Below are 72,089 nucleotides of genomic sequence, written 5' to 3'. Positions count from 1 at the left end.
TGCTATAGATTTTGAACTAGGAATGTAGGGTATCTCCACAATTTATAATGGATTAAATGTAATCCCGTAATGGTTCCATGGATGTAGAAGTGCACCAATGAGAAAATGATGAATCCTTTAATGTAGATCTCCTCCCTTGATGGTCAACACTAAGCTAGATCTTCACAAGGAAATGCTCATAAAGGACCCTTCAATGATAGATAGAAACATCCTTTCTTAAAGCTTTGAAAATCTTGAATACTTGAACTCCTCAAATGCAAAACTAGAAATCTGAACTTGAAAGCTAGAGTGTAAAATATTGGAATTGAATTATGAATTTGATTTATAAAAATGAAGCCTCCAAGTCTTCTTATATACGAGTTTTATGGGAATAAGGCAATATAATCCGATGGGAGAGAAAACAAAAATTAATAAAACCCTTGAGACCTTTTGGGCCTCGAGCCCCAAAATCACCAAGAACTAGGTTGACCTTGGTCAATCTAGTCTAAAATAGGTCAACATGAGTTGACCTAGTCCTGTAGATTAGGTCTGGAGTGCCATAGAAAGAAGAGACAGATATAAGAAGAAATATGGTGGAAATAGGAAGAATATAGAAAAAAAGGAGATTAAGCACAGGTACATCCATGGTCTGGAGAAGGCATCCTGAAGAGGGATTTAAAAGCTCTTAAAAGGAAAGTATATCCATTTTAAGATGGTACAACTACAACAAGTATGAATTGATTATTCACTTTTTACTAACATAGTAGAAAAAAAATGACATGTAGTTTACATATATATAATTAATACATAAAAACATTAATTACCTTGATGAAGGTGTTCCAATCATGCATTTTTTACCCTAAGCCAATTATTTTTCTCTTTGATAAGAGATTTCTTATGTTTGCAGTAAATCCCATGAGAAAGTGCATACTTTGTATGGATTTTTTTATACCATTTCTTTGCCACTCCATTAATAACCAAGGAAGGACACTTATATCAATCTGGTTTCCATTACTATTTGATTTAATGAGATCTTTCATTGAGTGAGTGTAGTCTTGAATATCAGTACAAATTTTGACAAGTTTTTCTTTGTCATGCCTTACATCTAATATTTTCCATAATGTCTCTGTTACATTCTTTCCAATATGCATAATATCAAACAAATGCACAAATTGTAGATATTTGCAATAGTGAAACCTATAAAATTGGTTGGGATAGGTTTTTAGTCCCTTTGGAAGGTGGTCATTGAATCTTTGATGAACTTCACTATCATTGGTCACATCATGGGTAAACAAAACACAATAGAAAAATATAATTTCAAAATATAAACAATTAAGTGGAATGACATTACCTTAACGATAAATTCTTTTATATCCCAACTTCCATAGGCAAGGTGTCACCCTTTATGGCTTTGATGTATTCTCTTCTTTCCCATTCAAAAGATGAATTTTGACAATTTGGTACCAATGATTCCTGTGGAGGAAGTTCTTACACTCATCAAACACCTTCTTTCCTAAAGCTTTTGAATCATGAGACTTCATCTTTGGACCACAAATTGAACATGTAAATTTTTCCTTTGTTTGAAGTCCTACAAGATAATCATATAATTTGATTAAATATGTTAATTTTCATAATTATAATTATCATGCACAACTAGAACACTTTAAGGTACCACAAAAATGCATTAGCCCTGGGGCATTATGTATCATCCATACAAGCATTGCATGGAATTGGAATTTTGTTTGTCCTACTGACCTAGAGACATCATACATAGTGAGACCTTTCCATAAATTCAAAATCTTGTCAATAAATTCATTCATATCTTAAACTTCGTACTTGCCTAGTTGAATGAATAACATTAAATAATTATTGTGACCATTTTATTGCAAAATTTATAATTAAATATATATAACCATTAAATTTAAAAAAAAAAAACCTAGAAAAATCATTTCCAACATGACATGTTCCCTCTTTATTAACATCAATGGAGGAAAATTATTGTTGATAACAAAAGTAGACCACACTAAATAAATAGATCTCATCTCTCCAAATAGATTCACATCGTCTTCTACCAATGAAAGCCTAAGATAGTGAGGTTCTTATTTAAAGTATTTTCAATTTTCCTCTACGTCCTTGAATGCCAAACCATCTACAAGCATTCAAATAAAGCCATCTCGACTTATATTCTATCCATGGTAATCCATAAATTGAGCCAAGATACTACACTTGAATAACTGTTGCATACGTAAAATACTAGGAATATAATGAAGAACCTTACAAGGAATTTGTTTTGTTATTTGATCTATTCAATATCTATTCATCTAAAATTTAGTGAAATCTAAAAAAATTGTGTTCTTTATAATATATAATATAATCCTTGGGACAAGCATCTATTGCTTGATACTCCATTCCAATATCTTTCATAATGGTAGATAATTCTTGATATGAGCAAGGTAGAATATTTGATGGTGGCAACAAAATTTCACATATCAATCTAGAACAAAAATATAATTTTTTTCATATAAAAAATATTACCAACACATGATTCACTCTTTATTAACTATAATGGAAAATATGACTTACCTTAACATACGTGACATTGCTATGTTGGATAAACCATTCATAACCTTCAAGTTCAGCAAAAACAATACAACAGAAAGAAGAGTAGTTTGGGACCCTTCGTAAAGAGCTTCCTTTTCCTTCTTAAGTAGAGGCATATCATGAACATCAATTTTTTCATCATGATCATCATCACTTATATCAATATCAAATGTGTCATTTATCAATACATTTGTACCATCATCTTCAAATGTTTTTTTTACCACATGATTATCATCTAGTTCCATGGGAATGCTATCTTCAACTTCAATATTCACACCTCCATGTTCCTCCACTTCTATAACCATATCATGTACCCTATGGAGGTTGACCTATATAAAAATGATCAACATAAATAAACCATGATCATGATTGTGTCATCAAAAAGTTTTATTATTTTTATATGCTATTAAAATAATATAATGAACAAATTACCAATGGATAATAATAGGACCCCCTTTAGCATGACCATGGAGGTTACAATTTCTCTTATCTTTTTTGATGTTAACTCTTCTAATCTTTAGGCCCTTGCTATTTTTCACTACTAAAATTGTATGCATTTTTTATGCCTCTTGGTCAATTTTTTGACACAATATTTGTCGATGTTTCAACCAAATACCTTGTCACAATATTTTGTCAATATTTTGATGACCAACCTAAGCCTCAAAATTTTGACCAATTTTGGCATAAAAAAGGAGGTCAAATGCTTGTGAAATTAGTTGTCAAAATATTTAATTTTTGATGGTGCCCACATCATACTTTGATGAGGATGCTAAAGGTTCAATGAGGTTATCATTGAAACTTGTGTAGTAGGTGGAGTTAGCCAAGTTCATTTTCAATGAGGATGCTTTGTCTTCAATGAGGTCCTTGTAGAATCTTTTGTCAAGGGTGGAGTCAACCAAGTTTATTTGCAACAAGGATGACATGTCTTTGATGAGGTCCTCATAAAAACTTTTATCAAGGGTGGAGTCAGACAAGTTTATTTTCAATGAAAAGAATGTTGAAAGTATTGAGTGAGAGTCAAAATTTCAATGACAATAGTTAGTTTTTAAATAATAAAATATAGTATACAATTATGAGATGTTACGAGGCACATATATCTTGGTATGCAATTTCACTAATATGTATAGAGTCTCTAAGAAAAGGGACAAAGATTCATTCAAAGAGGTTTGTAGTTTTAGATTGAGATTCTTGCATAAAGTCTAGAGGTACTCTAAAAGATAAGAATTTTCCACATCCCATTTTAGAAGAAAACTTGAGTTTCCCCATCTTTGCATAACATAAATTTCATACCTATTATTCTATGTTTTTCAGAAGTATGATGAACATCACAATTGTAACTTTGTATGGATAGTCATAGCCTGTTTCTTGTGTATATCTGATGTATTCTTGGTTAAATTAGAGTTTTATTAAGGTTTTGATTGTTATGATTTGGAAATATTTATGTTTGAAAATTAATCATAAGTTGATAAAGTATATATAACATGAAAGCTAGGTTTTTAATGTAAGAAAAATTAAATTTTTGTTTAAGAAAATTTGAATTATTTTTTTAAAAATATTATAAGAAAAGAGTCACTATGATCCTAGATTTTCATTTTTTAGAGTTAAAATATGCAACAACTCTATTGAAGTAGTTTAGAATGATAAAGGGTAGTCCAATATCATAAATTGTAGCAACAAGAACATAACTTAGTAGAGAATGTAATGAATCTGACTTTAATACAATCATATCCAATATAATTGTTTGAAGCTTGATATTATGTATGGAGTCGATTGGATATAAATATTCATAGACTCACCAAATAATTGACATTTTTAAGAAAGAGAACAAATTATTTAAGCACACATTATGAGGACTATTGACTTTGAGATATTGTATTCTACCATAGATGATTTTAATTTGATTGGATATACAAAGAGTGACTTTATATAGAGCATCAATGATCAAAAAATTACATATGGATGAGCATCTCATATCAAAATATAGATTGTAGAACAAACTTTCAAGAGGAAACCTACATTGACAATCTCATTACTAGAAGAAGTGTGTAGCAAGTACATCAGTAACATATATGTCCAACAATATGGATGAAAGGAGCCTTGGTAGAATGAATGTGTGATCAAAATGAGGAAAATACAATCTAGTGTGATAATAAACCTTGCACTTAATTATCAAAGAATCATGTCTTTCATAAGAGGTCCACACTTATTGATATTAGATATCATTTTATTCAAGAGTTGGTAAACAATTTAGATATTAGCCTACAACATAGTAGAGCTGGAAAACAACTTACATATACATTTACAAAGGGATTATCAAATAAAAATATTAAGAATATAGCAAGAGTATTAGGAAAAGTATTCATATAATTAATCATGGACATTAAGGCCGAGTATTAAAGTTTCTAGTATTTTCTAGACCAAACTATTCAGTGTAACACTACTGAATTTTTTCTAAGTGATTAGAAAAAATGGCATTATAGATCTTGGATTTTAAATTGGTGAGTTATTGCTTAAAGGATATAATATAAGTGTAGAAATAAAGTTATTGTTTATTAAGAACACTAAGAACATTCATCTACAAGTTTTCATTTAAGTTATGAAGTTACACTTGCATGAATAAGAGAAAGAACTAGAAGCAACAAGACTATAAACCTTAGAGAAATTTATAATGAAGAAGAAAGAAAGGATTTGCAATCAAATATAGAATTATTTTCTCATGATCCTACATAGTTTAAAGATGTCCACCGTCTGAAAAAATATTTCCTCTCACTCTCCAACATTCCACCTATAATAATAACTAAATTGGCCACCATCTCCAAAAATATTTTCTTATCCTCCAAAATTCCACTTAGTGGAAAGGTAAAAAAAAGAAGATGGATATGCACCAATCCAAAGATAAACATTGAATCCATTAGAAACAAAATACTGCAAGTTATCACCAAAGTGAAAAATACATGACTAGAAATAATATTCATAAAATTACTAATAGATCCAATCATTCATGCCTCCAAAATGTGTTGAAATCATAAATGCCTCAAATATTATTCAAGACCTAATAATATAATTCTAATGTCAAATTTTAAAATAGATCAATTATAGATGTTTTTCTCCCTATATAATTTTAGGATAAGCTGACCCACTATTGTTTATTCATGAGGGAATTTGGGTCAAGGAACAAAGCAAGACCATAGTCTTTGATTATATCTCTGTTAGAAGATATAATACAATCATTAGAAACTACTTAATAATTTCTCTATCTCTGTACTACTCTCTATGAAATAGACATATCTTCTATACATATTTGACTTATTTAATGCACATTGAATCTTATCATCAGGATATATTTGGGAACATGTCCTTACCTATGCATCACCATAACATTAGACCTCTTTTTGTACAACCTTGATTGCTATCTTCTAATCTGTCAGTCTTCACAAACGTACTGCTATGTTGGAATCAATGACAAACATAGCCATGAATGCAACATGTCAGTAATTTCACATGCTCACCAATTCTTAGGATAATCCCCCAAAGGAATACCATCATCATTCATGCTAACAATCTCCCCCTTTGGCATTGATGGCAACATAGATGAAAAATATATAAGTTTCAAGAATACCAACAATACTTTGTTGCTGCTTACGTTCTCATCTTTCAAATCCTCTTTCTCAATCAAATCTAAAATCCTTTGGAACACTTCTCTATTCTACAACTTCTTTATGATTGGCAAAAATTGTTCACACTAAATAACTTCATAGATTCTCCCCCATTCAATGATACTCTTATCTTCCCTTTTATGCATTAATAACTCTTCATGCTACATATATCCCCCATAGAGATATTCCTTCTCTTTTACATGAATTTTTCTAAATCTTTGTAATAACTTTCTCTCTCCCCATACATGCTTATGAGATGTTTTAACACTAAAAAACTTCATAGCTTCTTCCCCCTTCAATGATACTCTTATCTTTCCTTTTGGCATTAATAACTCTTCATGCGACATATCTCCCCCGTAGAGATATTCCTTTTCTTTTACATGAATCTTTCTAAATCTCCCTAATAACTATCTCCCCCTATCCATGCTTAGGAGATGTTTTTCATGCACTCTTCTCCCCCATTAACATCAATGAGAAAGGCCTCATTATGTTAATTTATTGCTTCAAGTCTTCGACCAACTCAATTCTCCAAATGCACTATTCAGTACCAAATACCAATTACCAAGATCCTCAATGACCCTAATCATCAAAATAATCCCCCGTATAGGAAGCATAAACATTCATTTCAGTCAAAAAATAGTGCTCTCGACCATTGAACTGATGCAATCTCTGTATCATCTACTCTGAAGTATGCAAGGGCATAACCCCAAGCATGCCTCTAAAGTACTCAAATGTATCTTTAGGTAAGGTCTTCATAAAGATATCTACAATCTAATCTTTAGTACTCACATACTCCAATCTAATCTCCTCTTCTAATGCCTTCTCTCTCAAGACATAATACTTAATAGATATATGCCTAGTCTTAAAATGCAATACATTATTCTTGGACATACTTAATATGGTTGTGTTATCATAGTATATGGTAATAGGTTCTAAAAACTCTATCCCAATATCCTTTAGCATCTACTTCATCCACATAATTTGATTATAATTATTTGTTTTTGCTACATACTCTATCTAAATTGTACTTTGTGAAATATAATCATGTTTCTTGGTTGTCTTCCTCCAAGAAAGAATTCTCTACCAATTGTGCTCTTTCTATCATCCATACTGCCTTCCCAATCCACATCAGTATAAACACATATAGTGAAATCACTTGATCTATCATACCATATTCCATAATCATATGTACCCTTCAAATGTTTAAATATCCTCTTTACTATTGCATAATGATACTCTTTAGGATCAACTTGAAGGCTAGCTATAATCCCAACTACATTTTGTATATGTGGTCTAGTGTGAGTCAGATATTACAATTTTCCAATCATGGATTTGTACTTCTTCTGCTCAACTATAGATGTCTCATCTTTTCTAGATAACTTTTGACTAGTTGTGATTACCAACTATCTTATAACTCTCCAAACCAAATATTTTTAAAAATTCCTTCAAATACTTTACTTGTGAAATAAAAATTCCATACTATTCTATACAATCTACAAACCTAGGAAGAGTTTCATTTCTCCTACCATACTAATTTTGAGCTCATTCTTCATTTCTTTAGAAAACTTATCAATTTCTTCATCATTGCCTCAACTATTATGCCATCAACAAATATTACTAGTATCAACAAACCATTCTCAATTTCTCTCAAATACAAGTTACTCTCTGTTGTACCTTTAGTAAATCTAGATTTTGCCAAATTCTTGTCCAACCTTGCATATCAGGTTCTAGGTGCTTGTTTTATACCATATAAAGATTTCTTGAGTCTACATACCGTATATTTTTCTTTTGTCATAGAGAAATCTTTAGGTTTCTAAATGTATACTTCTTCAAATTCTCCATTCAAGAAGGTTGATTTAGCATTCATCTGATACACTTTGAATTTCTTATTTGTTGCATTAGCTAGAACATTCCCACTACTTCCATTCTGGCTGTAGGGGCATATATTTCATCATAATCTATTCCTTCTTGCTATGAAAATTCCTTTGTACACAAGTCTAACCTTGTTTCTTACAACTTCACCTTGTTCATTCATATTGTTTCTGAATGCCCATGTGGTTCTAATAACATTCTTGTCTTTAGATCTTGGAACTAATTCCTAGGTTTCATTCTTCACAATATGATCTACTTCTTCCTTCATTTCTTGAATCCAATGGTCACATTTACATGCTGCATCTATACTCTTAGGTTCAACTAGAGAAATCAAACATATCTCTTCATTTAATCTAGTTCTTGTCATTACTTCTTTGTCTTTGCTTCCAATTATCTTCTCTAGAGGGTGATTTTTGGTCAAATTCCTATTAAAGGTAGGAGTTTCCAACTCAACTCTTACTTCTTCTCTTAGTTTAGATCTCTCTCCTCTTTTCTCAACAATTTTCACATCATTCTATAGATCATTGTTAGTCTCCGAGAAAAATTCTACATTCTGTCTAACAATTCAAGTATTATATTCTTCTTCATTAGAATCAATAATAGTTACCAAAGCTATCTCTTCTATTACTTCATCTTTCTTAACCAATTCAAGCTTATTATCCTTATCATCATAGTCATCCAAGAATATTTCCATACTTGCTTTTAATTCTCCATCTTCATCTAAAAGTGATTTCTTTCTTTTTTTATTTGTTAGTTTGTGGTGACTGATCAGGAAAGTATTGTACATACTTCATAAATTCTTTGGGGCTTAGGGCATTGCCCCAATTTTTTTTTGGTACTATTCATACATTTTTCATTCGTAGATTCACCACTAAAGTAATGGTTAATTTATGGCTGACATGTAGTAACCCTAAAGTGGTTTAATACTTAGGGTTGTTTTACAGTGGTGATGCAAAATAGGTTCTTGCGGTGGTATTGAGCTGTAAGGGATTACAGATTGTAATCAAGTTGTAATCAGTAGGTTGTAATAATATTAAACTTGTTGTTTGGTGGATGTAGCCCAGGTATTGGGCGAACCACTTTAAATCTTGGTGTCTTGTGTTCTTTTTTGTGTGATCTATTATTTTCTATTATTAGTTATATTTGCATGTAATTGTTATTTCTATCTATGGTTTAATCCTAACAAGTTGTATCAAAGCCTAGTTGTTTTTTTAGTTATCCTTTGTAGAAAAGTCTCACGGTTGAGTGGGAGTCTCACAGTCAAGTGGGAGAGATTGTAGATGAGGGTAAGTTGAGGGTTGACAGGTTTAATGGGTAGAACTTCCAATTATGGAAGATACAAATGGAAGACTATCTTTATCAGAAGGATTAATGGAAGCTGTTAGAAGGAAAAGCCAAGAATTAGGGATCTATGTCAAATGACGAATGGGATCTTTTGGATAGAAAGGCACTTGGAAGCATTCAGTTATTTTTGGAACCCTTAGTGGCATTTAATATTACAAAAGCAAAGACAATAGAAGAATTGATGCAAACCCTAGCGAAACTATATGAAAAGCCCTGTGCTTCAAACAAGGTATTTCTCATGAAGCGTTTATTTAATATGAAAGTGGCAGAAGGTGGATCTATTATAGATCATTTAAATGAATTTAATACTATTACTAGTCAGTTATCTTTTGTGCGTATAAATTTTGATGAAGAAATTAGGGCTCTCTTGATTTTTTATTCTTTTCCTGAAAGTTGGAATGACTTGGTAATGGCTGTGAGTAATTATGTTCCTGGATCTAGTACACTAAAATGTGAAGATGTGATTGGTGTTGTTTTGAATGAGGAAACCCATAGGAAAACCTCAGGTGGATCTACATCAGGAAGTGCTTTGAATGCACAAAGCAGGGGCAAAATGACTAAGAGAGGAAGTAACTCTAGAAATTGTGGGAAATCAAGAGGAAAGTCAAAGGGGAGGAGGTCTCAATCAAGAGGACCAAATGACTGTTGGTACTGTGGGAAACTAGGTAAAAAAAGACAGATTGCTGAAATCGAAAGAAAAATGAAGGAGATAAATTAGATGGAGATGGAGACAAGGAAGCAAATATGGTAAGTAACAAATCCAAAGAGGATGGTTTGCTTCTATCTTTAGAAAGTGGTGATGATTCATGGGTTTTAGATTCTGGTGCTTCATTTCATGCTACACCTCATAGAGGTTATTTCATTGATTATGTCCAAGGGGATTTTGGACTTTGTTTATTTGGGGGATAATGAACCCTGTCAGATTGTTGAAAAAGGAAAAATTAAGATTAAGTTGAAAAAAGGGAATCATTGGCTACGACATGAGGTAAGACATGTTCGAAGGCTAAGTAGGAATTTAATTTCAATAGGGCAACTCGGTGATGAAGGTTGTGTAGTTACTTTTAATGATAAAAATTGGAAGGTTTCAAAAGGTTCCCTTGTAGTAGAAAAAGGTGTGAAAATAGGCACCTTATATCTTTGTATAGGTCATATTGTTCCTTCTACTTTAATTTTTTTAGAGAGAAATGAATATTTAGGAACAATTGTTGTAGTTGAGCAGGGAGAACAAATAGTTGCTATAGATTCTGATACAACGTTGTGGCACAATAGCCTTAGGCACATGAGTAAGAAAGGTATAAAAGTACTTCATTCAAAGAAAGTTTTACTAGGTCTAAAATGTGTTAATATGGATTTATATGAAAGTTGTGTGTATGGAAAAAAAAAGAGAGTGATTTTTGTGAAGACTGGGAAGGAAAACAAAAAGGATAAATTAGAGCTTGTGCATATCGATGTATGGGGACCAGCTCAGGTATCTTCCCTTGGTGGCTCCCATTATTATGTTACATTTATTGATGATGCAAATAGAAAAGTATGGGTTTATTTCCTCAGACAAAAATCTGATGTATTTCAAACTTTTAAGAAATGGAAATGCTTGGTTGAAAATGAGACTGGTAAGAAATTAAAATATCTCAGATCTGATAATGGTGGTGAGTATTGCAGTCATGAATTTGAAGATTATTACTCCACTAATGGTATTCATAGATAGAAAATTGTTCCAAGCACTCCATAGGAAAATGGAGTGGCTAAATGTATGAATAGGACTATAATGGAGCGCACAAGGAGCATGAGGTTGCATGTTGGGTTGCCCTTACACATGTGGGTGGAGGTTATCAATATTGTTGTATATTTGATTAATAGAGGTCCCTCTACTCCTTTGGGTTGTGGTATTCTAGAGGAACCATGGACTAGTAAGAAGGTGAGTTATTTCTTTCTCAAAACCTTTAGTTGTGAAGCATTTGCTCACATAGATTCTAAAAATAGAACCAAGCTCGAAGCTAAGTCAAAGAAATGTGTATTTTTTGGATTTGGCATTAATGAGTTTGGTTATAGGCTTTGGAATTTTGAAAATAAGAAAATTGTAAGAAGCATGGATGTCATATTCAATGAGAAAGTGTTGTACAAAGATCTATTGTAGCAACATGAGAAGAAAGAAGATGATTATGTAGTATTAGATGATACTCCAAAAGTTGATGTTCCAATCATTTCTCATGATGTGCAACAACTGCAACAAAAAATACCCCACATACTGGTGAATGTTAGACGGTCAACAAGAAAAATTAGACCTCCACAAAGATTTTCTCCCTCTTTGTATTCTATTTTACTTACTGATGCTAGTGAACTTGAATGTTATGATAAAGCTGTGTAGGTGGATACTAAGATTTAGTGGGAGTCTACAATGAAAGATGAAATGTTCTCTTTGTTGAAGAATAAAACTTGGGATTTATGCAAGTTTCCTGCGGTAAAAGAACTTTATAGAATAAGTGGGTTTATAGGTTGAAAGAAGAGGAAGGAGCTAAGAAAAGATTTAAAGCCAGGTTAGTTGTGAAAGGATTTGCATAGAAAAAGGGCATTGATTTTGATGAGATATTTTCTCCTATTGTTAAGATGACTTCTATCTATACTATTTTAAATCTTGTGGCTACTGAAGATTTGCATTTAGAGTAGCTTGATGTTAAAATGACCTCCCTTCATGGTGATTTGGATGAAGAGATATATATGGCTCAGCCATGGGGATTTGTAGTCAAAGGTAAGGAGAACTTAGTGTGCAAATTAAAGAAAAGTTTATATGGCTTGAAGCAAGCACCTCGGCAATGTTATCTAAAATTTGACAATTTTATGCATGAACATGGTTACAATAGGTGTAATTTAGATCATTGTGTCTACTCTAAGAGGTTGGATGATGATAGCTACATTATTTTATGTTTATATGTTAATGATATGCATGTAGCTAGGTCTAACATGAATCACATTAAGGGGTTGAAACACTAATTAGCACATGCATTTTCTATGAAGGATTTGGGGGCATCAAAAAAAAACCTTGGTATGAAGATTTTTAGAGATAGGAAGAATAGAACATTGATGCTATCTTAGGTTGATTATGTTGAGAAAGTGTTGCAATGTTTCTCTATGGAGAATGCTAAAGCTGTCAACACACCTTTACCTGGTCATTTGAAGTTGACTAAGGAGATGTATCCTAAGATACAAGAAGAGGAGGATAAGATGTCCAAGGTACCCCATGGTTTAGCTATAGGAAGCTTGATGTATGCCATGGTATGTACTAGAACAAATATTGCACATGTAGTGGGAGTCGTTAGTAGGTATATGAGTAATCGAGGAATTGAGCATTGGAATGTAGTCAAATGGATTCTTAGATATTCAAGAGGAACATCCAATAAGTGTTTACACTTTGGGGGCTCTAATATTAATTTACAGGGCTATGTTGACTCAGATTTGGCAAGGAATATTGATACTAGGCAGAGTACTATAGGTTATGTCTTTACTGTTGGTGGGGTAGCCGTGAGCTGGGTTTCTAGGTTACAAAAGGTTAATGCTTTATCCACTATAGAGGTAGAGTATGCAGTTGCTACAAAGGTAGCCAAGGAGATGATATGGCTTCAGTTCTTCTTGAAAGAATTGGAACATCCTTAGAAGGATAATTATTTGTTCACAGATAGTCAGAGTGCCATTCATCTTGCAAAGAATTCAGCTCTGCATTAAAAGACCAAACACATACAGTTGCGGTACCATTTCATTCGGTCAGTTTTGGAGGATGGATAGTTAAAGCTAGAGAAGATACATACAAATGACAATCCAATAGATATGTTAACAAAGGTAGTAACAAGGGAGAAGCTAAAATCCTCTTCAACTTCGGGTGGTCTTCTAGACTGAACATGAATACAAGAACAACAGAGTCTAGGGTAGTTTGTTCCAGTGGGAGCCTCATGGAGTAGTGACATCACTACAGGATCAGTCTCCAAGTGGGAGATTATTGTTTAGTGTGGATCCTGATCAGTCCCCAAGTGGGAGATTGTTAGTTTGTGGTGACTGATAAGGAAAGTACTGTACATACTTCACAAATTCTTTGGGGCTCAGGGCATTTCCTTGATTTTTTTTTTGTTACTATTTGTAGATTTTCCATTCATGAATTTACTATTAAAGTAATGGCTAATTTATGGCTGAAATGTAGTAACCCTAAAGAAGTCTAATATATGTATAAAAGGGCTTAGGGTTAGGGTTATTTTATAGTGGTGATGTGAAATAGGTTCTTGCAACGGTATTGAGTTGTAAGGGATTAAAGATTATAATCAGATTCTAATCACTAGATTGTAATAATATCAAACTTGCTATTTGGTGGATGTAGCCTAGGGATTGGGTGAACCACGTTAAATCTTGGTGTCTTGTGTTCTTTTATGTGTGATCTATTATTTTTTGTTATTGGTTATATTTGCATGTAACTATTATTTCTGTCCATGATTTAATGCTTACATTCTTTACTCTCTTAGGACATCTGGATGAAAAATGATCAGACTCTTTGCATGTCTAACAAACAAAAAATTTCATACCTTCTGGCTCTCTTTTCATAAGAAGATCAATACCTTCTTTGATCTTCATGTCTTCTTAGATTTGAATCTTACTTTACTTGTGCTTCTATTCTTTTCTATGAAAAAAAGGTTTCTAGATCTGGAAACTCAATGCTCCATTTTTTACCCAAATCTAATAGCTCACCAAGAATTTCCATCTTCAAGGTGTCTAAATTCCCTCTATCTAGGTTAGGACTATCTTTCCTGAAATGACTCGCCATTGATCTCCCAAAGATGTTAAGCTTTCTCTTCAAGGACTTGATGTTCTAGTACTATTTTTTAGAATATATAGTCCACTAATATAACTTGGTGGGGGGGGCGGTGTGAATCAATTATCCAACTATTATCACAATTATCAACAATAGTAAAACTTAACCATATGAGCAATATAATTAGAAACCACAACAAGATACTCATGCACAATAACACCATATTTGTCAACTAGGAAACCCTTGATTAGAGAGAAAAACCTAGTGGGGATGATAACCACAAGATGATGTTCTAATATAAATATTCCTTGTTAGAGGATGGACCATGTTAGGAGTCTATAACAACATTCAGTAAATATCAATCCATGTTAGAAGAATTTAAATTATATATATACTGATCGAAATGAGAGAACTCACTATCCCTCACTATCATGCTCATCCAACACTTTTTTGTAGTCTCCAAGCTATAATTATTCTCCTTTAACTAAACCACAACAACAAAATTTAAACCAATATATAAATTTTTTCAAAACCATACATCTTTCCCCTATTAGGAGTTGTGGAAGCTAGATGGATCCACTATCCAAACAGTTTAGGGGCAAGACCAATGAACCCATTGTCCAAATGATCTATGTATTATTCCTTGTAGAATAATAGAATTGTACTATCCTACTCCTTCCTCTTTCTCTATCTAGTCAATTGGACATTTTCTCCTTCGAATATTGTAACCAGATCACACACTTCACATCCAATAATCCCTTGGATCACTTACTCACATTCACTAAACACTCTACTTCTTTTCGCACTTGATACTTGTTCAACCATATTACAAACAAGGAAAATATATTTCCTTTATACCCTATCTTCATAATAATTCATTGAGTCAACCTTGAGGCTTTCCTAATTAACTATAATAAGATAATTAATTAATTCAAAATTATAATAGCATTGTTAGCTCATAGTCTATACAACTTCTCACATGTGTAATATTAGGACTTGCACACTCGCTAACGTCACCATTAGTTTGTTTTCTAGTCATTATCTAATTGAACATCACATATTATATCTCTGTTTGAAGATATAATACAATCATGGAAAACTTCTTAACAATTTCTATGTCTCTGTACTACTCTTTGTAAAAATAGGCATATCTTCCGTACATCTTTGACTTATTTAATGTAAAATTAACCTTATCATCAAGACAAATATGGGAACATGTTCTTACCTATACATCACCAGAACATTAGACCTCTTTCCATACAACCTTGATCACTATCTGCTACTCTATCAGTCTTCACAAACTTATTGCTATGTTGACATCAATGAAAAACATAGTCATGAATGCAACATGTCAATAGTTCCACATGTTCACTAATTATTAGGATACTCCCCCAAATGAATACCATCAGCATTCATGCTAACAAATTCATATGTAGTCGTGACTAGTAACCAATAATATGCAGTAAAATAAAAAAATATGTTTAATTATTATCATTGGATTTTGTTCATTGATGTCATTGTTGTAGATGGTTTGTATATCATTCCTATGCTTCTATCTTTTTTTCCAACAATAATAGTATTGATAGTAGTATCACTAGCATATGTTTATCTTTTCCATTGTGAACTAGTATTTGGTTTAGACCTATGATGCTTAGGAAAAAATATACATTTTTTTTGGTCAACTTTATTTACATATTATGATTATGTGGTCATGAGTTTTTATCTTTGGTTCAACCTAACATGAAAGGATAGTTTCCCAATGATGATATATATTAGAAGTGGCATAAACACTTGATGAAGATAAATAGGTTGATATCATAGATACTATGTGATGTATAAATGTGATCTACTCATTTACAAAACAAAGTATTATATGTAGTTTAGTAAATGTATAAAATTATGTTTTTATTTAGCAAAAAATCTCTTTTATTTATATATATGGATTTTTTATAGTTTGAATTTCATGTTTCACATTTTTAACTATAATATTTAATTTTGTAATTTGGGAGGTGATCCCCACTTATAGTGAGCCACCCTTATATTTTTTAACTAGCTACCAATTCTATCTCCTAATGATCTATGTCTCTAAAGTGATCTTTTGTAGTGGAGAAGGAAGAAAATGAATAGGAAAGCAGGGGTCTCATGTATATCATAGTGTACTACAAGTGGCTTACATACAACCATATTAGTGGCCAACAAGAGAAGGAAGAGAAAAAGAATAAGAGAGGGAAACTCATCTTAAAAAGCATAAGTAAATGAAGAAGAAGTTACCAAACTGACACTTACATAACACTAAATGAAGCCTTCAACTCCAGCATAGTATTTCATCACGGAACTCCATCTTAGTATTCCATGATGGAACTCCTGTAAAGTCATCGTGCAATTTCAAAACACAAGGATATTTATATATAAAAACATTATATTGATCAATAGTTAAAGGTCTCATGTTAGTAATGGTCATTTACATTAGAATTTTTTTGGCTTAGAGAAATATGGTGTACACAATACTTACAAAAGTGATAAAAAATGTGCCACTAGATTTCATGCACTGTAGAACACCAAAAAACATCAGTATGTGCTCACCTAGAAACACAACATAATGAACATCAACCAGTGAAATTAAAAGCATGCTAATGAATATAAGAAACAATTGTACAAAAAAACTTGTACATTCAAATACCAAATTTGTTCATGGAAGTTGAAACAAATTCTTAGAATGCAACTATTAAGAAGAGGGTATTCTTTTTAGGAAGAAACTATTCATTTTTTTTTACCATTTGATATATCCAACTAATCATGATACAATTAAAATGGCACTAACATAAGATAATCTTCACCCAATGAAGTCTTGAACTCCATCTTAGTATTCTTGTAATCATGAGAAATTCAATATCGTAGGCTAATCAACACTAAACTTAGGGAGTGTATGATTTGATTTTTTCTTGAGACAATGCAAAATTGAGAAGCATTAACAAACCATACTCAAAACATCTTCTATTCTTTTAGTGCAAAGTCCAAATGCCAAATGTAGTTGTACACAACAAGATAATCATGAGTGATCAACAATACAACCCTATTAGGTTCAGTGAACCTCATTTTTGCCTCATAAATATGCTTCTTGAGAGCTACGAATAATTTCATGGTTGGATGATGCATTCAATTCTTTAACAAGTGCAACATATTGGTCACCTACATTCACTAGTGAAACACAAAAGGTTTTATGTCATTCACAATGGACATTATGAATACTATATATAAATGTAGAAATGATGATAGTCAACTATATCAAGGATGAAAACATTTTTATTTTACTTACCTTTATTTCTTCATGACTACGATCTCCAACCTCATCTTCAACATCATAAACAATATGAGAATATGAACATGCCTTTATATTCAACCTCAACTATCTCTATAACAAAATAATGCCTAATAATATTAGACATTAATTTGATATAGATAATCATTCCCCCTCCTTGACTTGTCACAACTCAAATACTCAAAAACTTCTAATCAAATCACCTAAGACACATTAGAAATTTTTATGTTTCATAGTTTTTTTATTACAAGTCCTCAAGGCTTGATGCATAATCTCCAAAATGATGAAAAAATGAACAACTCTAACTTTAAAAACTACATGGGCAGATGTTGATTGGTTTAGTTTGAACTTCACTTGGTTTCAAGAATACTCTAATATTCTCTACTTAACAAGGGTAACCATGTGAAGGTGGAATTTAATTTTCACCCTCCTTATGCCCCTCTATAATCGCCCTAACTTCCCCATTAACATCTAATTACATATTTCATTCATTCATCCATCCATTTACAAACTATAACATTCAATCATTACAATAACATAACATCAATTAACATGACCTAAAATTCACTAATATGAAAAGTTCATCAATAATTCATCAAACATCAATAATTATAATCACATGATATTCATTAAGATGACATAAAATTCATTGATACACAACACTCATTAATATTTCATCAACACATTCATTAAGAAAAAGTTCTTGCACTATCAAACAATATTTTTTTTATAAGGTAGAGGCTAATAGGAACATCCATATCTTCGGCATTATCCTGCTCATGTGGTTATGATCTTATCATATGCTGCTTGCTCATCTTTTTTGGAGGATGAGGCTACTGCACCAAAGGGGGATCCACTACAATAATAAATAAATGGGTTAAATTAACAATGTTTTTTTATTAATGTAACAAGTATTTTATTAATTGAAAAAATATAAAAAAGATTTTTCTTTACATGATAGTGCCACATTATCTAAAATCTACATGGATATGTTCATAAGACTTATATATATTATGATTGATTAAATAAGTATCAATCATGAATAGCCCCAAAAGGGGACATTACACATATGTAATGCTCTCATTCTGTGAGACGAAATTTTGTTGATGTTAGCCAACAAACATATTACATAATGTATAGCTTTCACATCCACATTCATGTTTTTAAAGTCGATTTTCGAAAATATTTCTCAATAGATTCATTTTTTTGTTTATATTGTGGAAAGGAGTTGGAACCAAGAACACTCTCCAATGTCTGACTTTGGCATTCCCAAGTTTGTCCATAGTTTTTCCCTTTTGACTTACACCTAAGATCTATAAATGATAAATTTTTGAGAAGGAGAAATGATAAATTTTCTCATGAATGGTAACTAGTGATGTGAAAATGAATTATATATTATGTATTTTTTCAATATAAATTCATCATTAATTAAATAAGAAATGTATGTTTGAGTCTAATATTTTATAGTATTAAATTAGAGGAGATTATGACTATATAGATTTATGTGATTGAACACTTAGATGTCGTATTAGGCTACATGAATAGTATTTTAGTACTTAAATGATATAGTTTAATCCTAAATTTAAATTAGACTTTGAAATTATTTTAGAACTTTTCATTATACTATAAATTTCCTATCAAATACCCAGGACATTTGATATAATTGCAATCAATATAATTATTGCATATCCTTGAGTTTGAATTTTAGATTAGTTGTTCATTATTTACTTACAAGTAAAAAAGTTAATGATTGTACTACCTCTCTTTGATATGATGCACATGGAATGAGTATTCTAGGTCTCCCAAAGATTGCAATAATTTGTTAAAATTTATCATTGTATTGCACTCTAGTTTTTTAACTACATAGAAAATAAAACTAACTACTCAAGATACTTATTCACTCTTGAAATATATGAATAAAAAAGGAGTTAGTATTTGATGTTTCCATAGTGTGGCTTTGTTTTCTCACTTCTATCTATTATTAAAAATCACAATGATACATTGGTTCAATATGGAAGGAAAGAAGTCCACTTCTCCTTCCATTATAGAGGAAATACCATTCATGAGTTATAACCATTGATAACGTTAAGGAATGAGAGAAACTTGATAGATCTAATACACCAAGTACAAAAGAAGTTAATGGAACAAACAATTTCTATGAAAAAAAGAAAAAACATATAAGAATGACATTGAAATCAGGAGAACTTCTTGTCAATCTAATGTATGTGCTAAAATTGATCCCAAAATAAATGAAAAAAAAAACTTATTTATAAAATAAAATATGATTATTTTGATATATTATCTAAATATTAAAATATTGAAATAGATAATTTAATGGAATCATAGTAACTGAGGAGGTACCTAAAATAAAACATCAACAATTTGTAGATCATACAATTCTACCAAGAGAAAACACTATTGAAGAAGATAAAAAAATTTAAGCAAATACTAAATAATTATATGGAAGTATTTGGTCAAAAGGTAAATACTAACAAGTCAGAAACTTTCTTTATTAATAAAAAAGAGGAGGTGGATAGAGAAATTTTTAGAATAATGGAATTCATATTAGGAACCTTTCCATGCAAATAACTTGGTACTCAACTTGAAAAAGATATTAGAGAAAACAAATCTTGGTATATGATTTTAGAAAAAATGGATAAAAGAATGAGAAGTATAAAAGGAAAATGGTTAACTAAAGTTGATAGAATGCCTATTTCAAAGCAATACTATTAGTCATCCCCACATATCATAAGTCATGTTTTCCCCTACCCAAAGTTAAAAAAAAAAAAAAGATTCTAAACTTAAAAAATCCTTTTGGAAAGGAACTAAAGATAAGAAAAAACAAGTCTTGATAATGTGGGATAATATATGTGGACCTAAAGATTTTGGAGGCCTATGTTGGAATTAAGGTATATTTGTCATTAGTGCAAACACTTATTCGATTCTGGATGCTTACCAAGCTCATCACTTAGTCTACAAGTTTATACCAAGCATTCCTTTGGAAACTAAACATATGGGCAGTTCAACAGTGTTTGCCAAGTTCATAGTGGTTACCGAGCAAAATAGTGTTCTCCAAGCAGTTAGTGGTCACAGAGCTTCATAGTGTTTACTGAGTGATCAAGGTAAATGAAGGACTTAGTGTTTACTGAGTGATCAAGGTAAACGAAGGACTTAGTGTTTACCGAGTGATCAAGGTAAACAAAGGACTTAGTTTTTACCGAGTAAACAAGGTAAATGAAGGAATCAGTGTTTACCAAGTGAAGAAGGTTATCAATGGATTCAGTTTTCACCGAGTGACATAATATTCATCAAGTCACCAATGGTTACTGAGTTCCAAGCTACTTAGAGTGATTAGTATGGACCATGCATCTACTATTACTGAGTGCATGATGATGTTGTGTATTGTAGTGGATGCCGAGTATCAAAAGGTCACCGAGTCAGTTTGAGGAACCCGAGTTTTCTACTATCTGGCTGACTCAGTAAAGATTTGTTCACTTGTGTTTGGCCGACCTTGCCAGTGTAAATATTGGAATGGTATATATCATTTGAAGAGAAGCAATGTTGTATGTCGTTGTTGGTAATATATTGCAATATTTTGAGAAGAAGAAAATCACATCAGTAAAAAAATAGAGGAATACAACAAGGTCAACATAGATGCAGAAAAGTTATATCTATCACATCAGGTGATCAGAGCATAAAGGATCTTATCAGCAATCAGTTGTAACCAGATCCACTACTTCATTCTAACAGGTGAATCAGTTTGTAAATCCTTTAACAGGGTAGACTTAACAGTCTTTTGTAAATCTCCTAACAGAGTGCATACTTCATTGCATGTTTGTAAATCCTTTAACAAGGTGGATCTAGCAATCCTACTTGCTCCTAACAGGGCAAATCATTAGAAGTGATCATTGTAAGCCTTAACCGGCCAACTTTATACTGTAGTATTGAAGTTTTGTGGGTATTATCCCCACCCCAGTTTTACTTTCTAATTGGAAGGTTTCTGGGTCACCAAATCTATGTGTTCATGTGTTATAAATGTTTATTTCTTCATGCATACAGTAGATTAGATGGATAAATGGTGAATAATTTATTATGCAGAATTGATTTAAAGTTTTAGAGTTACTGATTCACCCCTCCCCTCTCAATAACCTTGTTAGTCTTGATTATTTCCAACAATTGGTATCAGAGCTTTCTGGTTCTTAGGATAAAGTTTGATAGCTTGAGCAAAGATCAATGACAATAGAGATATTCAGACTTGACAAATCTATTGAGAATGAAAAGCTAGATCTGGAAATAGCCATGGCTCAACTTAAAGAAGCAAAGGAGCATCTTTCTCAATCTTTGAAAAGAAGGAAGGAACTTGCAAGACAAATGAATGATCATCAGTATATTGAAGAAAAGATTGAAGACCTTTTACCATCAAGCAGTTCAAATGAAGCTAATGAAGCAATCAAGGAACTCCTAGCAAAGAATGGTTCTCTACGGGAAGAAGTAAGAAAGCTCAAAAGAGAACAAGAAATCCAATCCATCAGGCTATGTGAAGTTTTGGAATAGAGAAACAAGGCAAATGAAGACTTAGAGGTAAGAAATAATCAATCCCTTCAGCATGAAGATCTTGTAGGTCAACTATCTAATGCAAATGAAGAAATTATGAATGTAAGATCTGAGAATGAAAGTTTGAGGAATGATTTAATCATTGAAAGACAAATCAATGCAAGCTTACAAAGTAATCTAAGATCTGAAAGACAAATCAATGAAAGTTTGGAAAATGACTTGATTACTGAAAAGCAAGTCAATGAAAGAATGATGAAATCTCAAATAGACATGACTCAATTAAATCAGCAAAGTGAGCAAAAATTTCATAAACAAAAGGTAAAGCTGGTCTTGGATACAAGGAAGAAGGTGAAACCTCCAAGCAAGGTGCTCAAAGGAATCAAAGACCGACTTGCAATCACTATGGCAAGATAGGTCATACATCAAACAAATGTTGGAGTAATGGAAAGGAAAAATTCAATGGCAAATGCTACAACTGTAATCAGCATGGTCACAAAGCAAATGCATGCAAAGAGAAACCAAAATTTGAAGGAAAATGTCACAAATGCAAGAAACAAGGTCACAAGGCATATGTATGTAGATCCAAAGCATTCAATCCAGCAGAACAAATTATCAAAACAATATTTGGTTGGGACTACAATAATTGGTGCAGATGTCACTATTGTGGAGAATATGGACACAATGGAATAAACTATACAAGGCATCACCTAAGAAAGAAGGACACAACCATAAGATGTTACACTTGTACTGAACTTGGTCATATAGCCAAGAATTGCATGAATACTGGAAGAATTGAAGATGAAAAGAGAGCCAGAGCTGACAGCATTCAAAAATAAATGAGACAACAGTGGATTCCTAAATCTACCGAGCCAAAAAATTCAAATGATGGCAATGTCACTCAAGAAGTGGGTGACTCCACCATTTCTAATTAGACTCGTCAAGGAAGATCAAGGACTGCATCTTCAAGCAATATCCTAAGCAGTTCGAGAATGAAGGAGTGCAAATGGCAAATCAGTATTCCAGATATAAGACATAGTTCACTATGATGCATCTACTGAGCAAGGTTGGTTTTAGACTTAATCGAGCTAGGTTGGTAATATGAAAGGTTTTTTTTGTTTACCAACTTGCAAGGTTTATCGAGTAAGTCGGTGACTATCTGACAAACCCTAGGTCCTCTCAGCTACCTTCGTACCTAAGCATTAATGGCAAATTTTCATCAAAAAGGCAAAATTTGATCTCATTTTTCATCACGAATTTAAAATATATAGAGAGAAGAAATTTCCAAGAATACACAAGTGAGTTCAAGTGATTTGAAGTGATTTTCTAGCAAAAAATTTGTTTTACGAAATCATTCACTCACCGAGCAGCAATGGCATCCGCAAGCACCAACAACAGCAAGGCAAAGAGAGGCTCTGAAATGCTTGTGAAGGGAGTGGAATGGAAAGCACCTAGCTTCAAGCTCGTTCCCAGCATAGCTAAATCACTCGACTCGCATGGAGTCCAATCACAGATTCCACCAAAGGTACTACTTATAAATGACATTCGTACTCATTTCAAATGCATTGTTCAAGAGATAGGGACACTAGATATGGATAATGCCCTAGATGAGTTATGTGTGGATGGAACCCTCAAACCCGAGTTCAAACATCTGGAAACCAAAGGTTTGACCCATATCCTACGCTTTCCAAGGAACTTTAAACTAAAATGGATAAGATAAATTTTAAGCCATGTGCATAATGGTCAGTTGTGGTTAGAGCAACCCATCTTGATAACAAAAAAGATGATTCATAAGATCATGGGTTTACCTATGTTGAGAAAATCCAAAACCACTAAAACCCTAAGTCAGGATGAACTTTAGAAGTTAACCCTAGCTGAATGGGATGGTAGAGGATTGAAACTTAACAATGTATCTAATGCAGAGCTAAGATTTGGAATTCATTTAATTGCATATAAGATGTATAGTTCCAGCAGATTGAATAGTGTGCCCTGTGAGGCTATGGACTTAGCCTATAAGGTTGTAAAGAAGAATATGGAATTTGACCTAGCAGATGTGCTGTTGAAGCAACTAAATAAAAATATGGATAGCATAAGGACTTCAAAGAATAACCCCTATAAATTCAGATCTCTATTAATATGTTCATTTTTCTATGTACAAAAATTCTTTCCATCAAAAGGAACAGTAGAATGGAGAAAAGACATTCCAATTTTGTATCAAATAAATGAGTTTGTAGCAGAGATGGGTGAAAATTTTGATAGTATTATGGATAATTATTTTGAAGACTTCAAGGAAAGGATGAATAACAGATTCAGAATTCCTCCTAAGCTTGTTGAAGATTATAAGGATGATGTATGCTTCATGGTTGACTGTGACAAAGTGCATATACAGGCAATCATACCCTGTGTGGCATGGGTAAAACCATTGCCTTATGAACTGAATATTGATGAAGCAAGAGATATTATTGAAGCAATAGTGAATGAGCCAGCTATTCCCAATGTTCCAACATTCGGTACCTATGATGAGGCAAAAGCAAGAATTGAACTTGAAATCAAGTTGCCTCAAGCAATTAACAAAGGTAAGAGGAAAATTACTAAGTTAAAAATTGATACTGGCCCTCTTATGCTTACCAAGGGAAAAGGTGAAGATGAAGAAGGTGAAGAAGAAGAAGGAGGAGAAGAAGAAGGAGAAGAAGAATTTGCAGAAGAACAACCAAAGAAGAAAGGTAGGGTAATCATTACCAAACCTAAGAAGAAGCCTACTACAGTATTTACCAGAAGAACCAAAAAAGGTAAGTAGGAACCTATACTAGTCAGACTTGCACCCACATTCAAGAAAAAACTCAAACTATTGGAAGAAGGAGCTAGCATCACAAATTTCAAGGCATTGAAATTTGAAACTAGAACAGATGCTGAGAAAATGCAGATTGAGGAACTGGTACTTAGTAAGATGGGTAAATGGAAATACTCCCTAGAACAGATTGCCCCTCAAATCTCAAAAGAACTACTGGAGAGATTGAAACCGAGATGGGAGTTAGCCACCCAAATGGTAAAAGATATTTATGAGCAATCCCTAAAGAACCTTCGACCAAGTCTCATTGGAGCAGAAGTAAAAATTGAAATGAAAAGCCATGAAGGTAAAATGATGATCAAATTCTACACCTGTTTGATTTTGATCAAAGACATTGAGCATGCTGTAAATGATGCTACAAACATGTGGAACAACATCTATCATCTACATAAGCCCAGTGAAGACCCAATGGAAATCAAAGATGATGATAACAGCAATGATGATGAGTTTGATAGCACTCCATCGATCATAGTCTCACTAGGAGAGCTCCATGCACTAATGGAAGGTAAAGAGGAAGAAGACAAGGAGGAAGAAGCTAAAGAGGAAGATAAGGAGGAAGATGATCCAGTGAAAATTGCAGCAGTAGTTATTGCATCCCTTCCTCACTCTCCACCTAAAACTGTGACATCATCAAGGTTGGAGTTAGCTTCAGCGGGTTTGATAACATCTACATCAAATTTATCATCTGCACTTGCCACATCTCAGCTCCAGGTATCATCAATGGAAGTGTCTACCACTTCAACTATCGAGCTGCATCCCTCTTCTTCAGCTACTGAGCTAGCCTCCTTAGCTCCATCATCATTAGTTGGTATAGCAGTAAGTTCCACAATTTTGTCAATTCCAATTTGTTCTACAATTTTGTCAACATTATCTACATCTACTTTAGACCCAGTTAGTTCAGATACTGCATTACTGAGTGTATCACCATTTTTGGCAAGTATTCCAATTTTTGATCTGGTATATACTCCTATTGGCACTCAGTCCTCAAGCATCCCAGTTTTCACTACTAGTCCTTCCATCTCTACTATTGTGTCTATTCCTAAGGTCAAACCAGTCATCATAAAAGTCAAACAAAAGCAACCATTAAGACTTATGATCACTGGAAAAGAAATTCCTGAAGATATTGAATTAGACACAGAGATAGTAATTCCAAAGATTGATTATGAAAATGCTACCATTGAAGAAATGAGGTATGCTAGTCAACTAATTCAGATGAAGGCTACACAGAAGCAACTAAGGTCTGAAAGGGATAAGGAATATGGAATAATTGAGAATGCCCGAAATATAATTACAGAAGTTGTAGGTGTTGAAGTAGATTCTACTCAACACATTTTGATTTAGTTAGAAGAGGCTCTAAATAAATTCAATGAGGACACCTTTGGTTAAGAAAAGTTGATGGAGAAGGCAGAAAATAAGTTTGATAATAAAGTGCTTGAGCACATTGCTCAGCATATAGCAATAAAACAGGTTGAATTAACCATAATTTTGGCCAACATTGAAAATTCTTTTAATAATGTAACATCTCTTTTTGCTAAGCTTTGTGATGTTACCGAATATACTAAGGAGATAAGAGAGAAATTGAATAAGATAGATGAGGATCTGAAGGCAAGTGCACAAAACCTGAAGCTTGAACCCAGTTCAAGCTCATCTCATCACCTAAGGATCAATTTTTTCTTAGAGAAGCAGGCAGAGTTTCTCAGAGAAGAAGGAAGGATTCGGTCTACACTGCTAGATATCCAGAACATGATTCTTCCTATCATGGACACAATTTAGAAACATATTGCATACTCCAAAACATTATCCATGACAACAATTTCTTTGTGGTAGATCATGTAATTGAACTTTTTGCAGAAGTTCAAATAGCTCTATCCACATGCAAAATCTTGCAAGAGAATTGGGATAAGACTTTGCAACTCATTCTCAAGGTACATTCTGAATTCATCTCAAATTTTTGTGTCTCTATGTAAATACATTATTTTATTCTTTGGCATTATTGTCAAAAAGGGGGAGAAAGAAATACTCAGGAAGATATATTGAAATATTGGTGAGATAAATGTACAAAAGGGATAAAGAGATATTGTGAATAAAAATCATATAACTCATGTAAATACCTTGTGTGTATTGTATGGGGGAGTTATATGTAAGGAAGCCATGTATATTCAACAGAATCAGATGTCAGTATGTCAGATGTTGTATATAAGTTTTGACTCATAAGTGTTTTTGTCACTAATGCCAAAGGGGGAGATTGTTGGAATTAAGGTATATTTTTCATTAGTGCAAACACTTATTCAATTTTGGATGCTTACCGAGCTCATCACTCAGTCTACAAGTTTATACCGAGCATTCTTTTGGAAACTGAGCATATGGGCAGTTTAGCAGTGTTTGCCAAGTTCATAGTGGTTACCGAGCATAACAGTGTTCTCCAAGTAGTTAGTGGTCATCGAGCTTCGCAGTGTTTATTGAGTGGTGAAGGTAAACAAAGGACTTAGTGTTTACTGAGTGATCAAGGTAAATAAAGGACTTAGTAATTATCGAGTGATCAAGGTAAACAAAGGACTTAGGTTTTACTGAGTAAACAAGGTAAATGAAGGAATCAATGTTTACCAAGTGAAGAAGGTTATCAATGGATTCAGTTTTCATCAAGTGACATAATATTCACCGAGTCACCAATCGTTATCGAGTTCCAAGCTACTTAGAGTGATTAGTATGGAAAAATTCAAGTAAGAAAAATGAGGCACTAAGGGAAATACTTATTTGGAGAATGTTTAAAGAACATAGTAGTAAATGGGCCAAAATTTATATCATAAATATGTAAACAATAATAATCTTCTATCTTTGTTCAAAACTAAAAATACTCCAAAAGGTTCAAGAATTGGAACTTTATGTTGAATTGTCATCCAATAATAGCTAATAGCTTAACTTGGGATATTAGTTTTTTTAACATGACTACTGATGATACTACATTGGCGGATTATCCTAAGTACTGAAGAGTAATGATATGTTGCATTCATGACTGTAATTGTCATTGATGTCAACACAATAGTAATTCTATTAAGACTGGAAGAGTAGAAGTTAGTAATCTTAGTATGCATAGGTTCTAAGGAAGTTTTAGATGATGTATAGTAGAGGGCATGTTCCAAAGGTTTTCCTAATGATGTGGTTCAAAGGACTAAGTTTGATTCGATGTTGTACAAAAGGTACATCTGTTATACTAGAAGCAATGCAGAAATAGAGCATTAGAAAACAGAGCTCAAATGATCTATCACTATCTTTCATATGAGATATAATGAAGATGATGCATAGACATATGTGTTAGAAGATAGTCATGTGGTCATGCCATCATGTGCACATAACATGGTTTTACACATGTAAATTTTTGTATAGATTGTGAGTCGACAATGTTGTTGTAATTGTGAATTAATTAATTATCTTATTTTAATTAATTGAGAAAGCCTCAAGGCTAAAGATATGGTATAAAGGAATTTTTTTTTTTTTTTGAAATGGGACTTGCATTAAGAGGATTGAGTGGAATGCAAATTATTAGTGCACAACTCGAGAAGGAGTGAAATGCTTATTGAATGCGTGTAAGCGATCCAAGGGATCATCTGATGTGTAGTATGAGATCTAGTTAAAAGATTTGAAGGAGTAGAATTTTAGTTGATAGGATAGAGATAGAGGAAGAAGTACCTTTTAGTTCTACTATTCCACAAGGAATAATACATAGGTCATTTTGATAGTGGGTTCTTTGATCTTAACCTTGAAGCTATTTGGGCAGTGGGTCCAATTTTCTTCCACAAGTCCAAACAAGGTTGGCACAACTTCTAACAGGGTTGGAACTCCTAACAAGGATTCAATGTATTCTAATAGGGACTCATATGTACTGAATGTTTTAATAGACTCCTAATAGGGTCTATCCTCTAACAAAGAATATTTATATTAGTACATCATCTTGTGGGTACGTTCCCCACTAGGGTTTTCCCTCTGATCAAGGGTTTCCTTAGTTAACTTATCTGGTGTTAATTGTGCATGAGTATCTTGTTATGGTTTCAATTTGCATTACTCACATGGTTAATTTTTTTTAAGGTTAATGTTTCTAATTATAATTGTATAACTGATTCACCCCCTCTGCTCCTTATATCAGTGGACTATATATTCTAACAATTGGTAAAAGAGCATCAGGTCCTTGAAGATAAGGGTTAACAACTTTGGGAGATCAATGGTGAATATGTTTAGGAAAGATAGTCTAAGATTTGATGGGGCCAACTATTATACTTGGAAGGAAAAGATGAAGACTCATCTGCTATGCATGGGTCTAAGATATTGGCTTTTGACAAAAGCTAAGAAGGCAATTGTCGAAGAATTAAAGCTATTGAGCTATCGTCTTGCACGATGCTTAACAAAAAGAATCCTTTTGAACTCCTCTCTTGAAAAGTCAATCTTGGGAATCAACTCTAAGGTTTCAAGAGATCTTGTGACATACTAGAATTCGCTCAGTTGAAGATAAATGTGAGTGTTCATGAGGAGGCTTTTTCTAGTTTAGATAGCTTTGGATAAGATGTCAAATTTCCTTGTTGCTTCAAAATAAGAAACATGCAAAAAGAACTATGTTTTTGTATTTTTCTATTTTTCAATGAATGCAATCTAATACTAATATGAATTCCTAATTTAATAAGGGGTTAGCAAAACAAATTAGAAAGATAAGGTGACAAGAAGTTTAAGAAAATAACATGAAAGTAAACTCCTAATGGACCTAAGCTACGGAAACAATGCATCTGCGAGTCAAGTCTTTTGAAGAAATTTGTAGGTAACCAATGAAAATAGGAGCAACACTTCCTTAATTCCACTAATGCAATCTTCAATGGGAATTCAGTAACTATAAGATTTTTCACTCTTCATCAAATCACAAGGCCACAGAAAGTGTACTCATGCAAGACAAAAATTTATGTAAGAACAATATGGTGATCTCTTCTGGAACTAGATACATCAACAAAATTCATAAAACTGTAGAAAACACTAGAATTAAAAGATTGCACAGCCAAAAATAAAACAATAAATTTTTTGCTCAATCACATTCCATGAACATACATTCACAAAAATATGACACATTTAGGCAAGAATCACTACACCCCAAATGCAAGCACCAAAAGCATATATCATTGCAAAATAACAACGACCTTGATTACATATTACAATCTTATATTTATAAGAAATCATCTCCTCAATTTTTGTTGAGAGTGAGAGATATCTTCATGCAATTATATGCTTCTAAATTAATAAAACAAATTAATTATGTATAAACTGACTCTCTAACTAGTTCTTAGTAGGACTCCACCCATTTTTATATCATTAATTGGATGCATGAGCCTTTACATATTTTAAAACAAAGAATTTATGAGAAAATGAGAAGAAGAGAGCCTTTGGTTAATGTAGGAGTGTTTGGAAGTGCTGAAAATAGAAGCTTAACCTTCACTAGGCATCTATAGGAGTTAAACTGTTGTCAGAATGTGTTTCTGATGCATGAAAAGCTCTAATTTTGGAACTAGTAGTTAACTGTCGACGTACCTCTGGAAAAATGCACCTTGAAAGAAGTGCACCTGGCACACTAGTGCACCTCTAATTTCTTCAAAATATTTCAAAAACACTTTTCAAAAAGTGCACTAGTGCACCTAGCACACTTGTGCACCTGGGAGGCCAAAAAATGCAAAATTTCACTAAGTGTCAAAATTGAAAATTTGGCTTCTAGGATTTGATCCCCTTTATACTAGAGTTATGTCTGGGTATTTGACCTTGAATTTATCAATTATCTCAGTGCCTTGCACCACATCGGGTAAATCTAAGGCATTGTACTTATCCATTACTTTCTTCCTATAGTTATCTACTTCTATATGAGTTTCTATAAAATCCTTGAGTTTTGTATCAAGCTCTAACAAAGCTTCCTCTATTCTAAATGCCTGCTGGATATCCTCGTCATTATAAATCTCTTCAAAAAAATTCCAAAATATTTGAACTAATAGCTCTATAGGTATTAATTTCTCCCATGCATCATCTTCAAAAATGTCCAAACATGCATCACTATAGTGTTTCTCAGCTTCCAAAATTTTCTCCCGGTCTTGGTCCTTGAGTCTCTGAATCTCCATATGCAATGACTCCATTATTTTATTACTATCCACTATCTTCTCAATTCAATCATCTATCTTATCTAGCTCCTCAGCTATATATACATCCATTAACATCTAATACCTTTGGCCTTTGATCATCTGTAATGCTTGTAAATCTTTTCCCTAGGTATGCACTTCATCCATAAGACCAAAATCTTGATTCAAAATTGCCACCAACTTATCTGCATTTTACTGCATAACATGTAATTGCTTAAGATTCCCTTGAATAATTAGTACATCTTTCTCCTCAGAACTTTATTGCCATTGTTGAGAACCACTAAAAAATGAGTCCAATTGTATTGCTCCCCTATCTCTCCTTTCAATGGCTACTTTCAAAGTCTCTTTAGGGTTAGCGGGATCCAAGGGGCCAAATTTTTTTCCCAAATATCCTTTTAGGATTTCATTCTGATGCTGAAGTGTTATCAATTCTGCCCCATCCTATTCTAGGCTCCTGAAAACTTCCTTCATCCTAGTTGTAACCATAAGCTTTGTAGTTTCCAAGGTTGGCTTCCCAAGCATGACGTCTTGGATTTGATAATCTTACGATGTTAGTTCTTCAACATTTGATTATAGAGGAGGAAGAGCTACATGAGCAAAAAGGTCCTGATTCTAATCACTCATAATGAAGGCTAATGGTTGTACATCTTTAGGAGGTGAATTAGGTTTCCTTAGTACTTCTATTAGTTCCATTCTATCCTCCTCTTTAGTAGTGAACTATTGTTTCTTGTGTTTGATCACTTCTTTTCTGAGCCACCTTGGAATATGCTACACTGGGGATTTACCTTTAGAGGATGAAGGAGTTTGGTCAACTATACACTTCCCCTTATTGCTCTTTTTTGGGGTCTTCTCCCTTTGTGAAGGCTCTTTGCCAGCAGTCTTTGTATCTATGGAACCCATAGTTCTCACCTCTATGTCCTAGGAAGTTTTCTGAGGTTATTCACCTATTTTTCCCTCTTCCAAAACTTTATCAGTGGATACTTGTTGTGGCTCTTCCTTATGTTCTGTCTAGACCTGTTCAATTTCTATGTCTGGAGGAAGAGGGGTAGCCGATCTTTTTTCTACACAAAATGTTTCTTTGTAATTGGGACTCTAGAACTATCTTAGGTCCTTATGATTCGGGGGGCATTTGTGTCCAATCCTCCTATTAAGGTTGATTGGTTGGCGTATCTCTAATTTTGTCCCAAACTAACTTGGTACCCATGGGCATAAAGTCAAAATCTGACATCTAGAAGACATTAGTGCCCTCCACATATTGCTCATCTATCCATTGCTACATTTCATCCTCTAAATTTGTAGTTTACAAGAGTTCATTTGGGATAGATGGTGGTGTAACCATAAGGCTTCTCCTTCATTCCTACTTTGTGGCTCTACCTAGCCAAGTCCTTTGACTCAAGGGTAGATCATCCTCTTCATCCTCATCACCCTCTTCTTCTTCTTCTTCTAGAATGAGTTTGGGGATTGATGGAAAAGGGATCACTTTCTTGATCACCTTTTGTCTCCTCTTCACTAGATTTTTAATTTACCTTCTTTTTGATGTTGAGGGGGAGGTTTGTTCTGCTTGCCAAGGTGGGGAAACCTCTTTCACCTCAATTTCTATTTTTGTTTGTTCTAGTGCAATTGGCGACACTTAAGGATCACCTTGTGCTTGTGCTGCTTCTGTATTCTTTGACCCTTATATATTCTCCTCTCCTTTCTATGGAGGTACCAAGATTTCTCCTTCTTTAGTTTCTATTTTTAAAGGAGAATTCCTCTTTCTCCTACCTCTGCCCTTTTGAGCTCGATAGTAACCAATTGGCCTATGAAGTTGGTGTAGGATTTCTGGCCTTACTGGTGACTGATCTGAAAAGGTAGGCATGGTGACCTTTTTCCCTCTACCTTTGGATGGATGGGCTTGCACATGGAAGATTACTATTTCTAGAATTGGATCAAGTTTGAATGGTTTCTTGATCCAATTTTGCATCATTTTGATGATGTGCCTCACCCTATGGTTAATATCTAATTTTTTTCCTCTATCAACCTCAACAATCATAATAGGTCGTTCACCACTCTTATCCCTATTGAAAAAATGATCAAGAAACTCCTCTATATCTTGTTGAAGTATCTTCAAAAGAATCTTTATCTTCAAGGCCTTTTCTACCAAATAGAAAGTCATTCTACAATAATCGCTTATGCAGATATGATAGTCATATGTCACATTCATCCAATGATTTTCAATGACTTCTTCATGTTGAAATGTTTTACCTACCAAATATTGTTCTCTCCCAATATTATCAAAACATGGTCGAGGAGAATTATATTCTTCCAAGGGATATTGATCCCATTCACATTTGAAAGAAGAGATATCTTGGTACCAATCCACCTAAAAAGGTCCTATAGTCATAGGCCACCTCCAACATGTTTTATGCTACTTTCTAATTCTATCATATGCATACAAGAGTTGTCAGGAGATCTCTAGGAGAATAAGTCTATCATTGGGATACCTTGGGAGCTTCTTAAGGTTAATGGTTGTACCCACCACCCTTAAATATGTGAATGTCTAGAATTGGATATAATAAGCCCTGACTAGTAATATCTGTGAAACTGCATCATCTGACATTCTCTTCACATAATCTCCTTCTATGAATCAAATTATGGTGAAAATGAAGGCATCATTTACAATTCTATATTCTTTACTTTTCTCTGAAAGCCTTTTCTTCACCAGTTGAGGATATACAATATATGGCCATGCATTCGCATCCTGCATGCTACCCCTCTCATAGAGCCCTCGATAATCTATCACCCTTGCAGCTAACAAGTACACCAAGTATGATGTCATGTATAATTTTTTGTTATTCTTCAGCACCACCAACTACTCACACAAATTCTCACTAAGAGTAGAAACCCAATCTAGTGGCATTTATGCTTTCTTTATTTTTTCAATAAAGTGCACCATGAAAATGTTTAGGTGTTCGGCTACAAGTAAAACCATAACTCTACTCAAGAGTATGATCGAGTATCTAATATCCTCCTTCATATATCCTCTTGTCATGTCTACTTTGTTAGTTTTCTTTCCCAGAGGGGTCTTCTGTATGAGGTATGATGGTTGAATGATTTTAAAAGCCTCTTCAACATGTTCCTGATACCATCTTTCTACTTTCTCATAGGTTAGCCTAATGAATTGATCTGCCCGTGGGAAATAGAACACCTTTTCAATATTCTTAGGTTGGAAATCTAGAATGATCTTTGCCATTATGCTTTTGACAACCTTCTCTTTAAGAATAGAATGCTCTACGAGCATCATGATCAGCTCTAAAGACTATGTTGACATTGGGTGTGATGCTGCATTGAGGAGCCCTAATCATATTAGTATAGAGATCATATGGGATGTCTCAGTCAATTTTTTGCATATCTTTAAAAATTCTTCCAAATTAGTGTGTCCCAAATTAGTATCTCAGATTTTTGAGTTTTCATCTTGAAAGTGTGATTTTGTTAGAATGCCTTGGAACTTGAATACTATTGGTTTTGGGGCAATTTTCTCACCAAGGGAAGATGAGGAAGACATCATTGTATCTACACAAAAGGACACCCATTAGTTTAGAATTGAAGGAAACATGATTAATTTAGACCCTAAAACTATGTCCAATGAAAAAACTAAAAAATCAATTGCTCAAAAACCAAAAAGACTGTGAAAAACCTAGAAAATACTGAATTGGCACACCAGGTGCACCTAACAGGTGTGCCTGATGTGCATTCTTCTCAGGTTCTTTGCATTTTTCTTTTTAGGTGCATAGTATCACACCTCATGAGGTGTGCTGCTATGCACCTAAAAAGGTTTTTAGGACTTAGGACAATTTTTTAAAGTTTTTGAAAATAACATTGGGTGCACATCAATGCACCCAGGTAGGTGTGTTGATGCGCACCCAATTTTGGGTATGCCTACTTTTTAAAAGTATTTTTTTAATATTTAGTTTTAGTTTTTCACATGTGAATGGTGCACATCAACACACCCAGAGAGGTGCGCTGATGCACACCATAATTGTTTTTAAATTGTGTGTGTTTTTGCAGGTCAAAGCAAGGAGGTAGAAGGTGCGAAGTATTGCACCTTGTGTACTACAGTGGTGCAGCTCGAAATAAAGGAGAGAAAAAATAAAGTAAGGAGGGAGGGGACTCCCCCCCCTCCCCCCCCCCTCTATATAGACTTGAGACTCTTCATGTGCAACTGTGCAACTACGCATAAACATACACAGTTAACAAGTTTTGGCACATTGGTGCACCTAGGGAGGTGCACCTGATGCACCAAAATTTGCAAAATGACTTGTTCCTTTAAAATTTTGATTCCTCAACCTCTAGGTTTCTCTGTCAGGACCTGGACATGAACTAGGGCACTAGGTAAGACCTCAAAATGACTTGGACCTCAGACTAGGGTTCTAAAAAGCCCCAAAGAAGAAGTAAGGGGTCCCCATTTCAGATTGAAATGGGGTGTACATTGTGGAACTACAAAAAAAAAAAAAGAATGCATTGAAGGAGAAGAGATTTTTTCATGTGTAACATGAGAGTCTAAGAATCCCTACTGTCATCTCTTCCAAAGAATCAATAGAATCAAGTAAAGACATTTCAAACTTCTCATGAAATTTGGAAAGCATTAGAAGTTACTTTTGAAGGTGATGATCATGAAAAAGAATGAAATTACAAAGTTGGGTTTGTACATTTCAATATGCCAAGATGATGGAAGATGAATCCATCAGAAATTATATAAGAAGAATATCAGAAATTGTTGCAGGTATTCGATCTCTTGGTGGAACTAAACATGATGATGAGGTTATATGGAAGATCTTGAAAAGTCTATCACCACCATTCAAGAAAAAAACTTTGATGATTCATCTAGTAATGCCCTACAAAAAAGATTTCAAAAAGGAAACTTTTCTTGGAAGATCAGAATCTGTAGAAGTACAAATGAGACAGTCTGAGGAATTAGCCAAAGTTGAGATAGCTTTCAGTGCTATGCACATTTGATCTAATCTATCCAGAAGTACAAGTGCAAGAGAAGACTTTTCCAATAGTAGAAAATCTAAAAAAGATAAGAAGATTGAAGAAGGAATAACCCATTTGGTAAGAAGAGAAGAAGATGGTAAGTAAATTTTTAAATGTTGGACTTCTGATGAATATGGTCATTTTGCATCTAAATGTCCTAAGATAGGAAAAAAAGTTCAGAGGAAAATTTAAGCCTAGAAGAGATGAGGATAGAAATTTCTTATATGCTAATGAGAATAAAGAATTTGATGAAAAAAATCAGAGTGAAAATGATGATGAATCAGGGTTTGTGGCTATTAAGGAAGATAACCTTGATAGAGAAGAAATATCTCTAGTTACCCAAGTTGAGAAGAAATCAGATTGGATAATTGATAGTGGATGTTCACATCACATGACTGGTGATATGAACAAATTCATTAAGTTTAGAAATCATGATGGAGGTATTGTTAGAGTTGGTAATAATGCAGCCTATCCTATTACAGGGATTGGATCTATCACTCTTGATGGTAAAACTAACACTAACAATGTTTACTTTGTTGATGGGTTGAAACTTAATTTGTTAAGTGTTGGACAATTGGCAGACAAGGAATATCTATTGTAGTTCACAGAGAAGACTTGCATTATCAAAGAAAAATATGGTAAGCTGATTGGCACTGGAACTAGATCTAGAGGTACTATATTTCAATTGAGTCCTAAAATAACATGTATGGTTGCAAAGGTTGATAACCATTGGTTATGGCATAGAAGGTTCTGTCATATAAACTTTGATAACATTGTGAAAGTTAGTAGTACATTTACAATGAGAGATCCATCTAAGATTGTAAAGCCCACTACTGTTGTCTACAGGGAATGTGTTTTGGCTAAGTAGAGGAAAGTGACTTTTCCTAGCAAGAAGTTCTCTACTAAAGAGAAACTGGAGATTGTCAACACAGATCTAGTGGTTCTACAAGAACTAGAGGATTCTATGGTGAAAGGTACTTTATGATTTTTTTTGATGATTTCACTAGAATGATGTGGGTAGCATTTCTTAAAGAGAAGTCTAAAACTATTGAGAAATTTAAGATATTCAAGAATAGAGTTGAAAATAAATCTAGTATTAAGATTAAATGTTTAAGATCAGATTGAGAAGGAGAGTTCACTTCTACAGAGTTCAACATGTTTTGTGAAGAAAATGGAATCAAAAGATAGTTATCTTCACCTACAACACGTAAACAAAATGAGATTGCTAAAAGAAGGAACAAGTTAGTAGCAGAAGCAACAAGAGCAATGTTATTTGAGAATGATGCCTCAAAGACATTTTGGACACTGCAATATATACTCTAAATAAAGCACAAAATAGAAAAGTTATGAGCATGATACTTTATGAGTTATGGTTTGGTCACTCATTTTCAATCAAGTGTTTGAGAATTTTTGGAAGTAAGTGTTACATAAAGAGAGCTGATGATATTGGTAAGTTTGATCTTAGAAAAGATGAAGGTATGTTTCTTGGTTATTCATTGAAAAGAAAAGCATGTAGATGTTTCAACTATAGAAATAAGACAATAGTTGAGTGTGCAAATGTAAGGATTGATAAAAAGTTTGGTACTAAAGAGAAAATAGTAGATTATAATTCTGATGAAGAAGATGATAATTCTAGAATTGTTAGATAGAATGCTGAAGGCTTTTTTTGAAACTAACAATGATTTGCATTATAAAGTATCTATTGAGTAAAAGAAGTATAAATCTATGATTGGAGGATTACAATATTTGACTCACACCAGACCAGATATAGAAAATGAAGTTGGGATTATGGCAAGATTCTAAGCCGATACAAAAGAGTATCATTATGCAATAGTAAAGAGGATATTCAAATATTTGAAAGGTACATCTGATTATGGAATATGGTATGCTAGATCAAGTAATTTAACCTTGTGTGCATATACTAATGTAGATTGGGAAAGGAGTATAGATGATAGAAACAACACCATTGGTGGAGCATTCTTTCTTAGAGGAAGATTGGTTTCTTGGTTGAGAAAGAAATAGGATTGTATATCTCAGAGCACAATTGAGGCAGAGTATTTTGTAGTAGCAAATAACTGTAATCAAGTTATGTGGATGAAACAAATGTTGAAGGATATTAGAATTGAGTTTATAGAATATATTATCATTTACTATGATAACAAAAGTATATTATGTATGTCTAAGAATCCAGTATTACATTCCAAGACTAAGCACATATCGATAAAGTATCATGTTTTGAGACAAAAGGCAATAGAGAAAGAAATAAGGCTGAAGCATGTAAGCAATAAAGATCAGTTTGAAGATATCTTTATGAAGCCTTTTTCCTAAAGATACTTTTGAGTACCTAAGAGGTATGCTAGGGGTTACGCCCATACCTACTTCAGAGTAGTTGATGCAAGGAGTGCATCACTCTAGTGGTATAGAGCACTATGATTAAACTGGATTGAATGTTGATGCTTCCTATGTTAGGGAGTATCTAATATGTACTGAGTCATGAAGGACTCTAGGTGTCTCATATTGAATAGTGTCTCTAGACACTTAAGTTGGTTTGATGATTTGAGCAGTTGATTAACAATTGGTATTGTGTTTGACACGTTTGACATTGATGTCAATGAGGGAGAGAATGTACATGAAAAACATATTGAATGGATGTACATAAGAAGAGATGCACCTTTTCTGATGGCAATGGGGGAGAGTTATCTCTTTAGGGAGATTTAGAAATATTCATGTAAGTGTGTTGAAGGATGTGTAAGTGTGTAGATGCAGATAGAGAGTATTGGAAGTTGTTTATTATGAACAACTATTTGCAATCCTAAAAGAAGAAGAAGAACAATACAACGTTCCTAGAAGATCTCAGATTGATGAAGATGATTAGAGAAGAAGACAAAAGCATAATACAATTTGATATTCTTAGAACTTAGATGTTTTTCATCTATGTTGTCATCAATGCAAAAGGGGGAGATTGTTATCATGAATGCTGATGATACTACATTGGGGGAGTATCCTAAGCATTGAAGAGTATTACTCTATTTCATTCATGACTGTATTTGTCACTAATGTCAACACAATAGTAATTCTATTAAAACTGAAAGAATAATAGTCAATAGTCTTAGTATGTGTAGGAGTTGAGAAATTTTTAGATGATGCATAGTGGAGGAAATGTTCTTGAGGTTTTCCTAATGATGTGGTTCAATGGACTAAGTTTTATTCGATGTTGTACAGAAGTTACATTTGTTTTACTAGAAGAAGTAAAGAAATAGAGCATTAGAAAATAGAGTTCAAATGATCTATCACTATCCTTCATCTAAGATGTAATAAAGATGATGTGTAGACATATGTGTTAGAAGATAGTAGTGTAGTGACACCAGTGCATGACATGGTTTCACATGTTTAAATTTTTGTATAGACTATGAGCTGATAGTATTGTTGTAATTGTGAATTAATTAATTATCTTAGTTTAATTAATTGAGAAAGCCTCAAGGCTGCTTCAAGGAATTATTATGAAGATATGGTATAAAGGAAAGTTATTTTCTTTTCTTGAAAAGAGACTTGGATTAAGAGGATTAAGTGGAATGCAAAGTATTAGAGCGCAACTTGAGAAGGAGTGAAATTCTTATTAAATGCATGTAAGCAATCCAAGGGATCATTGGATGCACAATATGAGATCTGGTTACAAGAACTCAAGGAGAAAAATTTTAGTTGGTAGGATAGAGACAAAGGAAGAAGTACAGTTTAGTTCTATTATTCTGTAAGCAATAATACAAAGATCATTTGGACAGTGGGTTCTTTGATCTTAACCTTGAAGTTGTTTGGGTAGGGGGTCCAACCATCTTCCAAAACTCTTAATAGGGATTCAAATTCTCATAATAGGGATTCATATGTACTAAATTTTGTAACCAACTCCTAAAAGGGTCTATCCTCTAACAAGGAATATTTATATTATTACATCATCTTGTGGGTACCATCGCTACTAGGGTTTTCTCGCTGATCAAGGGTTTTCCTAGTTAACATATTTGGTATTGATTGTGTATGAGTATCTTGTTGTGGTTTCTATTTAGATTACTCACATGGTTAAGTTTGTTTAAGGCTAATGCTTGTAATGATAATTGTATAATTGATTCACCCTCTCCCCCCTCTCAGTTATATCAGTGGCCTATATATTCTAACAAGTTTAGGGCATGATGCTTTATTTTAGGAAGATTCTTGTGATGGGCTCCCATCTCTAGATAGTGTAAATCTGCCTATAAATATAAAAAATACTCTATCATTCATGGGAAAGGCCACAATAATGGTTCCCACTTTCCATCACAAAGAAATGAGATGAAAAGTGGAAACATCCTATTTTAGAGGCTTTGAATGAAGCTAGACCTTTGAAGGGGCCCTAGTTATATACATGGTAAGAATGTGAGTGATTATAAAATTAAAATTAATGATAATCGGTATGGAGGATGGTAATGAAAACCCTTAGATGACACTCCACTTTCATCATAGGAAAAGTATATTTTTAATCAATTTTCAAAAATTAGGCAGATAACTCATAAATAAAGATAGATAAATTAATTTCGGGAGCCTCAAAAGACATAAATTATAAAGTCAAATTGGGGTATAAAAAGATAATTAATTCTCTACAATGGGATAAGATTGATATCCCTCTAAATCTATGTTGGGATGCTACATGTCTTCCAAAAGAAAGTATCTTCCTTTGGGCTTCTCTTCAAAGAGAATTCTAAAAGTAGATAGGTTCACCAAGATGGGTTTTGATGGACCAACTAGATGTCCACTTTGTGAAAAAGAATATGAATTGTTTAAACACTTTCTTTATGATTGCCCTTTTTATAAGAAAGGGTGGTATTTTTTATGTAAGAAATTAAATTGGAAAACCACTTTCCTTGCTAACTTATTAATTTTTTTTAAAAAGTTGGCTGAACCATTGTTGTTCTAAGGTTTATAGTAATTTATGGAAAATATCCCCTTCCATACTCCTATGGGAGTTATGGAAAGAAAGGAATAGAAGAATTTTCTATAATGAAACTTGATGGATTTAAAATCCTTTTTTAATAAAGTGGAGGCTTGTATTATTGAGGTAACTAACAATAATATCAAAGTCATATAAGGAGAAAGGTTCATTTTAAATTTGAGATGTATAAATGCATAGCAATTGGTTTCGATTAATTAACCCTCCAATGATATACGCAAAGTACAACAAGATATCTAGGAAAGAATGTAAATGAGAACTTCCTCCTACAAGATGATCAAAGTTAAATTTTTATGGGGCCTCTAGAGGTAATCTAGGCTCAATAGGCTTAGGATGTATAATTTGTTTAGATAATGGATCTTGCCTAATTAAATGTGTCAAACCTTTGGGAGTAATGTCCAATAACTTAGTCAAATCAATGACCCTAATAGAAGGCTTGAATCTAAATAGATAGATAAGATCAACAAATTAGTTATTGAAAGAGACTCATAAATTATCCTAAATGCATTATGAAAAAGAAAGAACCCAAAATGGATCCTTAATTTGAAACTTGAAAATACTTTAGCCATCTTTGATCAATTCAAAGAAATAATCATAAAATGTATCTATAGAGAAGGTAATAGAGAAGCATATAATTGCTTTAAAAAATGAGAGAATGGAGAAGAGATTCTAATAAGGCAAGCTAATATGATAAGCAGAAAAATTGGTTTAGAACTCTTACAGTCAAAATAAACATGTTAATTTCTTTTGATAGGTTTTGTATGTCTATGAATAAGTTGTATGATTGATCAATTTAGCTAACATCATGAAAGTTTAATGTTAATAAGTGACCTATTTTTGGTCATTCTAAAATTTTCCTTATATACTAGTTGATTTTAAAGCTAAGTTGTTCCATTATTTCTCTCTAACAACATGGTTGTAGTGAAGATTGATTTTTAGTTATATTCATAAGAAATTATCAAGAGTAAAGCTATAAAGTTGGAAAAAAAGAAGGTGTTAATTGGTTAAATTTATTTGAGATATTTATGTAAGGGCTACCCCAAGGATATCTATCCATATCTAATATTTGGTGTCCAATTGAGCTAGCAATACAACATTTGGGGTCAAATTACGATGATAATTTGTGACGATGGTGTAATTTGTGGTGATTTTCATGTTTTTTTTTGCAATTTTCCTCGACGCCTTCACAATACCAATGTTGGCATCCTAATTGCAATGCCCTCATGAATTTTTTTGTGCCCTCATAATTGGTGCATTTTTTTGCTCTGATCTCTGCATTTCATTTTTCTGCCTTTACTCTATGATTTCATTATTGTGATCTTTGCATTTTGTTGTTGTGCCCCTGATTTGCAATTTGATCGTCATTTCATTATGATCTCTACATTTTTTTGCCATTCCCTGGCACTACAATTTCATTTATGTGCCCTTGCTCTACAATTTTGGTGTCATGTTGTGCCCATGTGATCTTTGTGCCCTTTCTTTATGATTTTGTTGTCATGTTGTGCACTTTCATTAACGTGGCCTAGATCTAATATTTTCTTTAGGAGATATGTAAATGTTTGTTTCATTTCCTCCTAAAAATGTATCTCTTTATATTTCCTTCTAAACATGTATATTTAGAGATCTTTTTTAAGGTGCTTATTACATCTTAGCACAATAGAAAAATTGATTTAGCTGCATACATATTCTAAAATCCAAATAATAAAACAATAAAACTCACTCAACCCATGCTAAGTGAATTACCTCAAGATCATCCACAAAAATAAAAAAGACCAAGAAAAATGCATAGAGTTCGCTTGAAATTTTTCAAAAACATATCATAGAAGATTTTTTAGAAAGAAACTAGCCATAACCTAGTTAAATGGGTCTAGTTGCAGATTAGCTAGGTTGATTACACATTCTTGTAGAATTTTCATTAGATTAGGTACAATAAAATGAGTAATCAACTATTCCTAGCTAGTAGGATCAAATACAAATTTTCAAGGTGATAAAATTGTATATGCAAGGAATTGAGGAATAAATTCAGTGAAGAGTTTAGTGTAATGAGTTGAAGAAGCAAGTTCTACTTTTTTATAAATGCCATAATTATGAGGCTCATTGCCTTGTAGAAGCCTTTTTTGGAAGATTTTTTTGACGATGATATGTTACATTCACGACTGAGATTGTCATTGATGTCAACATATCATGTTTGATGTCTTCTGTAGTATCTAACAAAAGAATAGTGGAAAGATCAAGTTGGTACAGATAGCTAGTTAAACATGATAACCACCCAAAGTTATGGGAGACACTACTAAATATCTAGCATATATAGTTAACATCAAAAGTAGAAAGGATAAGTCTAGAAGAAGTTATGTAAGTTTTTGTGCTATCTATTCTAAAATAGAGTTTATAGAGGCATGTTCTAATAAACTTGTTATATCTCTTAACAGAGTTGATATCTTGAGGATCGAGGTTAAGGACATGGAGAAGACATTGTTGAGGATGACATGGCTAAGTTGACTCGTCATAAGATTGTGTGTATGCAAAGTTATTCAAGTTGTAAGGTGGAGGATTTGTGTTATCACTAAGTGTAACATGTTCTTAATGTGGTCCTATAATAATTAATTGAGAAGGACTAATAGCCAAATCAAGGAATTGTTTTATGGACTTGGTATAAAAGAAGGATATTTTCCTTTATCATGGCATGAATATATGAAAATTATGAAAATTCTAAAAGTAACAAAGAGAATGGAATGTGAAGTTGAGCAGAGCAGTGTAGAAGTGAAGGAAACTTCATTGCCAAGGTTTTGCTGAGTCATTTGAGATTTGGTATTTGGATTTGAGGTTCGTAACCTTGTCGAAAAGGTCTGATAGTGATTGGTCCACTTGATAGGATAGAGGAAAGATCAAGGAAAGAAGGAAAATAATAGTAAATTACTTGTTTGAGCAGTGAGCTCTTCTTGTAGTTAAAATTACATGTTTGGGAAATGGACTCTTCTTCATACATTATACCACAACTCCTAATAGGGTTGGAATCTCCTAATAGGGATTTGAAGTCTCCTAACATGGAGTCATTATACTAAATGTTGTAATAGACTCCTAACAGGGTCCATCCTCTAACAAGGAATATTTATATTATTACATCATCTTGTGGGCATCATTCCCACTGGGGTTTTCCCTCTAATCAAGGGTTTACCTAGTCAACATATCTAGTGTAATTGTCTATGTGCATCTTCTATGGGTGCTACTTACTTTGGTTGAATGGTTAAGTTTGTTTGAAGAAGATAAATGTTTTAATTGTTGGATAATTGGTTCACCTCCCTCTCGATTATATTGGTGGACTATTATTTCTAACAATTGGTATCCAAGCCTTAGGTCCTTGAAGGAAAAGTCTAACAGCTTTGGGAGATCCATGGCGAACATGTTCAGAAAAGATAGTCCAAAGTTCAATGGAACAAACTACGACAACTCGAATGAAAAAATGAAGATACATTTGTTGTGTATGGGTCCGAGATATTGGATCTTGACAAAATCAGCAGAGAAAATCATTGAAGAAAAGGAGTTGGAAACTTGCACCGAGGTAGAAAGAGATCTTTTCATGCGTGACATGAGAGCTAGAGAAGCACTATTGACTATAATTCCTAAAATTGAGTACAATCAGGTAAAAAAAGTTGCTACTTCACATTTGATTTGGAAAGCTTTGGAAACTAGTTTTGAAGGTGATGATCACTAAGAAGTTGAGGCTACAAAATTGGATTTGTGCATTTCAAGATGCTAAGATGATGGAAAATGAATCTGTAAGAACATATATAAGCAGGATATCATAAATTACTGAAAGTATTAAAGCTCGAGGAGGAACCAAACATGAAGTTATATGGAAGATATTGAAGACTCTAAAACCACCATTGAAGTTAACAGTTCAGATGATACAATTTTCAATATCATGTACCAAAGATTTCACAAAGGAGACATTTCCTGGAAGACTTGAAGTAGTTGAGAATGAACTTAGACAATCTAGAGAATTGACTAAAATAGAGACAACTTTCAGTGTCTAAAGTATTCAACCTAACTTATTAAGGAGCACAAGTGCTAGAGGAGATTTTGATAGTCATAGTAGATCCAAAGAAGGTAGAAAGACTGATGAAGCAGTAGCCCTTCTAGTAAGAAGAGAAAAAGGAGGTAAGAAAATCTTTAAATGTTGGACTTGTGATGAATATGGTCATTATGCATCTAAGTGTCCTAAAAGGGAGAAAAAGTATAAGGGAAATCATAAGCCTAGAAAAGATAGAGATTATTTGTATGAAAATGAAGATTATGATTCTGATAAACAAACATTAAGTGCTAGTGATGATGAAATTGGATTTGTGGCAATTAAAGAAGAAATTCTAGAGAACGTAGCTCTGGTATCATAGGTTGAGGAGAAATCTAATTGGATAATTGATAATGGTTGTTCACATCATATGAATAGTGACATGAACAAGTTTGTTGACTTCAATAGTTAGGATGGAGGAATTGTCAAAGTTGGAAACAATGTAGCATGGCAAGTAAAAGGTATTGGGTCTATGACTCTTGATGGTAAACCTAATATTGAGGATGTATAGTTTGTTGATGTTTTAAAGAAAAATATTTAGAGTGTTGAACAACTAGTAGACAAAGGTTATCAGTTGCAATTCTCATAAAAGACATGCATGATCAAAGATATACATGGAAAGGTAATTGGAATAGGAATCATATCTAGAGGTAATGTATTTCAATTGAATCCTATTGAAATGACATGTTTGGTTGCAAAGGAAGATGATAGTTGGTTATGGCATAAGAGATTCTATCATATAAACTATGATAGTATTGTGAGGACAAGGATAATGTTTGCTATTAGAGATTTGCTAAAGATTGTAACACTTGCTAACACAATTTGCAAGGGGTGTGTTTTGGCAAAGCATAATAGAACTTCTTTTCCCAGCAAGAAGTTTACCACTACAACCAAGTTGGAGATTTATACACAGAACTCAACGATCCTACCAAGACTAGAGGATTCTATGGTGAAAGGTATTTTATGATTCTAGTTGATGACTTTTCTAGAATGATGTGGGCTACATTTCTTAAAGAGAAATCTAAGGCATTTGACAAGTTTAAGATCTTCAAGAATAGAGTTGAGAATGAATCTAGTATGAAGATTAAATGTTTAAGATCAGATAGAGGAGGAGAAATTACTTCAAATGAGTTTAACAAGTTTTGTGAAGAAAATGGAATTAAAAGAAAACTATCAGCTCCGAGAACCCCTAAACAGAATGACATTGTAGAGAGAAGGAACAAGTCTATTATAGAAGTTGCAAAAGCTATGTTAGCAGATAATGATGTATCCAAGACATTTTGGAGAGAAGCTATCAATACAAAAATCTACACTATGAATAGAGCGCAAGTTAGGAAGGACACAAACAAGACACCTTATGAACTCTGGTTTGGTCACTCACCTATAGTTAAATATTTCAAAATATTTGGAAGTAAGCGTTACATAAAGAGAGATGATGATATGGGTAAGTTTGATGCTAGAAGTGACAAAGGTATTTTTCTTGGTTATTCATTGAAAAGAAAGGCTTATAGATGTTATAATAAGAAAACTAAGACTATCATGGAAAGTGAAAATGTGAGAATTAATGAGAAATTCATAATACAAGAGAGAATAGTTGACTACAATTCATATGATGATGTTGTTACTAAGCTAAGGAATGATGAGACATTTCTTGAGACTAACAATGATTTGCAAAATGAAGGAGAGCCAAGTTAGGGACAAAGCTCAAAACCTTCAATAGAACCAAGAGTTGAGATAGAAACTCCTATTTTAGGAAAGCACATGATAAAGAATCACCCATTTGAATAGATCATCGAAAGTAAAGACAAAGGTGTAATGAAAAGGAGCAGAGTGAATGAAGAACTATGCTTGATATCTCAAGTTGAACCGAAGAATGCAGATGAAGCATGTAATGATGACTACTAGAAACAAGATATGAAAGAAGAATTGTATCAGATAGAAAAGAATGGAACATGGGAATTGGTCCCTAGACTAGTAGATAATAATGTGATAGGAATCAAATGGGTATTCAGGAACAAAATGAATGAGCAAGGAGAAGTTGTAAGAAACAAAGCAAGACTAGTATGTAAAGGTTATTCACAACAAGAAGGAATAGATTATGAGGAGACTTATGCTCTAGTGGCTAGAATAGAATCAGTAAGACTACTTCTAGCCTATGAAGCACCAAAAAAAATTCAAAGTATGTTAGATGGATGTCAAGTTAGCATTTCTGAATGGAGAACTTGAAGGAGAGGTATACATTGAGCAGCCTAAAGGATATCCTTTAACAAATGACAAGGACATAGTATGTAGACAGAGGAAAGCATTGTATGGATTGAAGCAAGCACCCAAAACCCAGTATGAAAAGTTACAAAAGCACTTGATAAAGCTCAGATATAACAAAGTTAGGGTAAATATAAATCTGTATTGGAAAGAAACTGATGATGGTTTAATGATTTTGGTAATATTTTTTTATGACACTATATTTGGAGGTAATGATGAAGAAAGAAAGAAGTTTTCAAAAGAAATGAAGAAAGAATTTGAAATGAGTATGATAGGAGAAATGAAATATTTCCTAGGATTGTAGATAGTACAGAATAAAGAAGGAACCTTTATTTCTCAGACTAAGTACTTAAAGGACTTACTAAAAAGGTTTGGTTTGGAAACATGTAAACTTGTTGGAACACCTATGGTAACTAGACACAAGTTATCTACAATAGATGAAACACCTACTATTGAGTAGAAGAAGTACATATCTATGATTGGAGGTTTCCAATATCTAACTTACACAAGGCTAGATTTAGAAATTGTAGTTGTAATTGTTGCAAGATTCTAGGTTGATCCCAGAGAAGCACAGTATGCAACAGTAAAGAGGATATTCAAATATCTAAAGGGAACTTCAGAATTTGGATTATAGTATGATAGATCTAATTATTTTACTCTAAGTGCTTATATTCACTAATACATTTGGTACCAAATTACAATGGCACTACCGTTGCAATTTTTTCGTCACAACCTTGTCATCATCGCAATTGCGAATTTTAACGGTAGTGTCGTTGCAATTTTTTCATCACAATTGTGATGGTCTACCATCGTAATTGTGACAATGACAAGGTTGTGATGAAAAAATTGCAATGACACTGCCGTTACAATTTGGTACCAAATGTATTAGTGACTGATGCAGATTGGGTAGGTAGTATGGATGACAGAAAGAGCACCAGTGGAGGAGCTTTCTTTGTCGGAGGAAGATTGGTTTCTTGGTTAAGAAACAAGTAGGATTGTACAACTCAAAGTACACCAAAAGTAGAGTATATTGTAGCAACAAATAATTGCAATCAAGTTATTTGGATGAAGCAGATGCTGACGGATATAAGGATAGAAATTTATGAACCTATTGTTATACATTGTGAAAACATAAGAATAGTAAATATGTCTAAGAATATAGTATTGCATTCAAAGACTAAGAACATTTCTATTAAGTATCATATGTTTAGAGAAAAATTGCAAAAAAAGTAATTAGATTGGAGTATGTAAGCACAAAAGAGCAGATTATAGATATATTCACTAAGCCTCTTCCCAAAGAGACTTTTGAGTATTTGTGAGGTATGCTTGGGGTTATGCCCCTTCCTAAATCAGAGTAGAGGATGCAAGAATGCAGTAGTCCAAGGTTACAGAGCACCATGGTTTGTCTAGACTACATGTTGATGCTTCCTATATGGGGGAGTATCTGTGAAGGACATAGTTATCTAGGACTCTTGATTGATATTGTTGTGAACAATGTCTTTTGACACTTGAGCTAAATAAGTATCAATTGCTATAGAGTTTGATGCAGAGATATTGGTTACAAAAACCTTTGACATTGATGTCAATGGGGGAGAAGTTTGGCATGAAAAACATTATGCTAAAAAGGGAAAAGTATTGTAGGAAAATATTATGTTAAGAAGAAAACTTTGGCAGTATGTTGAGGAAGATGTTTAGCATAAGTATAGTATGCAGAATAACAATTTGGTATAAAGCACATTAAGGTATATAATTGGGGGAGTATAATTGATGAAGAGGATTTGAACATGGATAGTCCTTTGTTGGTATTCTTGGAACTTGATTTTTTCATTTATGTTTCCATCAATGCAAACGAGGGAGATTGTTGTTGGAAGATTGGTTTGATGATGATATGTTACATTCATGACTAAGTTTGTCATTGATGTCAACATAGCATGTTTGATGTCTTCTATGGTATCTGACAGAAGAACAACATAAAGATCAAGTTGGTATGGATGGCTAGTTGAGCATGATAACCAATCAAGGTTATGGGAGATGCTTCTGAGTATCTGTCATATACAGTTAATGACAAAAGTAGAAAGGATAAGTCTAGAAGAAGTTATGTAAGTTTTGGTGATGTCTATTCTGAGATAAAGTTTATAGATGCATGTTTTGGAAAACTTGTTATATCTCATAGCAGAGTTAATATCTTGAGGATCGAGAGTTAAGGATATGGAGAAGACATGTTGAAGATGACATGGCTAAGCTCACTCATCATAATATTGTGTGTATGGAAAGTTGTTCAAGTTGCAAGGTGGAAGATTTGTGTTATCGCTAAGCGTAACATGTTCTTACTGTAGTCCTATAATAATTAATTGAGAAGGACTAACAGCCAACTCAAGTAATTTTTTTATGGACTTGGTATAAAAAAGGATATTTTCATTTATTGTGGCATGGATATATGCGAATTGTGAATCTTCTAAAAACAGTAAAGAGTGAAGAATGTAGAGTTGAGCATAGTAGTGTGGAGGTGAAGGAAATTTCATTGCCAAGGTTTTGTTGAGTGATTCGAGGTTTGGTATTTTGATCCAGGGTTCATGACCTAGTCTACAAGGTTTGATAGTGATTGGTGTGATTGATAGAATAGAGGAAAGATCAAGGAAAGAAGGAAAATAACAATAAATTACTTGTTTGAGTAGTGAGCTCTTCTTGTAGTTGAAATTGCATGTTTGGGCAATGGGCTCTTCTTGTATACATTGTACCACAACTCCTAACAAGGTTGGAATCTCCTAATAGGGACTTATTGTACTAAATGTTGTAATATACTCCTAACAGGGTCCATCCTCTAACAAGGAATACTTATATTAGTACATCATCTTGTGGGCATCATTCCCACCAGGGTTTTCCCTTTGATCAAGGGTTTCCCTAGTCAACATATCTGGTGTAATTTTCTATGTGCATCTTGTATGGTTGCTACCAATGGTTAAGTTTGTTTGAAGAAGATAACTATTTTAATTGTTGGATAACTAATTCACACTCCCCCTCGTCCACTCTTAGTTATCTTGGTGGACTATTGTTTCTAATAGCCTCTTCCACAATGACATTACCTCTAAACCATGCAAAGGACTTTGAAGTTGTTCCCAAACTTGAAACAATCTTATAATCATTTGATACTTGGGATCATCATAGGGAGACTATGCCAATACATGAAACACTCCTCTATGCATTTGATATTTGGACTATAAATTCTTAAAGACACTTGCAAGTGATTCCAATGTCATAGTACCTACCACAACACTTTCCTAGATTCTATCCAGTGGCTCCCATAGTATCCTCTATGTTGTGTAATTGTTGTTTCTATTGTGTAGTCTCTTTCTAAAGATGCTCCTTCTCCTTCATTCTCCTACCTTAAATTTTGATTATCAAACTTCTTAAAATCTACCTCCACCTTATCTAAAATCAACTTCACATTGTGTTGTAACTTTGGCATAGGTGTTTGGTCATTGATAGTTTTTATTTCAGCATTCAAGTTTTCAAGAGTGGTCAACACCCTTATTTGTGGACATCTCATGTAAAGAATTTTATGTACTTTTTCAACACCATGTTCTTGCTTTTGAGCTAATAGTTCTATAGGTGCATTTTCTTGTAAACAATAATTTTGTTAAACAATTGTAAACTCTTCGAAAGTGCATTATTATTTTCATGTATCTATGTATATATTTATGTATGTATGTATGTATATGTATATGTATATCTATCTATCTATCTATCTATCTATCTATCTATGTGTGTGTGTGTAGTGCCTCTCGTGTTTGTAGTTTGTACCTTGTTATATTTTGGTTCATGAAATACTTGATACTATTTTTATTCTTTCTGTATTTTGAGATGACTTGAGGGTCAGGTGTTATACTTTGATTTTAGTATCATAGATGCTAGACTACTATGTTGTTTAGTTTATTATATTTTCATATTGATGCCATTTTGAGATGACAATAGGTTTATGATGATATCTTTTTATCTCTATTTTGTGCATATCTTTGATTTGGCTATATTTGGATTTATGCTATGATGATTTACTCCATTCTTGTTTCATTATGCTTTATGAAAATGTGAGTGATGTAAATGGGTTATTTCAGTATAATTGAGTAAATGGTTAAATTAGGTATTTCATGCATTTACTACTTCAACTATGATATTATATATAATTGCACTTGATCATGTGATTTAGTGTGTTGGATTTATATCCCTAGCAGTGGCACCTCAAGATAGTTATTCAATTGTTCATATTTTACCAATGTCATCCCTGTATGGTTGACGTAAACCTTCTGGTGATTGGATTAAATCCAGAATTGTTTGCATTATGTGACTAGAACTGTGAGAGTGTAATTTTTGGTAGCTTTGCTATAAACAAATTCTTATTACTAGGAATAGCTTGTTTTCATTTGGGTTGATTCAGGGTTTAACTAGGTTGGTTGGTTATTTTCCCTAATCAATTATTCACTCGAAAAGTGAATAAGTATGGAAAGAGGAAATTCATTCCTCACTTCTCACTTTTGTAGAATACAAAATTAAAATTTTTTTGAGAGTCCTCTTCTAGAGCATCACATTTATGTTCGTTGTGAGAGCTATGGCGTAGGATTTTTGCAAGGTCAGTCTCATTGCATCGAGCTCGAGGAGACCTTGTTGTGCCATGATTTTTATCAACTACTACAAGTTATTTATTTTATTGTGCTATTTCATGTTTCAACCCCTTTTTCTATCAAGTAGGGCTCTCTCATTTTCTTGTTTTAGCTCCATTTCTAGTATTGTTTCCAGTAGCTATTTATTTGGAGACTAAGAACTAGTGTTCCCCTCCATTTCTGTTTGTTGATTCTATTTGGTTGGTTGGGTATTGACGTTCTCCCTATTTTCAAGATGAGGGTTTGGGATTTCATGCCATTATGCTAGTTGTTTTCACATACAGTGTTCGAATCTAAATTTGATTATATTTGTTGTGGCTTTTTTGCCCAAAGATCAAATGGGTTTTATTTTCAATGTTTTTGAGTTTTGGGTTTTTAAACTTGATTTGTGTGCCACCCAATTTTCTCAGGTTTTCTTGGCATGTTATTGATCATGGAATATGATCATCCGTAGGATGTCAGTTAGATTATTGTTGCATTGGGATGCATGTCGCATTTGTCCTCCCAAGCTATTATTCGGTTGAGTGTTATTTTTGATTGTATTTGATCTTCGTGATGGTGGTGCAATACATACAAGCATGTGTATGTGCATTTTTTGGGTGACTTATGAGGCTCAATCTTTCATTTATATTTTGGTGGAGTTATGTTCATTTAGGGTTGGGTTGGGAATATGCATGCCTACAAGCACTCATCGTGTGATGAGTATGGGTATATAGGGTAAGGTTGGTGTAAATGCTTCTAACACAACCATGGTATCCCAACCCACGTTGGAGCTGAGGATTTCTAATAAGTGATAACTTAATTAATTGATAGAAAATTAAAAAAGGTAAGTATGGTCAGCTTCTCAAGGGTGGTGTAGAGGGGAACCATTATTTATTCTAGCACATTAGCCTGCTGAGGGTGTATCAAGGGGAACAGTTATCATTATTCCATAGCTTGGGTGATTTTGATTTACCAACTCTCCACTAGAGTCCCTACCTATAGAGTGTCTGACCAGGATGAGTTATACTTGGATTGTTGCATGATCTTGATTTTAGTCATTGTTAACCAAAATGCCCTCCTACTAGAAAATCAAATTCAAATTTAATCTGCGTAATGGTCACCTAAGATTTTAATTTAGCATTGGTTATATTTCATATTATGCTTTAGAATTTCTTAAGTCATGACCATGTGATTCACATAGTCATAGTTGGTAAAGTGTTGACCAAGATCAAGATGGTGAGAGCATTATTGTTTTGTTTTTTCCTAATTGTACGGTTATATTAACACACTATGGTTTAAGTCATGATAACATGAAAAGGCAAAGTCTTCAAATCTTCAGTGTGCATGCTTTGCACTATTAGATCTTTTGGATCTACAGTCAGTGCATGATCGTAGCAGGTTAAGAAGTGTTCAAGCTTTGAGTTATGATCAAGAAACTTCCATTTTTTTGTTTGGTCACAAGGATTAAAAGGGAGCCTCAAGTTAAGGTGGAGATGGTGCGGATGTGGCAGATCTCAGCCTTCACAAGGTCATGATGGTTAGTGAAGAATGTTAAGATCAAGTTGTGAAGTAGTGATAACTAATGGGTCACAGTTTCACTACAAAGAATTGTTATCAAAGCAAGGTAATGGTGAAGTTGCAATCAGGGGTGGTCAAATGCAATGCATAAAGTTGAATTGGTAACAGAGTATTAGATTGGTAGGAAATGTTTGGTCCACATGGCAAGGCTTGATGGTTAACTCCTACTGACCAAATAATGTGACTAATTTGACAAGATTAACAATGATAGAGGCAACACCTTGATGATGAATCCACTCTTTTCCATCTTTCACAACCACTTTCATCATTCCCTAGGTTTGAAAAATGCAAAGAGATGCTCCACCACCACCTATTGATCCATCCATTTAGTTAGAAGTTAATGAATGCCATTCTTAACCTCTTAGAGATTGTTTTCGTGAAGATGTGATATTCTTCTGTATAGATTCACACTATGATTAGATCTTTCCAATTTTGCAGTTATTATTCTCTATAGATTTGATTGTAGTGATTGAATTTTGTCTTATAATATAAGTTATCTAAGTTATGCTTGTACTATAAAAGAAAATGTTGTACTCTTTTAATATTGCCTTGGCATGCTACTATAAATTCCCTCTTTGCCTCTAAGTTATATGACATCCTATCTTATCTCTTTCAATCATCAATGTACTATGCTCTTCAATGTACTGTGAATATCTATAATTGGCATTTTTGTATCTCTTTTGGCCCTGAATGATAAGAAGTGAAACATTTTTTTCCTTGTTTCACTCATGTGGTTGTCTGATCTTTATGTGGTTAATAGATTAAAGAAAGTCCAAATCCATATATCTTTGGACTATCATTATAATGGTACTGTGAATGTATGGGTAGATTTTTTATCTAAACACCCTATTTTGGTGCATCACCTTTTTAGAATAGGTTAGGTAGTTTCTTTCATGAATTTCTTCTCCCTTTTCTCTTCAAAAATAGTTTAAGTGCATCCTAATAGTAGAGGAAGCCAGCCTTCTCTAGAGACTTAGCCTCATAGTTCAAGTCCCACTTATTGAAGGTTATTTCCATATTTCACAAGGTTGTCCTTAGGTAAAAACTTTGGAAAAGGGTGCAAGCTTTTGTGACAATAGTTTTTGGCATGCCTAATGGGACCATATATTTAATCATTTAAATTTTACTAGCATCGAGATATAATTCCATGTTCACGTCAAGGAGATAGTACTACCTTTAGTATAAAGCCTTCAAGAGGCTCATTGTTCAAAAGTACTTAGCGACTCTAAGCTTCAAGAACAATCTGGTTTCTAGACCAAAGTTTCATAATTGATGCCCAAGAAATGCACAAGGGCATCTTCTAGAGGTAATTTCCAATACCAAGAGCTTTCTCTTTCTAATCCAAGAAGAAAGGCTAGAGTGTCTCTATCACTAGGTAGGAGTATGATAGTAACACATAACCCTACAAGATCTATCTCCACTCCCCCTATTGTTAGATCTCAGCCTAGAATACCATCTACTCATATTAATAGAACACTTGCTTATAGGGCTAGAGCTCACACTTTTGTCACCTTTAATGGTGGGAACTGCCTTCTATTAGTCTAAAGGCATGACATACCAGTATCCACTCTCAAGAGTATACATGAGTTTATTAGTAAAACCTCTATCTCCCCCATTGAGCATATCCAAGAGGTGTCTATTGTCTATAATATTCATAATATCATTGAGAATGATGTAGTAGCTAGGCTTCTGGCCTCATCCTTGAAAGGAGAGACACTACAATGGTATAGAGGTTTGCCTCATAACTCTATTACTGAGTAGGATGGGTTAGGGACAGCCCTATGCAAGCATTTTGAGGACAAAAGTGATCACCTGTCACTTTTAGAACAATTGATAACTATCAAGAGCCCCCCCCATGAATGTATGACTTATTTCAATTATAGATTTCAGAAGACATGAGATAGGATATTTACTATAGTGAAGCCCTCTCCTAGTAATGCATTCTTGTATTATCTCAGAGCCTTCAATAGTGACATTGCTACCACTCTACAATCTATGGGAGGGGACACTCTACCAAATGCTTATGATATTTCCATAAGAGCTGAAAATATTTTGATACAAGGAGAGAAGTTAGCTCCAAGGCCCCCAATGCCTTTTTTCCTTGACTTGCCCAATCATTAGCCTACTATAGCTGCTATTCATGTTTCCTTTGTAAGTCAGCCTCTTGCTGTGGTCCCAATAACTTCTACATCCTTTAATAGAATTGATAGGATTGAGGGCATGATGCAAACATTGATGCAAAATGTAGAAAGGAGGATGCTAGATCAAGAAAAGAAGATGAAGGACAATAGTGTAGTAGTGCAAAATATGTGAAATTAGTTGGTGACCATGAAGAGGCAACAAGCTCTAAATAATAAGCCTCTCTAAGTCCAGAGTCAAGGTCCCATTCATGGTAGACCTCCAAACTAGAGTCATATATCCTATAATCAGAATAGACCTATCAACCACCATCATAATCAAAATAGACCGATCAAACACCTCTAGTCTTCAAACATGAACCTAAATAGGGCTTTAGTCCCTTAGAAAAATCTTTCCCAAGATCAAGATTTTTGCTCTTCTTGTAACTACTCCTATGGATATTGCATGTCTCAGAACATAGAATCTTATTTGTCTTTAACTGTACCAGAGCAAGCAGTTGTCTAGCAACACAATGCTAATCAATCTATTGATACTTTTTGGCAGGGTGATTGTTCTTTCGTGAACTACCTAATGGAAGAGCATAGTAATGTAAACCAGGATTCCTATGCTTGCAATACAAGAAGCAAGAGAAGAGTTTTGGAAGAGGTTGCTTCTCAACCTCCTAATTAGACTTCAACATCAAGTGTATCACTACATGTACAAATAGTTTCCTAGAAACACAATGTCATTCAACCCGCTAATGTCCCTCAATAGTAAAGGCAGCGTGAAAGAAGAGATAATGTGAATAACTCGCAAACTATCCCACCTCAAGCTTCTACATATAAGGCTTCTAGAAGAACATCTAATGCTTATTTTAGTGTGATAGATCAAATGAGGAAGACCAATGTAAAAATTTCTATGTGGGATGTTGTAATTATTGTACCATCACAAAGGAGGCTACTGCAGTAGGAGTTAGAAACCTAAATAAATTATTATTAAATTAAATAAATATAATTCCACATATATTAGAACTTTAATTAAATCTTTTAAATTCAATTCTTTTATTTAAATAATTTCTCAATTTAGTATATATTGATTTTTCTTTATAAATTTTTTGTTAAATTAAATCATTTAATAATATTTTATTTGATTTACTTATAACTGAAAATCACAACAGACCCACAAATCCAAATAGAAAACCCAATTGAAAGACAAAGTATAGATTTAAACTTCAGGGTCGACATCACAAATTCACATCACTTGACGAATTTGGATGGGTAAATAACTCACATACTTGTCCTACTTTCTAGGACAATTGGCTTAAGGTTAGGATTTGGACACAAGAATTATCTCCACTCGTTTACCATTGAGATACTGCGATAGGGCGCGCTCATCCAAGTAATTCAGGGAAGGCAATGTTTGGTACCTATAATCTACATAAAAGAAGAGCATGTACATATATAAAATCTGAACTAAATAAGCAATGGTGAGGAATGGTGCATTGTATAAATCCTAACTAGTAGGTGACTACCACTCCCTTCGTCAAGCACGTTAGAAAAATCAAACATAAATTCTATACACATGCAAGTATGGGGTACCCAACTATAGAAACTGCATATAAATCATCTATCTAACTATCGTGAAGAAATACCTGAAATCACGATATGAAAATACATATATTATCATTGAAATAATCATAATCACATGAAATAACTGAGTAATGAGTAGCTCATCACATGTATAAATTGAGTTTGAAATAATATCCAATCAAATCTGATAACCAAGTACTGGTAATCATAAAACATAAACATAAAATTGGCCTAAAATAATTTGGATATAAAATATGAAAAGTAAACTAGGGGTAGGAATTACAGGAAGCATGGTACATATCTTTAAATCTCTGGCATTTTTATGGCCATCAAACAATCCAATTTTGAGCTGGTCCAGGTAGGATTTGTACATGTCATGTGCTTCCTCTGGAAATATTTCAACATTGAGGCAATCGATGAAATCTTTGTAGAGTAATAATGGTTGTGACCTCACTATTGGATTTTCATGGTGATGCCTACTATAAGAGCTTGAAGATCTTGAACTATATTCATGGTGACCTAATTGAAAGTTGTGTTAGTCATGGATCAAATGGGTTTTTTGGACCATTTTTTTAATCCTGTGACCATCCAGATGAATAATGAGAGTAAGGATATTTGTGCATGCTCTAGTAATGGTGTTTTCCTCTCTGAGGAGGAGAAGGAAAAGCCATGGGATTTGTGGTCTCTTGTTTATCATCTTGGGGTAGATTTATGTTGGGATTTGTGGTCTTTATGAGTTACGTCTATTGGTATTCCATTTCCTAGTGATATGAATGGTGAAAACAAATAATAGTAAAACAAGATTTGGGTTGACCATTAACAATATCTAATTGAATGTAAGATAGATGTTTAAATCAAATGATAACCAATAGAGACAAAATAGAAATCTAAAAAAGATTCTACTGGTATTAGCAACTTAGAATACTTTTTATTGGAAATCCTTGATAGGCTCATGCTTATAAGTGATCCAAAGAAGAGGATGCAATGGTATTATTTATGTGCGCACGCGCGCACGCGCGCGCGTGTGTGTGTCATCAATGATAGAGATTAAGAGGCAAAATGAACATTTGGGATGAAGATTTTTCTTATGTGCTTCATGCACATTTGATCAATGATAGGGATTAAGAGGCAAAATGAATGATTAGAAACAAAGATTTATTTATACACTTCATCTACATGTTTGATCAATGGTAGAGATTAAGAGACAAAATGAAAGGTTCGAGATGAAGGTAATTTTTATACACTTCATGTACATTCCATCAATAATATGATTAAGAGGTCAACTTACTTATTGGAGATGAAGGTCATTTTTGTACACTTCATTACATTCCATCAATGATACGATTAAGAGGTAAAATTAATGGTTGGGAATAAAGATATTATTTACACACTTCACTTATGTTTCATTAATTGTACACTATATAAGGTAAAATAAATGCTTGATTTTTTTTAAAAAGGTAAGATCTATGATGCACATGGATTTATAAGGTGCAGGGATAAACGGAGGTGTAAATGTATAGAGAAAATAAATAAAATATTATTTTTATTTATTCAAAATGGAAAATTAAAGAAACTAATTGAATTTATTATTAAAAGAAATCATTATGATATTATTTTCACAATAAGTGTGTAGCTTTTACTTCTTAAGTTTAAAGTAATCCATGCACCTAATAAAGCAAAAAATAAGAAAATAATTCCCTTCCTTTCCTTTCTTTCATTGTTTCAATTTAATTTTCTTTAAAACAACTTCAAAACAAAAAACAAAAAAAAAAACCAATCCTTAGAGTCTGGAAGACTTAGACCCATTAGCCTTTGTAACACAATCTATAAGGTTCTTGCTAATGTTATGGTGAATTGTATCAAGCCCCTCCTAGAGAAATTCATTGACCCCTTTCAGAATGCTTTGTGCCTAGGAGGTAGATACTCGATTCGATTATAACCACCCATTAAGTAATACACTCTATGGAAAGGTCTATGAACTAAGGTATGGCACTAAAATTGAATATTTCCAAAGCCTATGATAAGGTCATGCATGAATTCCTCTTTGCTATTCTTGCTAAACTCAACTTTAATGAGAAGGCTAATAGTATTATAGAAAATGGGGTTACCACTTTTACATTCTCGATGATCATTAATGGAGTCCTTGGAAATTTCTTCTCTTCGTCCCAAGGTCTTCACCAAGGTGACCCCCTATCTGCCTACTTTTCTATTATTATAGCGAGAGTTCTAAGTAGAAATTTAGTTTCTTTGACTAGCATTGGTAGAATTAAGGGCATTAAACCTATCTCCTGGTGCCCCCCACAAATCATCAACCAATTTTTGGATGATACTTTCTTATTCACCATCTCCTCCATCCTCTGCTCCATCCATGAAGCCAAAGAATGGAAAGAAACCATGAATCAATATGTGATGGCATCTAGTTAAAGCATAAATTACCAGAAAAGAAAAGCCTTTTTCTTTAACACCATTTCTAGTTTGAGAGAAAAGGTGATAGGTATTCTTGGTTGCTAGGAGGCATCCCTCATAGATACTTATCTTGGCCTACTACTTACAATAAAGGAAGTCCCTAATCATTTTTGGAATGGTCTAGTTGACTGGTTCCAAACAAAGCTAGCGAGCTAGAAAGGAAAAATCTTGAGTAATGTTGGGAAACTCCAACTTCTCTCCACCTCCCTATAGGGTATCTTGGTGTATTTCCTCTCCATTTTCAAAATCTCAAGCAGGTTCATAAACATTATTGACAAAATCCAACAGAACTTCATATGGTCGAATATCGAAGAGAAGTCAAGAATGAATTTGGTTACCTAGGAGAAAGTCTTTTGACTAAAAGCTCTTGGAGGTCTAAATTTAAGAGGAATAGGACACTTGGATAAGGCCCTATTAACCAAAATTGGTTGGAATTTGGTGAGCTCCTAGGGTAACTGGTGTAACATTATAAAGGCTAAATATTTCAGAAGATTGTCTCCCCACCAATTCCCTTGGGCACATGATCTCCCCCAAGGCTCCAAGATCTAGAATAATGTGGTTAACACTCGAAAGATCCTGAGAAAGGGATGTTATTGGATTATGGGGAATGGTAGTTCTATTGAGTTCTGGGAAGATCAATGGATTCATGATAACCCCCTCATGCATACTAAGTTCTTAACTCTACATGAGATGTGTACTAGATTATATGGCCCTTAGATTGGAAAATTCATCACCCTTGATAGAAAATGGATTAATTTCTAGAACCTTGAGCAATTAGAGTTGGGGCTTGCTCAGAGCTACAATACCTTCTCCACAACTATAGGATCCCCCTCATTCTAGTTGAGGACTCCTTCGTTTGGAAACTCACATCCCTGGGGGAGTTTATAGTTAAGTCTTCTTATCTTTGGTGTATGGGGGGGGAGGTGGTCTAGACCGATTAGAGAAAAGCCTAGCACCCTTAGATCCTACCCAACATAGGCTGCTTTTGCTAGACAACTTTTTATGGGTCGATCCTCACTATTGATAACCTCCAGCGTAGAGGGTGTCAACTTGCTAGTGACTGCATTTTATGTCTCCAAGATGTGGAGTATATTCCACACCTTATCCACTGCCCCTTTTCCATAGATGTTTGGAGGGAAGTTATTTCCCTATGGGAGGTCTAGTGGTGTATGGGGAGTGAATTGAAGGAATTTATTCATTGGAACGATCTAGTTTCTTGCCCATACCTCATAAAATTTTGGTTGATTATCCCCCCATATGTTACTTGGAATATCTGGAAGGAGAGGAACAATCCACTACTAGTTTGGGGGTGGCCCAGTAGATTATCAAGCTCCTAAAAGAATGCAACAAGATCTAGCATTGGAAGCCCCCTGCCCCTGAACCCCCCTGGTGGACTAGATATGAAATGGGCTTCTACTTGGAATGTTGACTCAATTGTGGAAAAAATTGACATTTCAAAAGTCTTGGCTAGAAAGAAGATGGTGTGGCACTCACCCACTATGCCTTGGTTCAAATTAAATTTTAATGGTTCATCCATGATGGGTAGCACCATGGTGGGTGGTGTCCTTCATAACAGTATGGGAAATATGGTGGTCGCTTATACTAGAAATTGCGGAGGAGGTTATAATAGTGAAGCTGAAGCTTTGGTACTCCTGTGGGGGTTGAGAATTGTGAGAGCTTGTGGAATCAATAAGCTTTCCATTGAGGGGGGATCTATGCTTATCATTAAGGCTATTAAGGGTGAGGGTTACTGCAATTGGTCGATTAAAGTCATAATCACTCAAATCCAAAGGTTGATGGAAGATTACCATGAGATCAACATGGCTCATATATATCGAGAGGGAATTGGTGTTGTAGATGAGCTGACCAAATTTGGGAATGGTGTCATGAGATTAGTTGAATGTTATGACTTCAAATTATTGCCATCATCAACACAAGTTGTGATGGAAAGGGAGCATACTTTCAATAATGTCATATGAATAATCAAAACAGGTGGCAAACCTTCATTTTTTCATGTGGGCATGAGGACAAGGCACTCCATAAAGGGATTATTTAGAAAGATTGTGGGATGATATGCATTAATGTTTCAACTATTGTGAGTATTGATTACTACCAAAAAGGATGCAGAGGGCAGATTTAGCGAGATATAGAGAATGGTCTACTAATGATCAAAATGACGAGTTGCTGAATTATCACACAAGCTACAACTGGCATCGACCATTTATGGATAGAATGGGATCGCTCACACTTGCCATAGAGGGTAGATCTTGTTGGAATGTCTTAATGGGAAGAGTGCTTCTGAGAAGGCGGTGGGGGGGTGAATCAGAAGTACTAGCCTTTTTAACTACTTTTAAACCCTTAATAACACATAACTAAAATTAATATGCATGCATAAAAACATTAAACAATCATGAGAAACAAACATGCATCACCACATTAACACTTGAGATTTTGGTGACCCAAAAACCCTCCAGGAATAAGAAGGTAAAATTAGGGTGGGGATGATATCCACAAAATTACTCCAGCAATTGATTTCAACCACTTCTGATGGTTTGCCCTGTTAAAGGCCTGCCCTGTTAAAGGCTACAACACACTGGTAAATGTGACCCTATTAAAGGATTTCAATGCCTATTTAGGAGTGTGCCTTGTTAGAGTACTTAAGAACATTCAACTTAGAATGCCACCTTGTTAAAGGATTTACATAGAGATGTTAAACCCACCTAACTCAATAGGATTTCCAAATTCCTAATACAATTGTGAGAGAGTATTAAGATAATACACCTGATATAATGAACTCTCTAATGCTGATATCAAGCTCTTGATATGGTCTTCTATAACTAATCTCTATTAGACCTAATCTACTGATTATGTTTCTTGTTCTGTTCTGATCAACTAGATGTGTAAAGGCTGTCCTATCCATTTAATCTTTGACACCAAATGTTCTGCAATGACCTTAATAACAAGCTCTACTTTTCCTTCTTTTTTTTGCACTTCTCACTTCTCTATTCAATGGTGTCAAGACTCCCTTATAAATATTAGTGGTTCATTATGCATCTTTGGATAAAATGTTCCCACTCAAATCCTAAAAATTCACCCATTGGTTGCATGCAATCTCCAATTTTCTGATCGGCTGCATGAGGATTGCATAGGTGGTTGTGAGGATTTGATCTTATCCTTTTGTCCTATCATGAGTCATGCATAACCATTTCACATCATGGTTTTTATTGGCACAAAATCTTATGCTAATCTGGTGTTGCTCGGCACATGAAGTAATACTGATGCTCGACATCATCTATTCTGGATTGCTCGGCATCCACTGTGTTTCTATGTTACTCAGCTCCTGTAGAATTATTGTGTCACTCGGAACCTGTTAGTTTTCTTCATTTCTCAATGCCTATTGGATCCTGAGTTACTCAACACATATTGGTCTCATCTTCTCAGCACCTACTATGACTTGCTTAGCACATACTATCTTCTGGTCTACTCAACACTATCTGTAACTCAGCATGTGCAGTGAAAATGGTTAAGTGTGTTGACACTCGATTGTCAATCTTACTTATTTGATCAACAATCTCCCCCTTTGACATGAGTGTCAAAAACAAACTTAACTGATCATTCATGATCCAACCATTATATGTACATTCTTTTCTTGCAAAATTTCAAAAAAGATATTGTAAACAACAATATACCTTATGACTCACACTAAGTTGATTATGTCATGAATTCTGATGTCTTGTGCCATTCTGCCTGATGCACTTTATTCTTTGAGTTGTTTCTGACCTGTTCTTGCCTTCTGATCCTATTATCTCCTTATTTTACTATATGCATTTGTCCTTCTTTAATATATCTCCCCCTTTGAATATTATCTCCTACATTATCTCCTCCTTTGAATATTTTCTCCCCCTTTTTGACACTTTATGTCAAAGGGTCCTAATTGGTAATGCCATGCTTGGAAAAAAATGTTTTATTTACCTCAAGGAGTATTTTGAGAGCTGCATCCCAGTTATTCAATGCAATATCCAATGACTTGTGTTGGATTGCAAGCTCTGTTGCTAGATCAACAAGTCCTTCATCTGTAGAAATATTTGGATCCTTCTTGAAATGTCCCTTTTCTGATTTTGTATGATATTTCCAACCTCTAATCAGATCTTTAAGATCAAACAACCAATATTTCAAAGATCCACCAATTTCTCAATAAACCCCAAATCGGGTATGCCAGAAATAGTGCCAAAAGCTTTACAGCTTTAACTATTATTAATAAATATGAAAGAGGAATTTTTTACAAAAATTTGAGCAGCATAACAGCCTATAAAATGAAATTTCTAGATCTATATAACATGCACACAGTAGCTCCCAAACGGAGGACAAAAATAATGCTCATCGGGCTCCCGAAAATAGCACAAAATAGCCCAGAATCACCACAAAAACTTAATAATCTATCACAGAAGTATAATCATATCCAAATACATATATTAAACTCTATTTTAATATTTAAAATTCTGATATACAACAGAAACCCAAACTGATATGAAATACTCAACTGGAAACACCAAACTCTTACAAAATATACACCCGAAAACCCACAAATCTGCACTGTTCAGCACAAAGGAAAACTCTGCATGAGCATGCACATGGAATGGTTTCAAAATCCCATCCTTAGCCTTCCTAGAAACCTGCAAACTCCCATTCTTGGGTCTCCCTGGAAACCTACAAACTCCCATTCTTGGGTCTCCTTCTCCACAGGTTTGACAGCCTCGTAAGAATAACAAAGAAATGAGCAAAAATCAAGTTCTGGAATCAGCCCAAAATGCCTCCAAACTCCTTAAATAGGGCATAACCCTAACTCACGTCCAAGAGGGGTTAATAAAACATATTTTAATAATAATTTTCATTTATTATTCCATTAGCTTCCAAAGATTATCCCCTTTTTCTGAAACTTCACCTTTTTGGGCTTGCCTACCTTAGAAAAGATTATTATTTTTAATTATTTGAAAAGGGGACATGACACTTCTTTAGGACCATTTCTACATAAATTTTCTCCTTATGTAATATCTCCAAATGAGGAGTGATAGAGGCTTTTATTTGCATCATCTTTTCTTTAATAGTGGCCTCTTTTGTTGATAATGCAACTAATTCCCTCTGAGTGTGAAGCGTTTGACCAAAATGCTTCTCACTGTGTGCAAGATTTGAGGATAGTTTCATGCTGGAGAGCTTTAGTTTGCTCTCAAGGTTCATAACTTTTGGATTTATTTCTTGTGTGAACCTGGAAAAATCACACAATTTTCTATAAAGGGAAAATATGTTCCCTAACACAATCTTTATATCATCCAATTTCTTAGCTAGGTCAACCTATTCTAAAATTATGTTATTGGCTATCTTTTGTTTGATCGTGCCTATAAACTTCTTTTCTAACCATTCCATGAGTTTTACATTTGTATCATGGTCTTCATTATTCACTTGATCAACTATATTAGATAGTTGCTCAAGGATTGGCCTGCTTGAATCTAGAGGTTGTAGGCTGAATGCATCCATGAATATATTTTTTATCTCATTCATTGCCTACTTGTATTTGTATTCTTTCCTCAATGCCTCTTGCCTCCTTCTCTTATCTAATGCACTCTATATTTCATTCATCTTTTCTTCAATTAAAGTGCTCGAATCATAATAGGCTATTTTAATTTCTTCATCAAGCTCAGAAATACCATAATGAATGGTCTTGGCTACCCTAGTAGAACTTGAGCTTGGTGTACTAACATGTAAGGTCATCTTTTCAATACTTGGCTGCTAAACAAGTTTGGTAGGAGTTCCTATTTTTGGCAAGTCAACCAAAGTTTGTATTGCAAACTCCTCCTTATCCTATGTTTCTTCTTTATCCTCTTCTTGTATCACTGTGGCTAGGGGTGCACTTGCTATCTATATTATTATACTTGCATCTGCCCCTATTGTTGCACTTGGCTCCTAATGAGCTTGCATGGCTATTCTTGGAGGTGATGGATATAGTAGAAATGGACATCCAGTAGGTTGAATGATTTGAGGTGGTTCTTGTGGTCACACTTTGGCTTCTTTGAGTTTATCTAATGACTTTTGGAGTTCATCTACACAATAATACATTTGGCATCGAGTTGTGATGGCTATGTGTCACAATTATGACAGCAATGTGTCACCACTATAACAGTAATAGATGTCACTATTTTTTAATCGTAAATTACAACATCTATCCTTTACTGTCACAATTATGACACCTATTCGTCGCTATGCAACCACTTTATTGTGACATCAACCCGTCACAATGCTTGTGGCTGACATCGCAATTATGATGGACACCCTCGCAATTGTGATGACAGTTGGTGTCATAGCCACAATAACCTCGTTGCAATGCTTGTGGCTAACATTGCAATTGCAACGATAGTTGGTGTCACTACCATAGCAACCCTGTCACAATGATTGTTGCAGATGTCGCAATTGCGATGGAAAAATTGGCAATTGCGATGGCAGTTGGTGTCACTGCTACAACAAACATGTCGCAATGCTTGTGGTGGACATTGGAAGTGTAACAGACACCCTTGCAATTGCAACGGTAGTTGGCATCGCCACCAGAGCAACCCTGTCACAATTGTGACAGATATAAAGTAAAACAAAAAAAAAAAAATTTTCTAGCTTCTAGCTACGTCAAACCAAATCAAACCTCCTAAACCCTTCGTTACTTCATTTGGTCACATCTTATATTTGAGAAAGATCATGTCTTATTGGTGCTCCTTCCATTATTTAATGATATATTATTATCAGGCCATCTAATCGGCTATAGGACAAAGATGATTTGTGAACAATTGAATTAGCAATATGGTCGATATGCATTGTATTTGGACACTTGGTTTGAGGTTCATCTCATCAATTCCCATTCATCACAGGATCTTTATTTGATTAGACCTTGATAGAAAACATTGAGATTTCTTGAGCCCCAAGCCCAAATTTTGCGGGCTTCAATCTCCACATATCATAAAGCATGTATATAGAGTTGGGCATCCCATAGCTGGAAGCTTCACCTGCATCAACTCTCAGATGGTGTGAGAATTCTCAACTCTATAGACAAGCTTTATGATATGTGGAGATTGAAGCCTACTTGATTTGGGTTTGGGGCTTAGGAAATCTCAATGTTTTCTATCGAGGTCTAATCAGATAAAGATCCTGTGATGAATGGGAATCGATGAGATGAACCTCAAACCAAGTGTCCAAATGCAAAGCAGATCAACCGTATTGCTAATTCAATTTTTTAGGAATCATCTTTGTCCTATAGCCAATTGGATGGTGTGATAATAATATATCATGAAATAATGGAAGGAGCACCAATACGACACCATCATGCTCAAATATAAGATGTGACCAAATGAAGTTACTTGAGGTTTAAGAGTTTTGATTTGGTTTGATGTTGGAGGTAGTTGAGAATGACGTAGCTGGAAGCTTCACCTCCCTTGTCTCCTCCCTTTGCCTCACTCCTTCTTAGGCCTTAATATGTCATACTTATGTTGCTTAAATCATTGAGTATTGACAATTTTGTTAAAATTGATTCCTTACATTTGAAGATTGTACGCAAAATGTATAAAGAAATGCCTTTGTTCAATCTATGAACATTTTCAATAAGGTATATCAGACAAGTGTTTGTGAAAATGTTGATGCTTAAAGCACAGTAACTTTGGTGAAGTTTATCTTGGGTGCTAAGTATTTGGGTTTATGTTTTCCTAATACAATTAAAATATCAGATTTCTATTTTTATGCAAGTGTTTGACATAAATCCTATACAAAGGATTTGTAATTTTTAATTTCTTTGGTGGCTACTTAGTTTCAAATTAGACATTGTACCCCAATTGTTTGATGAAATGCCAATGAGACAAAACTAAAATTGAAGGACAAAACAGGAAGATGTTCTTACATTAGGTATCCACTAGCAGCTTCTCTCTCTCTCTAACTCTATTAACCATGTGCATCTTCTCTGAGTACTTAGTTGGCTAGAGCTAACCTACTAAAAATAGCCCTTTCCTCAATCTATTCCAAACTTGGAAGGACTTCACCTTATTGTAATAGGTGTATGCTACCATAATTGATTTTTATTTCTCCCTTTACTAGTCTACACTTTAGTATAAATCTCTTCTTTTTCTTTTTTGAACAAATGCACAACATCATGAACTAACTTTCACCATTCAACAATATTAGAGGGTATAATTTCTACTCGTATCATAACCATGTTTCTCTACTAGGACCATTCTTTTCTCATGGGTCATCTTGTGCATCATTGAAGCCATATTCACCACTTACTTTGACAACTTGGACAAGCTTGTCTAGCTATGTCTTTTTCATTGCTTTTGTATTCTGGTGTGGATCATTTGTGCGGTCTTCTTGCACAACACAAATATTTGCATTAAGGCTAGGCAATCTTTATTTGATGTTGAGTGTCACGAAACACATGTAGAGGAAAATCGATACGCTTCTGTGGATGTTGGCCATTTTCTCTTAATTTGGGGAATGTGAACATGTAGCCTTGGTTATCCCTTCCATTCCAATGGCTTAGTTGATAGCTACCATTTCCTTTCAATCTAGGCGCACAAAATGGTACTTGTGCATGTAGTTGGTAAGGTGCATAACAAGTGGTGCATAAATGATAGTATGAATGTGGTGTTGGTTGTTGCAAACTATATTTCATCATTTCCTTTCCTTGGGATTCAATAAATTCCTCTGTAACTCTACAAGTACATGTGTCGTGCTTTGGATTCTCATACCTCATGCCAATATTTTAATAGTAGTGCCCTTCAACTATAGTAATAGGGCACACAAAGAATATCTATGTTTTCCAAAATTAAGTGTAGAACTTTTTAATAATGAAGGATGTTGGCCAATACTAACCACTCAAGCTCTCACCAACACACAATCCTTTGCCTTATGCCCTTCCAGGTGGCATTGATACAACAAGTGCTATATTTAGTGCCTTGCACATCAACTGTTTGTTCCATTCATGCAAGCATAGTGTTTATCTTCTCATCAAGTCATATTGTGGCCCCATACTCTTAAGGTTTTGTCAACAAATTCAATGCACAACAAGTTCTATATTAAGTGCCTTGCACATCAACTATTTGCTCCAATCATGCAAGTATAGCATTTATCTTCTCATCAAGTCATATTGTGGCCCCATACTCATAAGGTTTTGTCAAAAAATTCAAGGTACAAAGAGCACCTCTATTGTTGCCTTCTAATTACAGATATTTCTTTCCAAGAATTCCCATTGCATGTGTTTCATTGAGCCTCCACTAAACCATTCCTGCTATTAGGAAAGATCAATTATTTGAGTTATTTTTGACACCAGTTCTTTGAGGTAACAGAGCAACAATCTTGCCATCTTGTGAAAAATAACATATTCAACTAATGAAATCTTATATTTTCCTATTGAACTAGAAACATGGGATTTTTGACAAGAAGGTATGCCAAATAATAGGCTAACACCATAGAGAAATCAATAAATTCTTATTCCTTACTAAAGTCTAATGATGATCAGATGATCATATTTTTTGAATCCTACTTATTATCTTATAGAATTATCCTATTTAACAATGCTTACTGCAACGTAGATTTAGGGTTACGATGACAATGTCAATATGATTATTACATTATCTACTATTCAATTTTGTCAAATATCAGTTAATTGATTGTGCAAACAATCAATGTCTTACATATAAATGTGGTTGTTTATGATGAAGACACCATTATTTGCAAAGTCTAATGTACCTTCTACAATGATCTGGCTGTTATCTCTTATTTACAATTATATGCTTGCAGCAAAGGGGTGTCTATGTCTGATGTAGTGATAAATATATGTGCAAAGAGATGCTTTTTATAGGCCTCATAGTATTAAGTTCAATACGCTATCAAATGTGCGGTAGCTATAGATAGCAATTTGTAGAGCGATGAACAACTATTTTCAGCATACACATTAATAGACCCTACAACAGACATTATATGAACTTTCCATATATTTTAATCAACTAAATAGATTGAGCATCAAATTGGAATAAATAATTTGGGAACATAAAGAAAAAGATTGGATGAAATGATCAAAGGAATATTATAGTCATTTACGAATGACTATGGTAAATAGTCATTTTAATTTAATCATGAATTATATATTTATCACCACCCCATAAATAGTTCATTAACCATTTATATAGACTCTGTGACAATACAAGCATCAAAATTAACAAAGCATTTATTATGGGTCTGCAACAAAGAACCAGAGATAATAGGAAGCTGTATACTGAAGCATGATCTCTGAATACGATACAGAAGAAGAAATACCTAAACCACAACCTACTTTGTAAATTTTAATAATAGTTCAGGATAGGAGGTTGAGTGGTGTTAGGAGGCCTTGTGTTGTACAAAACTGTTACACTCCTATAGTATTGCTTGCTGAATCCTACAAACTATTTACTTTCTATGCCTAATATTTGTGATGGAATACAATGATTTCCAGCTATAATAGGTCATTCTATTATTATAAAGGATAGTTCAATAAATAATGGCAGACTCATAAAAGATAGAACATTGCTATGAGACATGTTACTGTATTGTTATATAAAAGATTTATCAGAGTTGATGACTCAGATTTCAAATATTTTTTTTTAAATATAGATCACTGTTGTCAACATGATCAAAAACATATTGAATGAATTCCACATTGAGAATTAATATTGTGATTTTCTAACAAGGGTTATTGAAAATTTTCTTAGACTCAAAATTATTCAGAAGGGCATTGCTTATTCTAGTGAACAATCTCTACTCTCAAGAAATAGGTATATTCTTTTGAATTATGCATAAAATGGTTGTTGAGCACATGATGTTTTTAACAATCAAATGGTTGGCACTTCCATTTTGTGTAGTTGAGATCAGCAATTCTCATTGCTCAACATCATTCATAAAATATATGTTTGTAATCACTAATTATTGTTGGAAGAAGACAACACATAGATAGAGACACTAAAATTTCTATAAGTTCAACTAATATTCATCATTGTGACATCAAAATCAAGACAGTGACAACAGTATAAAGGCAATATATATGGCATGACAATAGTATAAGGTCAACAAAATTAATTGACAGAAGAAAATAGTATATTGGCAATAAACATTAAATCTATAAATACAAGATAGATAGGCAATGTCATGATCAATTCACCTCCAAAGTAACATCAGTAGGATCGCTTGTATGGCCTTTACCATATGCAAGACCTGTACATACCCAGTAGTCTTTGGGTTGGTGGAAATATGAGCAAGAGATTAAGTTGTTTGCTGAATAAAATCAAGGCTGATGGTTCTAGAATCTATTCTATGCAATTGCCAAAAGAGTAATATAAGCTTCAAGTATTTCCATATGTGCTATAGGATTTGCAAGATCTTGACATTATGCACTTTTACACTTCTTTGTTCTAGCATCGAGCCTAAAATAAGATATATCTGGGATCTTATGACATGCAATGGATGGTAATTTGGTATCATGTTACTCCACACACACACAAGATTTAAAATTTAAAGATGAAGAGAATCACAAACTCATATACGAATGTCCATATTTTACATCTTTCCTAATTCATACAAGAGCATCCAAATTTTACATCCTTCCTATCTCCATTATAGTGAATATCATCATGGATGTTTTATGAAATTATAAATCCCAATAAATTGAAAAAGTTTTGATATTGCTTTAAGGTTTTATAATATCAATAGATATTTATTCTCAACCACATAGATAGCCATGATGCCTACAAGATAACATAGTTGATTTGACAAGGTTTGAAGTTTAAATCAAGCAGTCCTGTCTTCATAATTCTTTTAATCTTCTTTGGTGCCCCTTATTCTAAGCATAGACTTAGAATTAATATCAAAGTGTGAACACTGGAGAACATGAGACCACTCTCAAAAACTAGGGTAACAATTAACTAGCCCTCAAAAATCTTTGGCTATGGTAAGACAATTGTCCTTCATGATCCAGTTTGTGGTATTAATTCTCCATAGGGTTTCTAATTAAAAGTAAGTCTACAAATCAAAACTATATCAGGAGTGTTATTCCTATTATTGCTAGAAGAGAAGATTCAAATAGTACATAATCATGTGGAGAGTTCAATGTAATATAGCAAAGTTCAGTGACTACTCAAACCTACATACGCAAAACAAATACCAGAGATAACACCCATAATTGCATTGAAAATTCCAGCATAGGCTCCTATATTGG

This window comes from Cupressus sempervirens, chromosome 5 (genome assembly GCF_028749045.1).
Source record: "Cupressus sempervirens isolate cs-2001-9-10 chromosome 5, ASM2874904v1, whole genome shotgun sequence".
In the NCBI taxonomy this organism is placed as follows: domain Eukaryota; kingdom Viridiplantae; phylum Streptophyta; class Pinopsida; order Cupressales; family Cupressaceae; genus Cupressus; species Cupressus sempervirens.
Note: the sequence above shows the minus strand (reverse complement) of the source record.